General features: G+C 37.8%; 1 protein-coding gene and 1 long non-coding RNA gene across 3 annotated transcripts; one reads left to right on the top strand and one right to left on the bottom strand.

Annotated features, from left to right (window-relative positions):
* Positions 1-788: 788 nt before the first annotated feature.
* LOC150078170 (uncharacterized) lies at positions 789-5,270 on the top strand. Its single transcript, XR_016547646.1, has 3 exons — positions 789-871; positions 2,931-3,151; positions 5,121-5,270. It is a non-coding gene; the product is annotated as an uncharacterized LOC150078170 (long non-coding RNA).
* A 15,666-nt stretch (positions 5,271-20,936) lies between these two features.
* On the bottom strand, positions 20,937-67,519 carry LOC150078169 (protein SSUH2 homolog). Of its 2 annotated transcripts, none has more exons than XM_090385456.1 (12): positions 67,390-67,519; positions 53,709-53,812; positions 42,519-42,623; positions 41,259-41,325; positions 40,262-40,391; positions 34,785-34,845; positions 33,305-33,492; positions 28,009-28,103; positions 25,736-25,828; positions 23,805-23,907; positions 23,035-23,139; positions 20,937-21,141 (listed from the first exon to the last, which is right to left on the bottom strand). In XM_090385456.1, exons 2-12 carry the CDS (start codon positions 53,809-53,811, stop codon positions 20,995-20,997), a joined length of 1,197 nt encoding a protein of 398 aa, XP_090241582.1. In that variant the 5' UTR covers position 53,812; positions 67,390-67,519; the 3' UTR covers positions 20,937-20,994. The 2 variants fall into 2 exon arrangements, with proteins under 2 accessions (XP_090241582.1, XP_090241581.1); XM_090385455.1 differs by lacking the exon at positions 67,390-67,519 and adding an exon at positions 67,037-67,159.
* Between the last annotated feature and the right edge of the window lie 4,570 nt (positions 67,520-72,089).

Here is a 72,089-nt window from a genome sequence, read left to right as displayed (position 1 = left end):
ATTGTAAGCTCTTCTGACATAGAGGAGTATAAATCGAATCAATGCTACTGATCAGCCACGAAGATTTAAAGTATTTTTCGAGATTCCTGTGAACAATTGGTAATGCTGGTTTAAAGGAAAACGGGGTACATCGGAATTGTGTTTCAACACATGCTGAGAGAAGATCTGTATCATCAAGACATATTTGGCTGAAATATTTCGTTTTTCCCCATCAGGCATTAGTTGATACTCAACTCACGAAATTACCCTTCAGTATTTCATGCCTGGAGGTAATAGAAGCACGCACGTGTATTCAGCGAGCATGTGTTTATCTTACTCTAATGGTTTAAGTCACGACAAAGAGGGGCTGATGGTAACGTTGTCCCCTCTAAGTGTTTTCTATTCCTTGTTAACAAAGGAGCTTACTTTAACCAGAAATTGGTTTCTAAGCCAAATATAGAAAAGTGTAGCTATCTTTCCTCTTCTCCAGATAGCATGAATACAGAGCAGTTGGGGATTTCCCCTTCTGTCTCGCTGTTGCGCTATTTTATTTTCCTTCCTTCCTCCACCCACCTGCGCTGCAATCATCACAGGCCAACAAACCGGATTGCGAAGATATTTCTGCTTCTCTGGCAGAAAAGGGAAAGGGGAGAAGAAATAACCTTGACGGATCATGACGAACTGGAGTGTTTAAGAAGGCTTCTGCAGCTAAGAAAGGAATGGGAGGGAGGTGAATAAGGGACGGAAAAAGAAAAACACAGCCGTTAGAGTGACGCAAATACTACGAAGGTCAAGGGTAGTAAAAAGAAATAAAAAGCGGTCTTTGTGACGTGAAATCAGAGTTTGTGTCGAATTCTGATCTCGTTCAAGAATACGTGGTACGAAAGATAAGGTAAGGCTTTGAATTCCTTTTTGGCTTTTTACTTTTACTAGTTTTGTGGGTGCGAATAAGGGATGGGAGACCAGTTTCTCACACGGAGATTTTAGTTTACTTGGGATCTATTTACACCGATAACAAATCTTAATACGTCCGGTTAGTTGTTTATATCTGAATAGTATTTTGTGCTCTTCAGTTTAAACCACCAAGTAAACCCTGGAAGGTTCAACGTTTGAAGTCCTTTCGAACCACAGACCAGATTGGGAAAAGCCCTTCAGGTACCAGTCCCCTATCAGAGGCTACTCTTTATTGACCGAATAACACGATTTGGCCCAATCACTCTAATAACAATCGTATACAAAAATTAAATGTGATTTAGATATGTATTCAGCAACTTACTTGGCGAAGCTTTAAAGTCATTTTGAAACAAGAGACCTTCCATGAGGAAAATGTCCTGCATCTAATCAGTATCGTTAACAAAAATACTGTCTGTATCGTACCAGATACAAGACGGTACTTTGTTCAGTGTAATATCAGTTGCGTTTTCTTTGGGTGTGCAAATCATCAGTTAAAATCTAGACCTAAATGAGGAAAAGTGCATTATAGCCTAAGTTGCATGCACAAACAAATCTAACAACAACAAATCAGAAAAAAAACAATAGAATAACAACTGCAAATCTCGCCATGCTTGTGAGTTGAGCGTCATCTCTAGTAGCAGTGAACCGTGAAAGGTATAAGCAATGTTTATCAACGTGATGGCAACCTACCAAACAAGTTTGCGTGAAAGTCACCCATCCTTTCAACCGTAGATAAACTAGACGCGAGGCATTAAATTTATTTTTAAGTTTTTCTCTCTGATTTGTTATTGGCGTGAGTTTGAAGGTTAGTACTTTGAGTTTAGTTAGAAAAAGTTTATGGTGAAGAAATTATCGAATAATACGAAGTTGAAAATTGGACGATCTATTGGGTGATAGTTTAATGCTCTGAAACGGATCCACCTTTCCTCCACTTTACTGAAATTCAGGAAAGTATTCTTTCTTTCCTGAATTTCAGTAGTCAAGAATGATTAAAGATAATTTCCATGGAGAAAGATCAAGTGTTCAAGCTGTGCATTGGGAAATCAAATTTTTACGAAGCAATAGTCAAGCCATTTAAGCACAGTGGTTATAATCACGGTAGAAAAGGCCTGAGTTCGGATCCTGTCAATGACGTGAAGTTCTTTTATGGGTTTGGTTCACAATGTGGCTGAGTTAACCAGTCTCAGGAGAGGGTTGCATGTGTGTGTTTGGATCATGGAAAATCTGAGGTTTTGGGCAACAATCAGCAAACTGGCCCAGTTACAGAGTATACTGGGCGAACGAATTATCCAAATTCATTTCGCCCATTGGATGTACAGCAACTATTGTAGCAACAATCACTCCTGGACTACCAACCATCTGTCCTCTCTTTCTCGATGCTGTCCTGTTTTCTTTTATTTTCTATTATCTTTCTGGTCTTTCTATTTATTTATATAAATGTATTATATTTCTAGTTTTTATCGCCCTATCTGTAGTAGGGACCATCCTCCTTCTTCCAATATTTGCCTGCTTTTCACCATCGATCCATCTTCCTCGTGATCTGCGTCTAAATACTATTGCCCTTCATTTCTGTGTCAAATTAGCTAAGCATCCTTTCTACATGCCAATACCATCTTCAGTTTTCTTCGCTTACCCTTGTTTGAATATTTATTATCAGAATATTTTTTCTTATTTCATCATTTGTAATGTGGTCTCGCCATTACTTCAATAATTTTGGCATTTTATGAAGGTTCTAATTTCCATGAATTCCTTTATTTCTTTAAGCTCTCAGCTCCGTAGGTTAAAATAATCTTAGAAATACGTTATAAGCAGGTAACTGTCTTATGGATGATTTCCATAAGACAGTTTCCATTCTAAATTTTCCTAATTTCTCCCGACTTTCATATGGAGCGATGAAAGTATTAATAAGTATAAATAAATCTAAAAAATAAGTATTAATGGTATAAATAAACCTAAAGAATTTAAATAGTAAAATAATTTAAATTCCTTCCTTTCAGATATCGGACATGAAGAGGACCACAGTTGCCCTGATCTTGTGTCTGCTTGTGACTCTGGCCATCATAACAGTCACCGAAGCCCAATGGGGTCGATGGGGAGGCCATGGGTGGGGAGGTCGTGGATGGGGTGGCCATGGATGGGGTGGCGGCTATGGATGGGGCGGCGGCTTTGGGGGATATAGATACAGGGGCCATGGAGGCTACGGAGGTTATGGAAGATGGTGAGTCCAATTAATTACAATACGGATGCTAAATACAAAATTAAAATCAATGTTTGATTTCTATCTTTTCATATGATCACTAAATTGCAGATTTATAAGGCGTAATTTATATTTAAAAATTCGGTGAACTGTAATTTAAAATTGTAAATCCCATTTTGTAGTTCATTTGTATAATTACATTAGATATGAACAGAATCTCTAAGTTTCTTAACAAGACACTGAAGAATTTGATTCTCAGTTTTTCATATCCAAAGAATAAATATAATCGATAAAAAGTATTTATCCAGTATTATTTATTTTATTTTTATGTAATCCTTGTGCTTTATCAAATATTTCGCCAACTAACCAGATTTTTCTAGGTCGAATGATGGGACGCGATCCACAGGTTGAGAAAAGTTCTTCTACCCTATATAGATTTCCTGCATTATACAGGTGTGGTGCAGGGAAGCGCTCTTTAAGTAATGCTTGTGGTCAATAGAGCAGGGAATTCCAATACATCGGCATTGTGGATCTTAAGTTTGTGTTCAATATAACCGAGTACTAACTGTACGTGTGCATTACACATGAATGCGCAATTTCAACACAATGGCTTCTCTGCTGAAAATTTATAGCCACTTGTCAGGCTTAAGTTTAGAACGTATAGGCATTCAAAATTAAAATAGTTTTTGTATCCAACTGCTCATATTCCTTTTCCGTATATTTTCAGTCAAAACTGTACCAGAAATCGAGCTCAAAACCGTACCAGAAATCGAGCACTTCATTATACACTCTCAGAAGTTAGCAGACATTTCCTTCCAATGCATCAATCGTGGTCTTATTTTTTAATAGTCTGATTAGAAATAAGGTACCCTGAATCCTGCGATTTTATAATTTAATTCCCTGAATTCTACGAATAAGATTTCGTGTGTGGAACACGATATGTAGATGGTGCCCTAATAAAGATAGAAAATTAATTTTCCCGTTCGTTTTACACTGCGTATATTTTTAAGGGTATTTCTCTGCTTTTGTATTTTATCGCGTGGAAAACATTCAGGAAAAGAACCAGTTTCAATCAAGGCATTTACTGTCAAGATATAACCACGATGTGGTAGTTAAGAACTTTATATTCGAAGATGTTTGATTCTTGGAGCAACAGAAAACAAATTTTACTCAGTTATGAACATTTTGAATATCTAAAGCGTTAAAACGCATATGGAATATAAAGAAAACCTAATACATCTCCAAATAAATACAAGCAGGCTTTTTTCTTAGAAATTACTTCTGAAAATGATACGAAAATTTTCTTTCAAAATGGTAGGAATTTTTTATTAAATTCTTACACAATGTATTCTCCATTATTTCTGTACACATGAACATCAACGGCACCTTAGGATGACAGTTTGGTGAGGCTTTCTCCTTATTTATTTTATGAAAACTTGCTTTCGGAAGTGCATTAGAAGGTCGTGGACCAATAAACACAGCTGCTGCCGGCAATATGACAAAACAACACGCTTCTCTATCTGTGAGTGAAAGATTGGGTGAATTGGTAGCATTAACCTCTCCAGTAGGTTGTTGGCGTAACTGAAAGACATTCAAGTTTCTTCGTTGCGGGGAAAATGATGGCGGCTGTTAATTCACAAACTCTGCAGTTGAACTCTCTTATTTTAAGTAAAATTTCAACCTAATCCTAAGGGATAAATGTTGCCTTATTACAAACCGCGCAATTTAACAGCTGGACTTAACAGTTAAATCAACCATAAATAGCAGATTATCCAAACATTAACAATCCGTTAGCAATCAGAAAATCAATTAATCAAAAATCGAATAAACCAATTGGTCAATAAATCAATAAAATCTCTTATGAGCATATATTTTTATGTTCCACTGCACCAATATTAGATGGACAAGAATGGATTATACTGAACAAATAAATATCATTTGACTCTTTGAATTCGTGGTTTAAGTTGAGTTTTGTTTCTCTTTTATACAGGATAGGATAATGGATGATTCTCACAACTCGTGAAGCCACCACTCATCCACCAGTTATCAAGTGCTCAACGATGTTCATACCGTGTATTGTAAACAGCCCTTGACCTCTTTGTATCTAATTTTTGTTATTAAAGTATTTGTGTGATCTTAATGTTGTATATTTACATGTACTTACTATCATCAATGCAACAGGCTGTTACAGCAAGACGCAGAACTAGTTGCACGCACACACATATTCTTCGATTATTAACATTGCCATAAATGAAGTGTCCACGCACTTTTGGTTACGTATTAAGATTTGGTTTTTATCTGTGAAGCTTACGTTATTCGTTAGAAGAAGTTTACTTAACGTTGTTGATATTTGAGATGCTTAAAGGTAGAAACACTTTATCAGTTAAACATCAGGAAAGTTGAAAGAAGAAAGTTAGAAGACTATTCCATAGTCTTCTAACTTTCTCATCATGATAGATTCCAGTACTCGGGGTTTCCATGGCGATATTGGGGAATGTGGAGCTGAAGATATTCAGCAGAGTTCGAAGACGGAGAGTGGTCTCTTGATGTTATCCTTAGCTTTGATAGAAACAGAGTGAAAGGAATACCAGTTTAGGATACCACATTATCTTGACATTCGTCTGTTGCTGATTGATCGCAGCGAAGTACTTTACTTTAAACTTGATTATTGAGGAAATGTCTTAAATTTGGAATTTACTTTTGGCTTCCCAAGGTTATTGTGATCTTCTCCTTGAAATTAATTAAATATCGTGGTACTGGGATGTTAAACATTAATGGAACGAAATTATACAATACTTGAAGTATTCGATACTTCAAATATTGTATTTATGGCCAACATCAACGTAAACTGAAAGTATTTTTGTCAACTGAATAGTGCGAAGGTGACCCCCCCATTCATCAATTAGAAATGACTTTAAACATTATGGCCCTGACATTCATAAAGATTATTCAGTGTGCTGGCGTACCAAATTACGTTATTGGAAACTTTTGTTTCAAAAATAAACAAACAATATTAAACACTAAATATGAATTGATAAATCTGCAGATAATGAAGAAAGACTGCACAGTTCGATCGACTAAACTGAAGAATCCACAATATAGTTCCAGCAAAGCAAACAAGACACTTAATCAGTCGCGAATAAAATTTTCATCCATTCTTATAAAAGCAACTTTTCTATTTAATGTAGTCCAGACATTACTCACTACAATAAATTATTTTGAGAGGCATTCAATACTAAGTTTAATTAGCGAAAATTAAAAACTAAGTTCTCTACATAACGGAACATTTTCTGAACTTGAAAAACATGGATGTTTCTGTAGCATCAGCATCAGAGCAGCAATGATTTGCTGAAAATTAATTTGACATTGTCAATGAATGTGTCGTGTACGTGATATACCTTTTCTAGGAAGTCAATTTATCTTCTTTCCAGAAAAGTTAAGTTCATTCCTCTTAGGGAGTTTAGTTCTAAGCATGCAGGATATCCTCTTGAATATCCCGTAGCATCCATTGGAACTTCAAGGGGGGGATACATCAAGAACATCGTGTTTTCACCACCTCTTCCTCGCAGACTTAAGGAAATGATGGATTGTGACGGGTACTGGTATCAAGTGCGTGGAGTGGTTTTTATGCCTGGTTACTATCATTGTTCGGGGACCTTTCGTACTGTTATTCACGATTGTGACTTTCTGGTCTCGAGGAGCAGTGAGCAATGCGTTTGAAGCCACCTTTTCTACGTAGTGTTAGAGGTCATTGTAGTGTCTGCCTTCTTCTTCTTCGTACTTTCTTCGGCTTTTTACGGAGGCTCTTTCGCACCATGCCGGTAGTTGACACGGTGATTGGGATGGTCATCAGTTATTCCATATGCCACATATCTTTGATTTCCTGTCTTAGGTCTGAGTACTTCCTGATATTTTCCTTGTATGTTTTCTGGAGGTTCCTCGTGTTGGGCACCGCTACGTCGATCGAGTAAGCAGCTTTTTTCTTCTTGTCGACTAGTGTTATGTCTGGTCTGTTGCGCGCGATTTCCTTATTTGTTATTATGGCACGGTTGAGTACAGTTTTTGGGTTGGGGTCTCTGGTGTGGCTTGAGATTAATGCTTGTAATATGGTACACTTTTATTGATCAGCTGGTATTTTTGCGCTAGCTTCTGATGTATTATCCTGGCTACCAGGTGTGTCTGTGAGTGTACTACATCTGGGTAATCACCCTGCATTCCGCGGTGGTGTTCTGGGTTGTTTCTGGGGCCATTTGGCATCGTCGACATCTGTTATCTGTCATTCCGGAGTCCTTGGTGATGTATTTCCTGTAGTTTCTGATCTTCATTACCTGGTAAGTAGCTTGGATGACGAGCATGAATCCTTGGGTCTCGGGGGGAAACTTCCTGCTCGTGAGCAATGCGTTTGAAGCCACCTTATCTACGTACCCTTAGAGGACATTGTAGTGCCTGCCATGGAGTACCTTCTTCGCCTTCTTTGTTTCTTTTGTCACTGTGAGTCGAGTCTCCTTGCTAAGGTTTAGCAGTGTGTGTGTCTGTCTTCCTTATTGCATCGTAATAACTTTATTCAGTAGAGAGATAAAAGTTCTAATTCTAGGCTTTAAAGTTTTATTAAAGTGAATAAAATTTACAGATAGGTATACTTCTAAAACATGTACTATATCAGACAAGAGTTTAAATTCTTCATATATGAATAAATACCATGAACTAAGGAAAATATAGAACTAGCAAAAGAAAACATCGATTGAAACGAGTTAATTTATGAACTATTTTTAAATAGTTGTAAATGGAATGCTTCTTTCGGGCATTTTCAGGTCCTGAGCCTGGCCATCCAATTGCAATAGTAGCGTAACAAATATCATTTCAACTTTTAACGACGCCATCTTGTATTAGGGCGGATTAAACAGAGGATGCAAAGTGTAGTAGAGAATATTGTACTCTGAAACCATCATTGAATACCATCAGCGCCCCTTCCGGTATTATTATGGAACTAAATAAAATTTAATTATGTTATAAAAACAGCATTCTTCAGTGGATGCTGGATTTACAATGTTCGTAATTCAAAGATCCTGAAGTTCCAACAGCACTGAAGAGAAAAGACAGTTTTCAATAGGAAAACAACTCGATGCATACAAATCAGAATCAGGCCATGTTGGAGTAAGGAAAACTATCTTTCAGGGTTGGGGTTTCCCCTGCTGCTTACTCCTTAAGAAAGAGAACAAGGAAGTTGCGTTCATCACAATAAACATTTCCATGCTGTGCTGATGACATAAATCATCTCGCGGTAACTTCACTTCCCCCACTCCACCGCTGAGGTAAACTGAAGGTGGTCGCGCGTACGTTGCAGTTGTTAGGTAATTTTTGTTTCAAGTTCTTTCAACATCGGATACATTTAATGAACTTAGTCATAGTTTACATTTGATTTACTTAATCAGATTGCAATACGTAGTTAGTTACGCAAGTAAGAAAGCGTGAATCATAATATGGGTTCGGTTTCTGCATTAACAGTGAAGCACAAATTATAATCGAAATCAAACTGAAATGAATTGAAAATAATATCAAAGGAGCCAATTCATTCCAATACATTTTAATGACCTCGAAAATACATTTGAACGAATTTCAGCGGCAATGAATTATTGGGTTATCTGAAGCTGGGTACCTTTAACGAAACAATTCAATTTTTGTGCATGGTCCTCCATATGATCCACTGTCTTGCCTGATGAAACAACTTCCCGTGTGAATATTCCCTTCCCATGAAAGAAAGTGATAAACGTCATTTTGATTTTCATTTTTATGCCTCGGAGAGCATATTAAACACCACAAGGGACCAATGAATCATTTGACACAACTTGTCACCTGTTGCGACAAATCGAGCAGGAGGTAGTGGAATCATCATCAGCAACTTAGGATACCAAATAGCCTAGTAGACTTTGAAAGTCTACGTGCTTTGACATATGCAATGGATTCAGTCCTGGAAACTTTAATTACAGTTTCAGTCCTGGAAAGATTACGGTTTAATAAACAGTAAGTTTATTAAACCGTAATTACGTGGATTACGTACCTCCTATAAATTTACATGGAAAAATGCCCTGGCGGAAAAAATCTTAAAGCCAAAGTCATTTAATGGACTATAATCTGCAACGACCCGGCCTCCATAGCCGAGTGGATAGGAGCGAGAGTGCAGTAGCACACGCTCTTTGAGTAGACCGGAGTTTAAGCCCCTGACTGCTAAATACGGTCGATCTGCCAACTCGCACTGGACCAGCGTGGGAGAGTATGGTCCATTTCCCTCAGCATGAATTGTCGAGGAGGCTTCCATCCTGCAGTGGGTTGATAATGATTGCAGTTTTTAATCTGCAACGAACCTGCAACGCTGGTCCAATGCGGGTAGGCAGAAGTTTCTTCAGTTGTAATGTAGGAGAAAATGTAAGGTACAGAATATTTGTTATTTTCCATAAAATTCTAGAGAGGATTGGAGTACTGGTTGTTGTTTAGGTAAGATCAGATTTGCCGACCGGGCTAGCCAGGTGGGTAAAGTGCCTGCCTTGCAAGCCAAAGGTATATGTATAGGTATAGGTATATTTGGGTCTAACGGCTCCTGAGATTTCTCCCATCTCCGCATATGTACACTGTATCGGACAAGCCAGGGATTTAAAAGTATATGGGTCATGTGGTATTCAGTATGTTGTGCCCTTGTTCATCCGGCCTGTTAGCCGCCGGGCCCCTAATGGAACCCGACGTTACCATACCTCGCCACGGTAAGGCCGCCCGGGTGTCACCTATATAGTACTCTGGCAGGTCCTGCCACCTACTTTCCTGGGATTTCAGTGGCTAGAACCTTAAAAAAAAAAAAAAAGAAAACGGAAAAAAAGTGCTGTTCCAGGTTAGTTATTAGCATTTGTCAGAATAATTTAGATGCTTGCGAGGGGCTATACGCTGAAATAATATTTTCTATATGCCTAAATGGGTCGGGCAGGAAATTTTGATGTAGTTAAATTTGGACGCGTGGGGCTGAAAACGCTGTGAAAGTCAACAGTAAAGGGGGTGTGAAGACTGAAGACTGGAGGGAAGAAAAGGAAGTAAGGGGCCGATAGAGAGGATGGCCCCGCGATTGCAGTGGAGCAGGCCCGTGCTCCACCAGAGGGAAGAGATTTGGGGAAGGGAAGGAGCGGGTGCAAAACCCCCCTCTCCCCACGGGAAGGAAAAGAAAGCACCGTTCAAGAGAGAAACAATGTATGTTGAGTCATATGACAACCTTGGATGTCCTTTAGTCCAGGTGCCCAACAGGGCAAGTGAGGTTCTTCTAGTCTTCTGTGCTGTCTTTGAACAAGTTGAGTCAGAGTCTTAGTTGTGTTTCCATTACTCTGGGCCATTGAGGAATGGCTGTTTGATTGATATTGTCCTATTCATGGATTTGTGAACTTTTGGAATACCTCCACTCAAGGGGGGGGGGGGGTCCGTTGTCTTGTGAACAGATTTTGCACAAAAAGTGTGAATGCTTTGTAGATCTCTTCCTCTTGCAGAACGATGTCCTCCTGGTTTCCAAGAAGCGAGTGAATCTTGGTGTATAGTTGACATCTGAGGTCCTCGTATTGGTCACACTCGTATACCAGGTGCTCCCAGGACTCCTCCTGTCCACAGGAACACCGCAGAGTAGCTGAGATTCCAAAGTCATATAGCCTCTTTCTAAATGAGCCATGTCCGGTAAATAGGTAGGTATTTTTGAGTCCGGGCGAAAACCAGGCTGGGAAGAGTGGATAAACTTGTCCTACATCCGGTATAAACTTCTTAGTAATGGAGCCTTTGTTAGTGAGGTTCCAGCGATTTTGCCATAGTGATTTCACGTGTTGCAAAATCCGTCTGTTCTCCACGGTTTTGGAGTTTGTTGGGTCTGTGGTGAATCCTATATGAGAGACTATTTTTCCTTTGGAATGTTGGTACAGCAACCCCCAGCACGCAATCCAAGTCCAGGGGAAGGCATCCCGCCAGGACCTGGAGCGCGTGGGTGCTCACAGTGCAGCAAGCTCTTGTCATTATGAGTAATATTCGATCGGTGTGTCATCTCCAGTTTTTTCTTGTTGACAGCTATGCTAGTCTTTGTGTACCAGGCCCCAGCTGCATAGGCTAGTGCTGGGATAAAGAATGCCTTATAGAGGACGCCAAGGGCCCTCTTTTTCAGGCCCCAATCTTTCCTAGTGACTCTGGCCAGTAGGCTCGCATATCTTCTTATTTTTGTTCTCAGGTAGCAGAGATGTGGTGTGAAGCTAAGGTTTCTGTCAAGTATCACTCCGAGATATTTTATTTCTGTTAGCAACTTTATGGTTTTCCCGTTTATCTTAATCTGCGGTGGTCTTCTAGGGTCAAGGAATCCTTTGAGAAGTATTCCTCTTGTTTCTTCTGAGGAGATAGTAAAAAGATTTGTACTAGCCCAATTTTGAAAGTCGCTAGTGGCCCGGTTTGCTATGGTCTCCAGTCGTGGCCGGCTGTCAGCCTGCAGCATCAGAACCAGGTCATCCGCATATGCCTGGGTTTTAACATTTGGAATATCCAAATTAAGGAACTCGTCTAGGACCAGGTTCCACAAGAGCGGCCCTAGGACAGAACCCTGAGGGCAGCCCCTGTGGACCGGCCTAGAAACAGAGGCGTATGGAGTGGTAACAGTGATTTGCCTGTTTTCAAGATAGGATTTGAGGCATCGATATAAGTCTCCTGTGATATGAGCCTTCCGGAGCCTGGCCAGAACAGCAGGCCATCAGAGAGAATCAAAGGCTCCTGCGAAGTCAATCGATATTAGGAGGAAGTATTTTGCGTTGCAGTTTTTAGCTGTTTCAATAACATTTTCCAGAGCCTCTACAGCCGAGCGCCCCTTCCTAAAGCCATATTGATTAGGCGACATGAGGTTTAATTCTTGGAAGTGGTTCTCGATTCTTTGGTAGAGAAGGCGCTCGAAGAGCTTGCTGAAGATTGACAGCAAAGCGATTGGCCTATACGACCCTGGCATTCTTTGTGGTTTCGTCGGGTTTTTTAAAATGAGTTTTATTCGTGCCGTTTTCCACGAGGCCGGGAAGTGGCCCACTGAGAGACATCGGTTGAGGAGTCCCAATATTGTGTTCGGTATAGTTTCTACCACCACCTTGAGCATCTCGGGCTCAATTTGATCTATACCAGGGGTCTTTCTATTTTTCATTCTCGCTGCCGCTATGCTGAGTTCCATTGGTGAGAAGGCAGGTTCAACAGCTGTGGTTGTGCATGTGTATGTGTTATTGTTCTCACATAGTTTTCTTTGTTCCTGGGTTTGAGGCTCGGTTGCAGAAAGGAAAATATGGTCCAAGATATTGTCTATAGAGGATTTCTATGTTCTGGTATAGGTTCCCTGAGCTGTCTCGTTTGCCGTTACGACTTCCCCTCTGGGGAGTTTGTTTGTGGTGACCTGATACTCAACTAACCAGGGGTTAGCATTTCCTTCTGTATTATTTACTAGGTTTCCCCATGAGGCTTTCTTTTTTTTCTTTATTTTAGCTGTGTAGTCATTTCTGACCTCACGGTACTGTTGCCATAGTACATCGACCTCTGCCTGTGGCCAGGATCTACGCGCCCTCTGAAATGCCTGGCGGGCACTATTTACCCTTTTCCGGAGATCTGTGAGCTCTGGCGACCATCAAGGAACGGCTTTGAGGGAACGCATCTTCTTCTTAATGACTATATCTGCCGCTTCTGTGATTAGTTTTGTTACCGCTCGCTGATGCCGGTCTAGGTTGAATTCATTGGGGTGGAAGTTTTCTGCTTTCTCCGTCAGCAGCTGCTTAAAAAGTTTCCAATCCGCTTTTGATATGGCGTATCTTGGTAATAAAAGTCGTGTGACATGTTGCGTTTGGAGTGATCGGTGGAGGTTGTAAGTTAACACTCTGTGATCTGATGTGGTCCAGTGTTGTTGTACCTCCCAAGGAGAGAGGTGTCCTGCTATGGAATGACTTGCAAGGGTTCAACCCAAAGGTCACGGGTTCGAATCCCGCCTCGGGCTTGGATCAGAGTAAAATGCAAAAACTTTGGAAGGTGCATTATGGCCACAGAAGCCTATGCGCCAACAACTAACAAAAAAAAAAAAAAAAAAAAAAAAGATCAGATAGATTCGAGGGTTGATTTATAATCATATTTTCACCTTAAATATTTATGGTCACGTTAAGAATCTTTTCTTTCTAAAATTATGGTATCGTATATATTTCTTTAACTTGGGAGAATCCTGAGTTTATTTTTAAGAAGGTTCATCAGCTGTGCGGAGAAAAGTAATTTTATTTCTTCTATTTGAAAGTAGAACACAACTTGGTGAGAGAAAAAAGAATTACGTTCATCAAGAAGAACCATGATCAATACTAGTATAAGAAGCAGACCAATCCGGTTGATTGGTCTGCTTCTTATAAATATTTAAAACGAATATTTGATTCTTACAAATACTATGAATTTCCCAACTGTATTTTACAGCATATTGTTAAAAATATTTAGTATTTTGTATTAAACACAGATTACATAAATTCATAACAATTTAATCCAAAGAGAGCAAGGATGGTAGTCTTATATTCGTACGTTCCAATGTTGGTTTGTCTGTTTTTCGTACATTAAATGAGAAAAAGTCTTAATCTTCCTACCAAATCAGTCTCGCCTAAAAAAAAAGTTTCTGTAACTTCCGCTGACCTTTTAAGGAAATCAAACCCATCTTGGGCCGCCGTAGCCTAGTGGTCAGGCGCGCGGGTGCATAAGTACACGTGCCTTGAGTGACCGGGGTTCAAGCCCGTGACTACTGAATACGGTGCTGTTTCTTGTATTCTGTCTATCTTGTGAACTCCTCTGACCGTTTGGTCGTCCCGGAGTATAAACAGAAAATTTAATTTTAATTTTTTTATCCAGCAACAAATGACATCCACAGTCTTCCGCTGATTAAGATTAACAGTCAACCCTCCTTATTTATACACGCAGCAAATATTTTACTGAAGTGGCCCACTCTTCCATTCTTGAAACCCCAAGCCCTTTATTGCGGTGAGAGTGATCTATGGAGACTGAGCAGAATTATGATAAATCATTAAAATTTAACTAAGGAAAATAAAATCATTTTTAATCATTTTCAAGTATTGCTTTAAGCCCATTTTTTATCTTTCACACGGGAAAGGATAATGGATTACCTCGATCTCTCCTGAAGCAACAGTCCATATCATCGATTAAAAAAAAAAAAAAAAAACTGGAGCCATTATCAACCCACTGCAGGATGGAAGCCTCCACAACAATTCACGTTGAGGAAAATGGACCATAATTTGCCACGCTGGTGCAGTGCCACCGTATTTAGCAGTCAGGGATTTGAACCCCGGTCTACTCCAAAGAGCGTATACTACTACACTCCCGCTCCTGACCACTCGGCTACCGATGCCTCGACTCATTTATATCAAATGTACTGTCAACATCCTCTGTAGTCCCTTTGTTGTGACGTCTTTTCGTTAATAAACTGTTTGGTGAAAGACACAATTTTATTGAATGTTCAAATGGCTTTTTCTTTAAGAACACAAATATCTTAGTATAAGAGAACGTAAAACACTTGTAACAAAGCCCCTAACAGTTTCAATAGTTTATTTTTAAAAGAGGTTAAGTCAATAATTTTATTGAAATATCCTAAATATATTACTGTTATCAAAATGGATATTCGCTCCATTTTGGATGAAAATAATTCAACTTACAGACACTGTTCGTGTTTATATCTATGACAACTTTATTGTTTGGTATGAAAAGGGTGTAAGCCATTGACTAATACCATTTTAAAAATAAATACGGCGAGTTTCTGGTTGTTCTGGTCATTTCAAATGTTTTGAACATTTTGGTGAGGACACTCGTGTAGGAATCCTTCGAAAAAGCAAGCTCATCCGAGAAATTCGCATCGCATTGTATTTCTCCAATTTCTGATTACAGACGATGGTGACCAAAATTTTTCAAGAATTCGTTCTTAGTTGAATCACAGAAAAAGAGTACCTAAGAACCAAAAGGTTTCGTTTCAAATTACTGAATATTTTATTATGACAGCTCGTCACCAGGTGTTTTCAAAACAAGAGGTTTCAACGATGGAATGCTCACCAGCTTTCAGATTAACATCACCATCAATTGGAATATTCCAGTGGAGACTGGAATCGTCCAAAAATGTTCCTACTGAAAAAGCGTATTGTTAGGGAAAATAAGTTCACAGCATTTCTGAAGATCATATGGAATTTCACAACAAGATTATGAACTGGAAAAGTACTGAAAATGATGATGATCTTGATATTTTATGTTGTGGTTTTCTTCCGTTAATGGCTTTTTAGTTATAGTTATTTTAGTTATTAATGATTTTATAGGTTTTTTTTCAGGCTTTTCTATTTTTCTATGGCTACTGTCCACAACATACTTTTCAAATCTATCTGTGGGGACTGGACGAAACATTGTTTAAGAAAAAAGATTGGAGCTGTACTTTCTACTTGTGAAAAATTAATTCATATATACCACAATACAAGTACTAGTGTTCTTTAGGCTGCTTTTCACTTAATACTTTAAAGCCCTCAGCGTTTGAACATCACGTGATGTACATCGAAAAGCATCTACGATTGTCAAAGGGGAGTGCTCAATGATGTGCCAGAACACAAATAGGGATATTTTCGCCGTGGCCTAGTTAGTCATCTTCAGGTGAAGATGACTAACTAGGCATCGTTTTATCTCCCAGAAAATCGGATTTTTCATCCCCTAAATTATAGGATACATAAAATTTATACACACAAAGCTGTCTGGGCACTTATTTTCAATATCTCCCTCCCCTGTTTTTTCTTCCTCTTCTTATGGTGTGCTGAATTATTTTAAGTTAAAATAAAATGAACTAAATAGTCGACCATTTTAAGTTAAAATAAAATGAACTAAATAGTCGACCATTTTAAGTTAAAATAAAATGAACTAAATAGTCGTGGGTGCACTTGCGCAATGCCCCTGAAAAGTAAAAGCGTTCTTCAGAAAACGGGATTCAATGTAAGCGAGCTTCTTTTATTTTTGGTGGCGCTGTCTGCGGTAAAATGGCGCCGTCCTCTGTGTCCTTCTAGCATTGCACCAAGCTTGCTGTTAAAAAGAAATCACGGCAGCCCGTGTGGAATAACGTGAGAAAAATTCCTGGCTGCAGTTAAGGTGGCAGCTTTACGCGGACGAACTACGTTAATTTGTAGCCACGTGACCTTGGGCGATCAACTGTCGGACACTGGCCCTTGCACTCAGCGTGTCCGTGACTTACCAAACCCATTAGGGCGAGGTAAGAAAGTTTGTTTTATTGTTTTGGAAGCAGATGCTGCTGAGACGTTGTGTAACGGTAGGAGTCGTCAAACAACAGGGGTGCACCAGCAGAGCGTGCCTGCTTTTCTGCTTTTTGTTTTATTATTTTTTTTATGGAGTTCCTCCAAACGTGTAATTTTCTCCCGCTGCGTGCACGCTATGAATAATACAAACCGCACGTGTGAGGTGGACGCACGCCAACATCTCTCTGAGTTTAAAAACAGGACCAAGAAACTGAAGAAAAGACTTATTTTTATGCCAGAGTAGTGGGGAGGGGGGAAGGAATTTTGTGGTTTCAGAACTACGATGAAGACAACTGGTAGCTTCATCTCCATGCAGTTCTGTAATTTTGCCTTTCTCTCTTATCTTGCTAGAGGAAAGCTTTCAATGGGGATATGTGTTCAGAGGGGAAGAATCAACTCGAAATGTTGAATATTACGTTCTCAATTAATTCTTGCATAGGTCTAGAACAATGCAGAAGTTTCTTACTATGTTCTATTGATATTATCAGTTCCTCTGATCGCCTTCCGTTATGTTTACTGACTATTACCTATCAGCTCTCCTGTCATCGTTGAGCTTGCCCAATCCATTCAAAGCCTTAAATACGTCAATCAGATCACCTCGTAGATGCTTAGTCTCCAGACGCTGCAATTTAAAGAATTTAGGCCTTTCTTGGTAAGAGCACCCCTTTGTTCCCCTCACCAGTCTCGTTGTCCTTCTCTGTACTCGTTCCAGCAGCTCTACATTCTTCTTAAAATGAGGTCTCCCATTACCTTATACAATGAGATAATCACCTCCTTATCCCTAATAGCAAAATTCCTGTATATCATTGACAAAAAACCCATAAGCTGTCTTGGCAATCTGCTAAGAGAACATCACATCCGACTGCACAATTACCCCCTCTCCCAAGTATTTTTCATTTTCAACTACCCTGAGTGTAGTGCCACACGGTTGGTACGTTTCTATGGGGTTATATGCTACTCATATGCAGTACTTTGCATTTGTCAATGTTGAACTTCAATTGCCATTTCTCAGCCCATCTGCCTAACTTTTCTAGATCCTGTTGCAGTAATATACCGTCAGATTACGAGAAATCTTTGGTGAAAGATGCAAAGAAAAACAGAAAATACTTCTTTACTTTTGTAAACACTAAAAGGAAGGAGATGAATCAAATTGGCCCACTTGTTATCGATGGTTCGACTGTTGATGATCTGCTCAGGTTGCTGACAAACTGAATGAGTATTTTGCATCTACATTCTGACATGAGGAGGTCTTTACGGAATTAGAGGCCAAAAGTTTATTAAACTCTAACAGGGAGCTAAATGATTTTGTGATAACTGAGGTGAAAGTGGAAGAGAAGTCGTGTCACTCTTTGATCGCTCCCCCCCTTGTGAATTGGGGATACATTTGCACCTAGGGTGGATGGGATCTATCCATTTATATTAAAGGAGGCGACAGAGGAAGTAAGCAAACCCTTAGCCAAAATTATGAGAGCATCCTTGGACTCGGGGGTGGTCCCCAGGGACTGGAGATGTGCAAATGTGACCCCAATTCACAAAGGCGACGATCAAAGAGTGACAGAGTAATTTCAGACATGTTAGTTTGACTTGTGCTCCGGGGAAAATAATGGACTCACTCGTTAAAGAAGCATTTCAGGATCATCTAGACAAGATTGCACTAATAGTTAAGACATAGCATGGGTTTGTTAAGGGAGGTCTTGTCTGACCAATTTGATTGAATATCATGATGTGGTCACAAAGGAACTGGACGCAAAAAATAATTTTTATATCATATATTTGGATCTTAGAAAGGCTTTTGATACTGATCAAATCGGAGCAGTATGGCATTAAAGGCAAGTTGTTAGAATGCATAAAGGGATGGTTGAGTGAGAGAAGACAGACAGTGGTAATCAAAGGACGCTGCTCTTCGTGGACTAATGTTATTAGTGGAGTTTCCCAGGGTTCGGTGTTGGGTCACCGTTGTTTTCTATATTTATTAATAATATTGATCAGACATATCAGGCTTAATGTTCAAGTTTGCAGATGATCCGAAGATTGGCATGGTGGGGTAAAAGGTTGATTGACATCTCAATCTGAAAGCACACTCTTTCACCAAACTTTACTTACGACTTTGAAATACAAACAGTATTTTATGAATTGTATTTAAAATGTTGTCACTTACTGAAATTTTGGTTACTTCGGAGGAAGCAATCCGAAGTTTTCTTCTTCTTGTTCCTCAGCATTCATGTTTTTGTCCAAAACTGCAGTTTTTGCGCTCAAAGGGCGTAGATTTCAAGACTTTACTAAAGTCCCAGGAATTTTTTTTAGAATGTACAGAAGGAGATCAGAGAGAAATTCTATAAATGCTTGTAACTGCTCTAAATATGGTATGTCTTAATCACCAAAGCAGCTATGGCTATGAGTGAGCCCACATGGATTTTTTTCAATCAGCTGCCTTTGAACTTATTGGAAACAACTGGTGTTATACACTGCCCTACCATTCATATCCGCATCTACAAATAACCTTTATTTAGAAGAAACACATCCCCACATCTACATCTCCAGACGTAGAGGAAAACTAATAAAATATGCTAACGCCTTTAGCCATTATGATAGCCTCGCGATTCCGAGGGAAACTATGCATTAGTTTTTTTTTTTTTTTATGTCTTTTGATACTTTCCGTAATTTGGCCTTCAAAGCGTCGAGATTTCAGAGCTGCTTTTTGTGCAATCTCTTCTCACACACACACACACTCAACGATATAGAACATTCCAGAGGTTCTCTATAGGATTTAGATCAAGGCTCTGATCTGGTCAGTCCAACTTTTCGACACTCATGTCTTCAAACCAGTCCGTCACGACACGAGAAATGCTACACGGAGCGTTTTTCTGCTGATACGGACCTTCTCAGACGTGGAAGGCCCACACCACAACGTAGGTAACGCATTATTGTCCAGGACGTCTAGGCCTCAGCATTTGGACAAAAACAACCAGTGGTCCTGGGCTAAACCATTAAAAACAGCCACAGACTATCCTCCGCCAAACGTCATTGTCGGACGCTATAGTCCGTCAATTAGCATTCTTGGGGAATCTGCCTCACCCAAGCACGACCATTAGATAGACCATATACCACAACTCATCACCCAAAGCACAGCTTTCGATTGGTCTATGGCTCAAGAACAGCAGACTTTCCACCAAGTTAGACCGCATCTGGCATTAATAGAATTGATTAGTGTCTTGTGGATGGATGCACAACCGTGGTAAAAGACATCATGCAGCATCTTGCGCACTAAACTGTTCCGATGCTGACAATGTGTCCCAATCCATCAGATGCCTGAGTGTGACAACGGCCTTGAAAGGATCATCCAATCGGATGATCCTTTCAGGGCTCTCCTGTTGCGTTCTCTCAGCTTCTGAGCTTTTCCAGGTCATTTCCATTTGCAGATAACATCCCCAGTCGCCAACCTAGTGATCTTCAGTGTTGTTGAAATATCATGTAGAGACTGACTGTTTTTGTGGTACCCGATTTTCCTTCCGCGCTGGAAGTCTGTTAACTCCGTTGATCGCGGCATCTTGCATTCACTATCATATTACTGTCTCCTCTAAGCCCAATGAACTCAAAGAATTTTAATGGGTCTGTTTCAATCCAATAGAATATACCTGCAATGGTCACCAGTCATAGGTCTCTTCCAGACCCTCAATGAACTTGCGTCAGCCCTTAAGATAAAATGGGAACTTTTTTTTAAAAAAATAAAGACTTGTGGTTATCGGATACGCTCTTATACAGGGGTGGTCATAAAGTTCTGTACCACTTTTAAATTTTAATAACTAAAGTTATACAAACGATAGAACCATTTAGCAAAAATTGATTTTAATTATCAAATAAATTTTTTATCTAAGACAGAAAGGGTATGAATCAAAATCCACCATAACATGCACTATTATGAAACACTTAAAATTATTTTATTATCCACCACATCCATATAATAAGCGCAGCAATTATACATGTATTTATTTACACCTCCTTGGCATAAACATCAACATTGGTTTACTCGTTCACCACAAGATGGCAGCACAAGCGATGTTCCTTTTTTGAACGTTTGAACAAGGACCACAAAATTTAAAGAAATTATCACATAAATTTAAAACATTTTATTAAGAAAATTAAAATAATATTTATTTAGCGCAGAATATACATTTGCTTATTTTAATTTTTATTAGAAGAATTTACCAAAAAAAAAAAAAAAAAGAACTGGCATGACTCTAGCTTTAAGAAGAGCTTTGGTTCTGTGTAAGGCATCTGAGCTACCAGTTTTTTTTTTTTTTTTTCAAGCACGTTGTAAAGAAACAGTGAGTTTTCTTACGTCGAAGTATCTGCAACACCTCAACATAAGGTCTAAATTTTTATTTATTTATTTCTCTATTTATTGTATTTCTCCGGATAACCCTAAGCATCACCAACAAAACGCAATTTCATTTTTTTTTCTTTTTAATATTCTAATCCCTGAATCAAAATTGTATCCTTGTAATCTCTTCTATTGATTTCATTTCAAAGAATAGTGCAACCGCAGCAACATTTTTCCGGATAATCAGGAAAATAAACGGCATTTTCAAATCCATACACTACAAAGTTTCCTTCTTTACCCTTCCAATGGTACCTACTTTCACAGACTGGGATTATTCGGACTCGATGGCGCTAATATAAAGAGAAAAGAAAGAAAAGCTAAAATTATTAATAGTTCGAAAGTTATGCATCAATTGAAAAAAAAGATAAAAACCGCGAACATTCAGTATACACGAATAATGACAGATGCACCAGGAGCTCGTGGTCATCACCAACAACAACTCTCCACTCCAACCGCAAGTCATCATTCAGCTAGTACTGCAGAATTTCGTTTCCACAGCAACCGACTAGATGCTCCAGAATTGCTAATGCAAGTGGAACGATTAAAAACGTGTCCGGTATTATGAATGAGCATTTTGCTGAAATATTATTCATTACACTTCCAGCAGTTTCGAATAATGGACAGTACTTTAATTAGCTCTTTCAAGAGTAGCTAATAATAACTATTTCCTTCCGTCATTATTAACTGCTCCAACTATAAGCAGGGTGATTATCCCTGCGACGTTTCTGAAACTTCTGTCACGTCCACGATTTGGAGCATATCCTACTTATGGTTCTTAAGACACGCAGAGAAAACTGGATGTAAAACCATGAGAGTAATGGAGAATTACTAAACAATTGATAGTTCTAAAGAATCATCAACCATAAAGTTACCACCACCCCTTCCAGGCATCATCAATAGTCAAACTAAGGGAAACTATCCATGAAAAAGATTTAAACCTCCTGAAAACTTTAATAATTCAGTTCAGAAATATGTGGTCTCAATTCCAATCTTAAAGTCCATTTCCACCTACAATCTGCCAAGTCCCACTCACTTTTTCGAATAGAATCTCAGTTATTAGTTGCCTCAATCACCATTCAATTGTCGAAATTATTTGCTCTATGATATTTAATTTTAAAGCTGGTACCTGTGCATTTGTCTGCTCTGAGATTATTAACAGAAACTTCCTCAACTGATATCTTTTCGACAAAGATATCAGTTTCCACAAAAATTCGTGGAAATATTCGATTCCATGTCATACGACATGGAATCGAATATTTCCACGAATTAAATGTGATACTTTCCGTTTAGCGACTAACGCTTAAATTTTGGAAACTAGTGTACATACAGGACGGTTATAAAAACCTTTTCCACTTTTAAAGATTATTAATTCGAAAACTATCTTGTCAAAAAACGATTTCTTTGGTTGTAATCGGGATATGTAGGAATTTTTCTAATATAAAGTGATGGTAAAACTTCGAACTAGTTTTTATTGTTTTTAAAATAGTTTTTATAACCGTCCTGCATAAAGAATAAAGTAGTCTTTAAAGGGGGCAAGGGCTTGATAAATATCCTGGTAAAATTCTAATGGATAATAAAATAAGTAAAGAGAGAAAGAGATCCAAAAGAAATAAAATGTAGAGCAACCTAAAAAACGAAATGTGAACCCAAAAATAATTAAACATAAAAATGGCTGTTTGAACGGTCATAAACATTAGTTCCTGTATGTATAAATACGCCACAAAATAAAAATATAATGCTTAATGTACGATAAAATTGTAATGTTGAAGGACTATTAAAAGCCCTTCAAAAAGATAGACCGCTAGAACAGAACAGAAATTGGAGACGAGACCCAAACATCATAAGCGAAAAGCCAAGTGAGTATCGTAACTGAGAGAAGGAACCCGAAGTTGCTCGGGAAGGCCGAAGACACCAGATGAATGGTAAAATAGAAAAAATGTAGAAAAGAACTTACCATAATCTTCATTCATAGCGAGAGTTGTACAAGTTGGAGTATAAAGGGGTCCCTTAATATTGAGATTATTGTGACTATGGAAAATGAATTCTTAGCTTGATGAATTTCCTAAATCATTTATTTTAAAAATCCTGTAAGCACCTTAGAACTGCAAAGCGCTTATAGCATGGAAATTAAGGAAGAACGAAAACATCTCTTTGATCTGTTTATTGCATTTATTAGTACTCACCTGTAGAAGTATTCTCTCTGTGGGAAAGGCCTGAGCGTGTTTGCCGACAAGGTTAGTAGATGCCTCATTTATATGATAATCAGGGGAATGAGTGATCGGCCATACCTGGAAGAAATTATGCAAAATTAGTGCACTGCTATTGATGCATCCTGTCTTAGAATCCTCAACTGTTTGGTAACTATGATTGCAGTAAAGAAATGCTATTCAAAGTGTGTAAGTGCCAGAATTTCCAAAAATGCAAATGTAAGGGCCAGTGTTTCCAAAAAAGCCCTATACGTTGTATTGACAATCCAAAGTAGAACCAGAGAGAACATTTAATCTTCTTTCAAGAGGGATCGAAATAAATGTACCTCCCGTCAGAACAAGTAAACCCCAAGTAATCCTTGGATCTTCCCTAGCATCTACCGTAAATCTAATCTGGTTCGGACCAAGAGTTTTAGATTGGTGTTGCGCGCAATCTGAGTGGAAGCCATCTTGAAACAAGATGGCGGGTTTAAATATAACCATCCTCTTCAAAGCACACTTGGACTGATCTACTCGCTATACTGATTTCACTATAAACGCACCAGTTCTAAAAGGATGATGCTGGTAATTGAAACGGGGGAGTCCTGGTGGTTGAGGGCCCAGCTTCAATACACCACTTTGGCCCATGCTTCAACAAGGCAGGTGGTCCTGGATGGCAGGATCAATCGGCTAATGGGTTTGCCTGCGACAATAAGATAGTTAATTCAGATTAATTCTAAAGCACACATATTTAAGACCATGCTTACCCTTGGATGTTGTTCCTCGAACACAACGTTACCGGTAACGTTCCTAATTAATTCTCCAGGAAGGAACTTCTGTTCGGAAATGTAATCTTCCAAGTGGTTTTCCCTGAAAAATAAATTCGGGACAGCTATTTTAATGCTTAAATGGAGCACGTGCAATATGCAACCTTTTATATTTATTTTTATTTGTTATTCATATTTATATTTATTATAGTTGAGTGCCATCATCTATTGTGGCGCCATCTTTTGACTGCAAGAGCAATTATTGAAATAATTGTGTCTCCCAGTGTGGTCGGTTTGGAAAAAGATGAATTCCATTCCCGGAGCGTTCTGGAGGATCTCTCTGTAACTTTTTTCATTCGGAATTCTAGTTAGCCACTCTAACCGCTTCCGCCCAAGTGCATATGGCAGAAACGCAGTTAAAAGAATAAACAGAAAACAGTTAACAAAAATAAGAAAATTAAAAATCATAAATGATTAATAAATTTAGCCCATTTATGCGATTTTTGGTAGCGATTTAGTCTTAAATGGTTACTTTTTTCTAGTCTGAACTGGGCTTGTCACGCTAATTCTATTTCAGTAACGGTGGGAGTATTAAAGCGGCTAGACTTCCACAGGCCCAGCCTAAAACCTACATGCGAAACCACAATTAGTTGTTTCCAGAACAAAAGTGAAGGCGCCCCCCCCCTCCTCTGCAGTAAGGTAGTGCTTAAAAGTAAGTGCTGCTGCTGCTCTGCTTCTGTTTCTTAGCATCACCATAATGACTTGGACAGAAAAGACAGATGTAGAATAGATGTTTGGAAATTTGCCTTTAGCCAGCGGGTGGTTAATTGCTGGAACAAACTTCCATCTGTCGTTGTGGAAGTTGATAGGTTGAATAAATTTGAGGAGGAACTGGACAAGCATTTGGAGGGAATGGTCTAATTTTTTTTTTGGCTGATGCTGCATAAGCTCATACACTTGCTTTCTTGCATCACATGCCACTACTACTACTACGTCCAGTGTTAATAAAGTTGCTAGTGAGGTGGCGCCATCTCTTATCATGTGTAGTACAATTTTATGTTGGATTTGAAAATAATACTCAAATGATAACTCCTACAGCTCCCAATAGTGGTCTGCTATCGACTTAATCGATGACCAAGACAAGGTGCATGAATTATTAATTTTTTTATTAATAATTTACTGCTATTTTAACACTGAGATAAAAAGAAAATCTTTTCACACAGTAGTTTTAATTCTTCATAAATTCCTACTTAAAGGCTTTTATAAACACATTGGCATATTATGCTAAAGTGTCAACTCCGTCCGTCCATCCGCATGTAATAACGCAATTCCAAAAAACAGATTTTCGTAAAATATTTCATTTTTGTGGCTCTTTTATAAAGATTTTCCAAGCTACTCAAAATTTCATTAAAATAGAACCAATAAATATTCGATAATTATTATTTATAATACCGTATATTGTATCTGAATCACTGTATCATTTGTTTGTTGGTTTAATGGGCATTATGAGGAATGCGCATAAACGAAAGTTTCTCATTCGCGCATAAAAGTCGTTTCCTCTTTCTTTGTTATAAATCATCAATTATTGCTACGTATAAGTAACTAATAAAACTAACACAAGAGCTGATCATTTTAAGAAAATAAATTTAAATTCTGTCATTCAAATTATTTTATATAATGGTTTATAAATAACAATTCTGATAAGAATTTTTTTCCCGTTTCATTTACTCGCTAATAAGAGAAAAAGAGAGTTCCTACAACTGAGATTTATGAGCAAACGAATACATAATTTAAAACAGTTTATCGTGTTTCGCCAATAAATAATTTCTCTTTTTGGAACAGCAAAGAACAGGAAAAAAAAGTAAAGTCGTTGTAACATGTTATGAGGGCCTTATAGCTTGTGCCCTTATAAAAGAAACCAGAACACTTACCAGGTGACCTTAAGCTGCACAAAACACTTCAAGTTGCACTTTCCATCGCAGGTACCGCATCGTTTTCGCCCAGTTCCACTGCACCACGTACAGCTACAAAAAAAAAAAAACAAAAAAAAACCATGAAACTAGTTAAGTTTCGTTAAATTTAAAATTTAAACTAAATTTAAATTAGCTAAAATTAAACTAAATTTAAATTAACTAAAATTAAACTAAATTTAAACAATTTAAAAATTGTTTAAATTTAGTTTATATTTAAATAATTTAAATTTAAACTAATGACAAACCGCAAGGATTATCAATAGTTAAAGTATTTGCAATGCAGTTAGATAAAGTTAGATAAATAGATAAAGATCTGAACTTTCAGTTAAGAGACTCTTGAGTGTGGCGCCATCTTCTGACAGTTTCTCGCATCAAGAAAACGAATAAAAATTCAACTTCACGATAATCACGACACTAAACTTACCCCCAGGGATTTGTGCTAAAAATAGAATTAACTGAAATAATTCTTGGCACATTCCCCTTTGATCCCTTCCCATCAGAGCAGCGCAAAAGGGACCACAAAATGTTGGCGCTTAAAGTTAAAAGTGACCTTCGTAACCCAAACCCAGACACTTCTCTATAACGTGGCCGCGTTATAACGAGGTATCCGATTTTGAAACTTAAAAATTGGAGAACCATGTGAAAAACTTTTTAATAGTTAAAAAAGACTAACTTTGTTTACTGATGTTTAAATGTTTGCCTGTACGTAACAATAATATAATTTTTAATTCTAAAACTAGCAGAATAGAAAGGGAATATACAAACTTTTAAAAAAAAATTAGAGAATCTGTTCATTATGGCAGCCATTTTGGTCTTCACGAAATTGTAGTTTTTGGACCAAAGCGACACGCAGCAAGTTACAATTCCTCAGAAATGTTCTCAAATTTTCTTAACTTGATTGCTGAAGCTCCAGGAGGGATCCAAGCTTATTACTAAACACTTTATCCTCTAAGAGTCCTCCACAAAAAAGTAATCACAGCATGTTAAATCCGTGGAGCGCAGTGGCCATGCAATGGAATTCCATCCATCGACCGGAAACTTTTTGGTGTCTAAGAATTCGTGGACAGTTTTGGTATAATGCTGGTGCACCATCCTGCATAAAAAAGCAAGGCTTCAAACTAATTTTGGACTGCATTAATGGAATGATTTTGTCTTTTAGCCGTTTCACGCAGCTTTCTCCTGTCACGGTTCTCTCAAATAACAGTTCGATTTAGTTTAAATGTGGGTTCATCAGTCCACGAAACATTGTCAACGATATCTGGGTTTGTAACATAAATCAAAAACGGTTAGACAACTTCCAGTTTCCATCTGGGTCTTGCACATTCACACTTTGTGGAACATGGGATAATAAACCTTGTATTTAAATTCCTTTATTATTCTGATTAAGCTCGTTTTAGGTATTTTACGTTTCAAACTTCGCTTTCTTTAAGATATTGATATCCTCTCTAACAAGTTCCGAATCGGCAAGACGTCTTTGAGATACAATGTCTCTAATGTTTTGATAGATTGTACACTATTCCCACTACATAAAACTCCTTCATAATTTGCTCTATGGTCTTTATTGTGGGGGCTTTATGTCCATAAAACTTTTGCAGCATTTTCACATTTGGATGCCACTTTACCATTTGAAACCTCTCCTTCATTTTAAATCTTATGGTACTTTTTCTCTATTCAAATTATTCTGAAACAATAAAAAACAGATTAAAGTATTTTTAAAATAATTTATACAAATTTCCGTCAACAGTCATTCAAAATAGTTTCATTACTTATAGACCATCCTGTGTATTAATGCATTTTTATATCACGTAGATGGGAAGAAAACAAATTTAATGATCCTTCATATCACTTACAAGCACAAATCGACATAAATTGCCATATTTCGCGATTCTTTCCGAATCCTATCACCAGACCTAAGTGGGAGTGAGTACAAAACATAAGCCTGTGAGATATAAATAGTCGTTTACAAACCAACGAGGATGGAGAACTGATTGGACATCGAACTATTTCACAAACATTAGACAATTTCAGAGAACTATCGTGGAAGCGGATTTGTGACCCAACTGCCAATCATGGAAATCCTGTTGTGTAGGGGTCGTATAAACAAATACACATCAATCAGAGAAATCAGCATTTATAAATAGTGGTAATTTCATTATGTAAGGTCATTCCTCAATAATTCTCCTATCACTAACTGACTTCAATACAATAATTCTGTGACGCAAGTTTCTTACCTTTTAGATCCACTTCCAGCACATGAGGTACAGTTTTCGTTGGAGCCATCCGCTTGTGAACGTCGGCCATTTCCATTACACCACGTACAGTTTTGCTGTTAAAAATACAAAACATCTTTTAGATAAGATGATAAATTACAGCCACACCCACAGCAATGTTACTAATAGAAGCATTGCAAAGTACAAAGGAACTGTTGTAATTAATAATTACAAGTAGGCCATCCTAATTTCTACCTCTCTTTAGATATTCCACAAGCGCACAACAGTATTCTTAATTTCGACGCATAAGCCAAAAAAAGACTGATTAATTAGTGGCAAGTAGTTGATTAATAGTGCAGCTAAAAGCCAATTTAATTGCAAAGAGCTTTCCAGACTCATTTAAGCAGTTGCTTGATATGATTACGATTACAAAGACAAGGAAACAAGACCTTTTTGTGCTGATTCTTTTGCGTTTTTGTCAGATGGTGAAACTAGACACGTGTTAGTGTTTGAATTTTGCCAGGCAACTTAGGATTATTTATATGCGGCGATATTCCAGGAGGTTTCAGTTTGTGACGTCACTGACTCAGAACCATTGCATCGCTGTTAGGGGGAACATGTACAGTTCAGCAAGAAACCATGGAGCTATGGATGTTTGACAGTGGTTTGCTTGCAAATTCAAACGTAATCTTTTCGCAAGAGAAAGAAAACAAAAGATTTTCGTGTATGGGATTGCTTCTTTTGGAGCGAAGGAAGACGGATCAAATTGCACTCAAGTTTTACCATATTTCTACTTAGTACAGTAAATAGCCACCTTATTATGTACTTCTACTCTTTTCATAAAATGGTGCACTCTGTCGGTAAAAGCATCGCGTGTTCATATATCATGCAATATGAAGCAGGTGGGCAGATACGCAGTGGTGCTGATTGTCTGCAAGAATGGCAAGACAAAAGATTTAATGTGACTTTGAACGTGGCACGGTCAAATGAACTAATGACACTCGTGGCAGAGAAAAAAAATGCATGGGATGCATTAAATTATCAGGCTACACAGAAGCATATGATAGTTATAAGCTAGTCTGTAATCAAGTCACAAAGAAGATCAAGCAAGCGAAGGTAGATTATGAGAAATCATTGGCAAAGGATGCTAAAAAAAAAAAAAAAAAAAACCAGCAAGAACTTCTTCAGTTATATAAACTCAAGAAGGAAGGGGATGAATCAGATTGGTCCACTTGATGCTGATGTTTCGATTGTTGACGATCCTGCTCAAATAGCTGACAAATTGAATGACTATTTTACGTCTACATTCACACATGAGCAGTTATTAAAGGAGGGAAATGCCAGACGTTTATAAAAGTGTAACAGGGTGCTTAATGATTTTGTAATAACTGAGAGCAAAGTGGAGGAGAAATTGTTGAAGTTAAACATAAGAAAGGCAGATGGGGTGGAGGGGTTCTATTCAGTTTTATTAAAGGAGGTGGCAAAGCAACTAAGCAAACCCTTAGCTATAATTATGAGAGCATCCTTGGACTCAGGGTAAGCCCCCAAGGACTGGAGATGTGCAAATATATCCCCAATTCACAAAGGGGATCGAAGGGTCACACGAGGAATTACAGACCCGTTAGTTTAACTTCTGTTCCGAATAAGATAATGGAGTCACTGGTTAAAGATCTGGCAGGATCATCTAGGCAAGACTGCAATTATATTTCAGACACAGCATGGGTTTGTTAAGGGAAAGTCTTGTGTGACAAATTTGATTGGCTACTATGATGTGGTTACAATCTGGATGCAAAAAATAATTTTAATATCATATACTTGGATTTGGAAAGCTTTTGACACTGTTGCGCATGGAAGATTACTGTACAAATTGGAGACGTATGGTATTAAAGGCAAGTTGCTACAATGGATAAAAGGATGGTTGAGTGGAAGAAGTCAGAGAGTGGTAATCAATAGACGCTGCTCTTCGTGGACTAATGTTATTAGTGGAGTCCCACAGGGTTCGGTGTTAGGTCCTCTGTTGTTTTATATATTTATCAATGATATTGATGAAGGTATATTAGGCTTAATGTCGAAGTTTTCAGATGATGCAAAGGTTGGGAGGATTGTAATATACAGTAATGACAGTATGCTGCTGCAACAGGATCTAGGACATTTGGGCAGATGGGCTGAGAAGTGGCAATTGAAGTTTAATGTTGACAAATGCAAAGCACTGCATTTCGGTTGACGTAACCCCAGAGAAACGTGCCAACTGTGTGGTACTCAGGGTAGTAGAAAATTAAAAATATCCGAGAGTAATTGTGCAGTCAGATATAAAATTTTCTGAGCAGTGCAGACAGGTTGACAGAGCAGGTTATGGGGAATTGAAAATAATATACAGGAATTTTGCTAGCAGGGAAAAGGAGGTGATTATTCCATTATATAATGGCAATGGTCAGGCCACGCCTTGAGTACTGCGTACAGGTCTGGAAGCCTTATTTTTGGAAGGATGTAGATTTGATTGAGCGTGTACAGAGAAGGGCAACAAGATCGGTGAGGAGAATGAAGGGGTGGTCTTACCAAGAAAGGCTTAAGTTCTTCAAATTGCAGGGCCTGGAGACTAGGCACCTGCGAGTTGATCTGAGTGAGGTGTATAAGGTCTTGAATGGGTTGAGCAGGTTCAATTCTGATGGGATTCTTCCTCTTGCTCAGATAAAGAACCTGAGGGGGGATAAATTCAAATTGAGGAAAGACAGTTGTAGAATAAATGTGCAAAAATATGCTTTTAGCCAGTGGGTGGTTAATTGCTGGAACAAACTTCCATCTGTCGTTGTAGAAGTTGATAGCTTAAATAAATTCAAGGCAGAATTGAACAAATGTTGAGAGGGAATGGATGTGTGAAATTTGTTTTTTTTTGGGCTGATGCCACATGAGCATGCTTTCTTGCATCACATGTTCGATTACTACTACACTACTAGATTTTGTTTCCCATGATCCTTTGGGGTACATATTTTATCTCCCATGATCCTCTGCGCGAAACCAACACGTGATTAGACTCCTTTTCTCTTCTGCACACTTATTTGTTTCTTTTTCTGCTACTGGATGGCGCCACATGATTTAATTTTATAATAATAATTTACTGGGTGGGACTAGAAATGAGGTCTCTATACTCTATAGGTAAGAGCCTAACCAAGTGTTTCCCAAACTTTTTTGTTCGAGGAATTTTGTCTTCGAAAAATAACTACGGATCCTCACAACCTAGCTCACCTAAATGTGGGGTTTCCGGACGATAGGTATCCAAAATTAAAAATTTATTAGCATTAGTAGAGGCATATGATGTAAGAAAGCAAGCTTGCACAGCATCAGCCAAAAAAATAAAATTAAAATAAATAAATAAAATAAAATCCCTTCCCATTTCCATCCGTTCATTCCAAATTTTTGTCTAGTTCTGCCTTGAACTTATTTAAGTCGCTGACCTTCATTCCAACAGATGGAAGTTTGTTCCAATTATCAACCCTCTGGCTAAAGGCGAATTTCCGCACATCTATTCTACTACTGTCTTTCCTCAATTTGAATTTATGCCCCTTCAGGTGAGTAATATGAGCAAGAGGAAGAATTCCATTAGCATTGGGCTTGCTCAATCCATTCAAGGCTTTATACACCTCAATTAGATCACCTTGTGGGTGCCTAGTCTCCAGAAGCTGCAATTTGCAGAGTTTAAGCCTTTATTGGTAACACCAACCATTGTTCCACTCACCAATCTCGTTGCCCTTCTTTTTACTCGTTCCAGCAGCTCTACATCCTTCTTGAAATGAGACATCCAGACCTGTATACAGTACTCAAGGTGTGGCCCGACCATTGCCTTATACAAGGGAATAATCACCTCCTTTTCCCTGCTAGAAAAATTCCTGTATATCATTGACAAGACACCGTGAGCTACTCTTGCAGACTGTCTGCACTCTCAGAAAACTTCATATCTGCCCCCACAATTACCCCCAGGTCCTTTTCATTCTCTACCACCTTGAGTGTAGTACCAAACAGTTGATGTCATTCTGGGTTACTGCTACCCATATGGAGTAGCAGTAACCCAGAATAACAGTGGAGGGTTGGAAACACGTTACTTGGTCTGAATCCAGGTTGCTGTCTTTTCACGCGATGAGAGCACCGGAACATAAAGAAAACAGCACGAATCCATGGGCCTACCTCGTCAGGTGTCGACAATGTAGTGGTGACGGTGTAATAATACGAGGAGTGCTTTCGTGATGTACATTTCGTGGCCTCTTGATATAAAAAAACATTTGGATGCCACAGGTAATCTGGAAATTGTTTTCGACCATTTGGATCACTTTATAGGTACAGTGTGTCCATTTGTGAATGGATTCTTCCAATAAGGAAGTGAGTCCTGTCACAAGGCCAGAATTATACAAAATTGGTTTCAGGATCAAAAGAGTGAATTCAGACTGCTGAGGTGGCTTCCCCAGTCAGCTGATCTCGATTCAGTTGAGCGACAATGCAATGAGATGGAAGGAGATGTCCCGAGAAAAGATACATAATCATTCAATTTGCAACAATGGTAGGTAGCAAGGCTAACATGGACTAGTCATCCTATGGCACGCTTTCCGCACCTCTTTGAGTCAATGCCACGACGAATCTAAGCTGTTCTGAGGGCTAAAGGGGATGATTACTTTAGGTTCCTACTAATTGAGCAGGGCAACGTCCAAAGGACAGCATACAAAGAATGCTTTTTGAAGGAATTATATCTTCTGGAGCCTGTCAATAGTTTCAGCAACACATTATCATCGATAAATCAAGTACTGTGATAACAACAGTCGATCAGGAAGATTTAACTCACATTTTGGACTTGGCACACATTTACCAACAAAGAACTTCCACAATCAAATCCATTGGCGGACCACCTCGGATGGAACAGACCTAAGTTCGAATCCCGTCAATGGCGTGAGGAAATTTTACAGGCATTTTTCACAACGTGGTTGAATTAGCGGTCTCAGGTGAGGACAGCATGGTTTTTTCTCCCGGAAACTTGGGTTTTTCGTCAAAAAAAAAACCAGCAAATCGACCACAGCACACACACACAACACACACACACACATACAAACACACACACAATTTACAGACATACAAGACGCAATATAGCCTAAATTTTTGCTGATGCGCCTAAAACCCTACCACAACAAAAGCATTGGCGGATAGAACCATAACTCGTTGTATTCATATTATTAGCAGGAAATCAAGACAGTATTAAAAGGGAGTGTAGAAGTGAATTCATATTAGTCTACATCTTGAGTAGTCTTATCAGAACACGATATGAAATCATACTTACCCGCCCTCTTCCCCAGCAGTGGTTGCACTGGACGGATCCGGACCCAACACATTTATGGCACGGTCGTACGGATGCAGTGTGCGGAACCTCCACCAATGATTTAGAGTTGGTGAAATTTGTCTGAGGATGCACAATAACTTCCCACGGGTTTGGGGCCATACCATTCATAGGAGTGTCCAAGGGTTGTCCTGGGGAAACACAAAGAACAGGATTATGCGTGGAAGCTGAGCAACTATTACATTGGTAATAATTAGCCCTTAATATGCAATGCTGCACTCGCTTAGACAAGTAAATAAACACAAATGTTTGTAAGGGAAACATTAACCATTACTTCGTAACGATTTAAAAGTTCAACAATACTCAATTTGATCAAAGTTTTGCTCTGTTTTTTATCTAGTTTAGAAATAATTTCACAATAACATGTATCCACAGACCAAAGATTCTTTTAAAGAATTCCCACCAGAGAGAGGGTAGTGTCTGAATAAAAAATATAAATACAAGAGTTGCATACACTTGTGAGGGATGCGTATTTCATGGAACCACATTTGATTCAATCCGACTTTCAGTAAAATAATTCACCCAAACTCTTCAAAATTGCTATATCATTTTCTTCTGATAAGTCTCCGTTATTTTCAGATTCTTATTACAGATCCTATGCGCAATTTAAATCTATTACATATCTCTTTTTCTTTCCTTTCGATGCTTTTTTTTTTAATGATTTTAGTTTTTTTGAGTGGGTAGCAACTTTCCTTCGTTTAAATGTTTTCTGTCCATGTCAAGATTTATTCTTTATCTCGTAAACTCTGCTGACCCAACGTTGCCATCCTGGAGTTTAAGCAGAACCTTTATGTCCACTAACTGTCTCTTTGTGATGATACATTGGTAGAGTGTTCGCAGGATGATTCTACAATTGGAAAAAAGTGGTTAGGAATGGTTAGGATGAAATGGATGGGTGCCTATCTCCTTAAATCCTAAATAATAAAGTTTTAAAGGTTTTATCTGCTGCTTTTAGCATTTCGAATTCCTTGCAAAGATTGCTATGACCATCTAAAATGAGCAAAGTTTTCCAAGTTAGTTTATTTCTCAATTTAGTAGTAATCATGCCATCGAAGAAACAAATACATGTGCCATTTCTCCTAAAACTGTGAGAAATACGACGTAGATCACCAGTGGTCTAAAACGTCTGGTATAAATTCAAATCTTCTTTATTCACTTAATATAAACTTCTAATAAGAGATAAAACATAAAACCTGACTGGTCCTTAAATTTTGTACACCAGTGTATAAATGAAACAACTGCTATACTGGCTTAACTCAGAGATATAATTCTTGCAGCCTCCAGGATTTACCATATTATATGTATTAGATATTATCTAGTTCTTTGCAAACACCATGGCTTCGTGTGTTGAATTAACTGCTACTTAAAGTCGCATTTTAATGTCTGCCCTATAAAAGTTTTCAAAATCCAATTGTCTACTCACCTTTGTAGGGTTCGTGAGTCCAGGCGGTTTCTCTTTTTTCTCCAAATGTTTCCAAAGTATACTAAAAGAATGGAGAGAAGCTTATTTAGACGAATTTATAATATATATATATATATATATATATATATATATATATATATATATATATTAATAGTTATATTAGTGATAAAAGGAAAGCAAGAAATAAAGCAAAGCAAGAAAGTTAAAAGACAATAACTAATATTTATGGGTTAATGCAGTTGCAAGCAATCATGCAATACACCCACAATGTCTACAGAATATCATTAGAAAAAGTAAATCAATCCAATAATAAGAATACCATCAAGGACTTAAGAAAACGCAAAAAAAAAAAAAAAATAAAAAAATAAATATTATTATTATTATTATCGCTTTTTACCGACAATCTAGATGACTTCAACTGGGGCCAACCACCCAGAATGAAGGCAAAAAACGATAAGAAGTTCTCTGTTTCTGTGATGATCAATATATGCTAAGTAATTTAAATCTAAACCAAATATAAACCAGTATAGGCCGAACATAAATCGAATATAAATAAATCGAATGAAGATTTAATGAAGAATTAATTAAGAAAAATTTTGAAATATTAGAATCAAAGGTAAGAAATATAAGTAAAATATAAAAATGTAAGCATATATTAATCATCGTTGACCCGACAGAGAACGTAATTTAAGGATTAAAACAAGATTAAATATATAATACATACTACATTTGACCGTATCTAGGACATAATGTAATAGTCGTCAAAATAATATGTGGTGCCCCCTACATAAAACTATTAATTTACGTAATGACTTGCTGCCTATTAATAACTTACATATTAATATCAGATTTAGATATTCTAAACCATTTGGTCTTAAAGCGTGTAACTATAAAACAATAGCTACAAACCTTCACAATATTAACATCGGACAGGATACATGTGTTTGTCACAAACCTTCATTTCATAGATACGTGGATCCTAACCATAATCACATCATAACCGGCAATTTAGATATAATCCCATATCCCGAACTTAGAGATATTTTATCACTGGGTTTTAAATTTCGACCTAATCCACCTATTAATAAATCTAATTTTAAAAAATTGTTATATCTAGATTTACTAAAATACTGCATAAGATCAGCATACAAACATAATATACCGGTTGAAGCTTATCACATGTGGTTATTTACAATGCTTAATATCATATCTAATAAATATAATCAATTGAAATTCGTACAGGATAATCTATATAATACCAAATTAATAAATAGGCAGCTCAAAGATATACATGAACATTTTATAATAACTCCCGTTGACAAAGCTGCTTGCAATTATGCAATCATATGTAAATCATATTATATAGATATTATAAAAAATGAACTACAGTCTAGCCCTACATATAAACAGATAACATCTTCTTCTAATATAATAATCAAAAAATTAATTGCATTGCATAAAAAATTAAAGTTAAAGTATAATAACCTAAAATATCCATTTATATATTGCATACCCAAATTTCACAAAACACCAATTGCTTTTAGATTCATAACATCATGTAGAGATAGTTATGCGAAATTTCCCGGAAAAACGTTAGAAAAGTTACTTAAAAGTATATTAAATAACTTAAATAAAACTATTATAATAAATAATAACTTACCTATTATAAATGCTCTAAAAAATAATAATATTCATCAAATACAAACTTTTGACTTTAACAGTCTATTTACGAGCATTAACCTTAATAACTTAGAAGTCGTCCTCCAGAAACTATATTTAGAAAATAAAAATGCTATAAAGGTTGATTTAACCTATTGGAATTCTCTAATAAAATTATGCATCTTTAATAACTATGTATATGACGGAACATCGTTATATTTGCAAGTCACTGGCACCCCTATGGGAAGTCCAGCATCAAGCATAATCGCAAACCTTTATCTGTATTATACAGAAAGAGAATTTCAAGATAACCTACTTATATACAGATACGTAGATGATATATGTGTTTTTAATTGTCCACATTTTGTCCAGGATTACAGTGGATTATATCCAGGGGAGCTTGTGTTGGAAAAAACTAATAGTTCCGATACTATAGCAAATTACTTGGATCTTCATATAGAAATATTACATAATAATAAAATAGACGTAAACGTATATAATAAAAGAGATGCATTTAATTTTAACGTAGTCAGCCTTACAAACTGGAAATCAAATGTATCAAAATCAGTGCATGCTAATATAATTTTATCGCAATGTTTAAGGATTGCTTATATCTGCAATAGTAATAAAAATTGTTCAGCGGGCTTAACAGCGTTGTACGGCAGGTTGATCAATAATAATTTCCCTATCGCTTACCTGAAATATCACTTCAGGAAAGCAATTAGCATAATTAATTTCAAAAATTTGTTTTCTGAACCTATCGTTTCAATATAATTTTCAATAAAATCGTTATATTTAGTGCCATGTATATATGTAAATAGGATACACTTTGCATTCTTGGTGTCTTACGGCGTAGAAAACTTGTACCCACCGGCTTGCAAATTACAGTGTATCATTTTTTTTTTTTTTTTTTTTTTTTTTTAATACATATAGTTAAATTCATTTAATTTACTTAAATTCACGCTGAGATAACATGCAAATTCAGCTCAGGGTCCTACTATAGGAACGGGTTTGCGATCCCGGGCATACCCGAGCCACAACTTATATCTTGTAATGTCTTTAAACTGTCCTATACTCTTTACTTTTATTTCTCCGAAATTATTAGGGCAATCCGAGGAGGAGAAACTATTTCTTATCTATACCACTATTTTTCGCCTTTGTGGAGTTCAGGTTCTATTTTTCCTACTCCTTTAGTTTTTCTTCTTACTATCTGCATGTTTCTCTTTGCGTTAATTTAATTTAATTATTTATTTTTACCGTATCCATCACATAGGGGGCACCACATATTATTTTGACGACTATTACATTATGTCCTAGATACGGTCAAATGTAGTATGTATTATATATTTAATCTTGTTTTAATCCTTAAATTACGTTCTCTGTCGGGTCAACGATGATTAATATATGCTTACATTTTTATATTTTACTTATATTTCTTACCTTTGATTCTAATATTTCAAAATTTTTCTTAATTAATTATCTTCATTCGATTTATTTATATTCGATTTATGTTCGGCCTATACTGGTTTATATTTGGTTTAGATTTAAATTACTTAGCATATATTGATCATCACAGAAACAGAGAACTTCTTATCGTTTTTTGCCTTCATTCTGGGTGGTTGGCCCCAGTTGAAGTCATCTAGATTGTCGGTAAAAAGCGATAATAATAATAATAATATTTTTTTTTTTTTTTTTTTTTTTTTTTTTGCGTTTTCTTAAGTCCTTGATGGTATTCTTATTATTGGATTGATTTACTTTTTCTAATGATATTCTATATATATATATATATATATATATATATATATATATATATATATATATATATATATATATATATATATATATATATACACACACATATAACCAAGATATCATCACAAAGACAAATTGCACCATCTGAAATAAGCTTTCTCTTTAAAAGAGAAAATAAATATTGTAATATTGAAATATTTCAAACAAATGTTGAAATACAATCTATTTCAACAATATTTATTCTTAATTTGTAAATATATTAAGAATAAAACGCATCGTGCTAGATGAATGAAACTAGAAACTTTAAAGCTTCACAGATTTTAATTTTCGAAAGAAAATGCTTGACTTCTGAAGATATCAATTTCATGCGAAATCGTTATTTGAATCACCCATTAGGTCTACCAAGCCTAACTGCCATAACACGTGCTTAATCTTATCTTGAACACCTCTGGCCTTGGCCTAAGAGGGTGCATATGTTAGGAGCGTGTTGCATTGAAATATGTTTCCTCTTACCAATAAACTGATATTTATACTCGTACAAATTTAATTTCAAATAACTTTATCGTATAAAATGACTACAAGACACTCACTAAACAATGAAAGGTTTTATGGTTTTGTGATATTGTAAGTGATTTATTTTGGTTTGAACCCCGTTTCTAGAGAGCCGAATATCAAGCTGGTATTCCATCTCCACCCACATCCTTTCAAAAGGTTGAGCAAATTGCCTGCAGTTATATCTGGTGTCCGATTTCTCAGTCCCTGTAAGTGTTAAGTTTTTTCATCCATAGACCTTGTCCTTGACATAGTTCCACTTGCTGTTTTGTGTAGGAATCAAAGAGGCCATGCAACTGGACATAGGAACTTGCCAACCTTCAGGGCACATATTGAGTTGGTATAGTAGCATGTATTATACTGAAACTGAATAAATACGTGAATCTTTGAAAAAAAAAAAAATAATAATAAAAATAAAATACAGGTCTAGACCCAGGGCGCGTTTTCTGTATGCACAAGGGAACATTTAAACTCGTTCTTGAACTTATACAATTCGGAAGTGAATTTTAAATCTTAAAAATTTATAAAAGTTATCAAAAAAAACTATATACAATTCAATAAACATTTTAATATTTTTCTTCACTGAATATTAGAAGTGATATTCAGTGAAATTGGCCAAGGATACTGTTTATTTTATTTTTTTGAATAATAGATAATCACTTTTTTTAACCTCTTTGATTCCAACACAAAACGGTTCCCTTACTTTCTTCCCCAGAAACAGCAAGTGGAATTATGTCAAGGACAAGGTCTATGGATGAAAAATACGTTCTCTACAGGTTAAAAATTTTATTAATAAAGGTCTGTACTAATTCATTACTTCATTACTGAGTATTATACAAATAACGTTTCAAAGACATGTTTTAAAACGATTCTCTTTGTAAAAAAACAATTACAAGGAAAACATTTATTTAAACAAATTTTTAGACCATATTTCTTTCAAGGAAAAGGGAAAATCGAAGAGTAAAAGGATGTTTCAAACTGTTTTGTTGTTCTTCTTAGAAAGTGTTGTTCTTCTTAGACTTATCATAGGCATCCAAAGGCATCACGATCGTTCATCAGGCTAAGGCATTCTGGTAGCTCTAAAGAGTTTGAAGATTTTCTTGAATGTTAGTCTAGTACAAATGATTATTTCTCGAGGGCATACGGTGCAGAGACATTACTTACATCTGAGAACATTTGGTGAGAGGCAGATTACTGAGTTGCCCTCAGCTGAGTGGCCAATACGTCAAACCTTACTTAACAGTCAGAATATGTTTACATCAACAGATAATAGAAATTACTACTCCCATCGCTCATTTCATACTCGTGTGGAAACCTGTTCTTACGCAAAATCTGAGAACATCAGTGAAGTGACGTATTAAACTGTGTACAGGCAAACCCTTCTGAATGTGATATTATAACATGGGATAAGTTGGATTTAAAATATTTTTAAGGTCAACCTTGGAAACTCCTTTCTGTGTGCTCAGTAATTATGACAAAGCAAATATTAGGCAGGAATAATGAATTGCGCTTACGTGGAAAGCACTTCCCATTTTGATATCCATGATATCCATATTTCGAGCCGGTTTGTTTCCATAGCAACAATGATTAGATGCAAATTCCACAAGTGCTTCTTTAACTTGCTCCTCTGTCAGGGCAGGAATTCTGGAAGATAAAATTAGCAAAAGCTGAAAAATTCTACACTGAAGCAATGATATAAAGAGAACTTTAATAAACATTTAAATTTCAAGAGATCTGATCCACATGATTGTATATGCAGCATTTTATACGAAAATACATTTCACCAGAACTGTGAACATTTACTATGCATCCGATAATGGCTTTAAAACTGATCTCAAAACATCAAAGCTTTAGAATTAAATTCACTGCGCTGTCACGTAATTTTTTTCAAACTTATGCTCATAAAGATGATCTTCGTTACTCATACAACTGATGTGGTTATTTCCAGTGACATCTTGCTCAACTTGAAGTGGCAGCTTCATTTTGAGAAAGTTGTGTTTTTGATATTTATTATTTAAATAAATAATAGTAAAATTATTTAAATCTTTTTTCAAACTCATACCGAATATAAAGTCAATGCATAAGTAGCTGAAGAATTCGCGGTCACAGTAACTAATTGACAGGAAATAGTTTTGAAAAAACTTTGTTCAAGGATGTTTCATGTATATGTATGCAATCACTTCCGTTTTATTCTTAGTCCAAAGAAAGAATGTATACAGGAGTTTCACAACAACCGGAAAGAAGGAGCAAATGAAAGTATTATTCAGCACAGCAGTGTGATTTTAACGGCATCATATTACTTCTAAATTTATTTTCTAAATTACGTACAAAACAAGCAAAGAAAGATGTTTGGAGAGCAATAATTACAATAACTACGTATTGTAATTGTTGATTTTTCTAAGGCAACACCAGCGCCCTCTTAACTGATTTATATATTTGGGGAAATTAATTAATACTCAAATGCAAACTTAAATATTTTGGAATTAAAATAGATCAAAGAAATATTCTTACCCTGAGAGATTTTCGCGTTCAGTTGGAGGCTTTTGTGTATAGTCATAGGCAGGGGGAGCAATTGCGACTATGAAGCAAGAAAATAAAATTTAAAAAATAATAATTTCAATTATTATAAGTTCATTAATTTTAATAATTTTTTAAACTTCAGTATAATATTAGATCGGCGTCATTAGTACAATTTTATGATTGTTATTTACTTTTAATGATCATAATTTATGATATACAGCAGCTGAAATTAGCTTTTATCTATTTATTTATAATTTGGAGTTTATTTTTTAATATTAAAATTCAATTTTAATTTTAAAAAATAATATTACTTATTATTTAGAACTTATGTTTTTAATATTTAATTATTTTAACAAGTTATTCAGCTTTGTAAAACTGTTTAAACACTACTGACATAATTAGTCGGTAGCATGAGTTGCTAGACTTTACAATTACCTTGTAGAAATGAATACCCTTGGTGACCAGCACATGCATAGGGGACTACCAATTACTTGCATGTAAAGAAAAACAAAATTATTCATTGCAATTTAGCGACGATAAAGATAGAACGAGTAATTTGTGTGTGCAGCGTGAAGACTGAAGGCTAATTATTAACACAGCTGGCAAATTTTAGATTAATCGTCCGAGGGACTTCATCACGAAGTAAAACGTGTTGGTTCTATCTAAGGATCAGTACACCCTCGCTTTCGTCAGAGAAGAAAGAGATGCTCGCTGATCTCGTGAAATGGTCAGAACTGGGTCATCATGTACGGGTACTTCCTGCACGCGAACTATTCAGAAATCATCATCTTCTGACACACCCGCACTGTGGAGACAACAGCTACCTTACAACCTCGGACAGATAACCTCCACTTACCCCACCCTTATATTGTTCGCTGCTTCCAGAAATATCTGAAAGATCGACAAGCACACAAACCTCTCTCTCTCTCTCCTCCCACGTTCCTGATTAGCTTTCATTGTATTATAAAGATCCTAATTAAGGTCATTTCATGTCACTCCAATTAGGTCAGACATATCTTGTGCCCCATTAGCCCCATTCTAAAAGGAGGACGGTATATTGGATGTTGATTAATGTGTACAAATTTGTATTTGCTTATTTAACTACTAGCCGACAGAAGGAATGGTATAAATTTGTCTAGAGTCACGCAATTCACCGAAAGATCTCAAATGTGGCAGTTATGAAAAAACAAAATTGGCTGTATCTTTGGTTCGACGATAAATGGATAGATAATAATGTTCTTGTAATATTACCTGTTTCGAAGGTCACGTGTTCATATCCCGGAACTTTTTCCATTTGATCAAGTGGGGGTGCTGTTGCTTCTGCATGATTTTCCTGCATTATTGGAACTTGAAAACCTAAAACAAAAAAACAGATTAGAAATTCGCAGATAAAATAATGAATAATAATTTTACCGAAAAGATTTCACCTGACATACAGTTGCTATGGAGATAAGAACTCGAACCCATTTTTCAACATGGTGGAAAAAACCTTGGTCGAGTCTCATGTAGACCAGAGGAATGTTTTATGGGCTTTTACATGCCACTGACAAGTAAGTCAGCCTTAGGCGAAGATTATATAGTTTTCTTCCCTGAAACAGGTTTTCCGTCTAGTAAACAGGTAAACCGACCAGATAACACGCTCAATTTACAGACATAATAAACCACGGTTCTATGTCTGCTGGGGTAACCTGATATTGAAATTATCAATTATTTTGTGGTACAATCTGTCATAGCTGATGGTATTGGTAGACCCCTAATCACAACATCACCTGACGTACACCAATCACTCTGACTTGACATTGTTTGCCAAGACGTTTTCTTTTGGAACAACTGTGTGAGCTTTTCCTGGATAAGGGTTACCTTCCAGTCGTTATTCCTTTACTTTAATGATTTTCACATTTATACAGTCGTGAGAGTAATGTGCAATTGTCGACGTATTCGGTGTGGGGAGGATGGTTCTGATATGCACCGTGCTGCCGCGCTTTCCTGTAACAAAAAACTGAATCCTTTCCAACTGAAAGATTGCAGAGCGGAGGTGCAGACTTATCTGCTTCTCCTCCGCTCTAAAACTTCTTCCTAGCTTAACCTCTCAAATCTTATACTTGAACTCTTATCAGATTCATTATGGCAAGAAAGTAAGGCAAGAAATGAGTCCCCACAATTTCCAATCTATTTTCTACTACATTTCTTGTTACTCAAGAAATTAACAGTAATGCTCAACTAGATTTAGTCTGTTTTGATGTCTCTGATGCTTTCGATGCAGTCAATTCCGATGCACTTCGTCGATGCGAGAGGAAGTTTTATGGATCTTTTTCGCAACGTGGCTGAGTTAATCGGTGTCAGGAGAGGGTAAATTGGTCTTTTTCTCCCGCAAATCGACCACAGAACACACGAAATTTATAAACATATTATACACTGAGTGATCACTGAATTATGACCACCCCTATGAAAACCGAATGCGACCCGTTGACCACGTGAGGTACGAGAGTGCGGAGTTAGTCGATCTACGTAGCAGAGATAAGGTGTCAGTGGTTTAGCAGGTAGTAAAATTTCGAGCGTAATGGGTAAAAGGAAGGATTTATCGGACTTTGATAAAGGACAGATTGTGGGTGCCTCGATTTCCCAAACAGCTGAACTGGTGGGGTGTTCGAGATCAGCAGTACTTAAAGTGTACCAGAACTGGCGGCAAAATGGTCAAACAACGACCCGACAGCAAAACTGCAAAGGTCAGCGAAAGGTTGATTTTAGAGGTGAGCGCCGGGTCTGACGACTCTTACAGGCGAACAGGCGCAGCACTGTTCAAGAGTTGACTACCCAATACAACATGGGCCAGCCCTGAACAATATCTGGCATGACCATGCGTCGCACGCTCGCACATATGGGCTATACCAGCAGACGACCCCTACGCCATCCTCTCCTAACCAAAGTTCATCAATGTAAATGACTCGCCTAGTGCACAGAGCATGCAAGTTGGACGTTAGAAGACCGGAAGAAGGTGTGCTGGTTGGATGAGTCATAGGCCGCCGTGGCTTAGTGGTAAGGTGCGCGGGTGCATAAGTACACGTGCCTTGAGTGACCGGGGTTCAACCCCGTGACTGCTGAATACGGTGCTGTTTCTTGTATTCTGTCTATCTTGTTAACTCCTCTGACTGTTTGGTCGTCCCGGAGTATAAACAGAAAATTTATTTATTTATTTATTTACTCCACACCGTGGATAGTCGTGTACGGATTTGGCGTTAACAACACGAGGCTCTTGATCTATCATGCATGGTATCAAAAGTGCAGGCCGGTGGAGGCGTTTGTATAGGGCATGTTTCACTGGCAGGAATTGGACCTCTGGTGCATGTGGAACAACGTATCAGTGGTCTCCGCAATCGTCAACTGCTTCTGGACTGTGTACACCCCGTGTTACACTTTTTCCAGAATGGCGATGACAATGCGCCGAGCTATCGGGCACTTGTTGTGCAGGAATGGTTTCAGGAACACAGTTCTGACTTCCAGCATATCGATTGGACTCCGAACTCTGCCGATATTAATCCCATAGAGCACTTGTGGGACACTATGGGAAGGCATATCAGGCGTCTGGATACACCAATCACCTCAATACCAGCATTGCTGACCGCATGGTCAGCAATGAGAGCTTGAGAGGTCTATATGAGAGCTTGAAGGACAGGGTGGATGCCCTCGAAGGATTAAAAGTGAGAGCCCATCAAGCTCTCAGCTGTCCACACCAATGCCAGAGCTTGCACTTAGTCATCACGCAACACAGCGGCAACCCCCAAGGCAGAATGCGCTGGTCCCAAAGGAACTAGTAGTTGTTGGTGACTCTTGTCAAGGAGAAGGGAAATATATTGTGTAAAAAGGATAGATGGAAAAGGACCAGGGTATGTCTGCCAGGGGCAAAGGTTGATGACGTTGTAGAGCGGATGTAATCTTTTAAGGGCACAAAAGGTGATATAGTTGTACACGTTGGAACTAATGATATTAAGAGTAGGAGACCGGCGGAATTACTTAACAAGTACAGGTCACTGATGAAAAAAAGCCGTGAGTTAGGGTTAAATTTGAAAGTGTCTGCAATTCTGCCCAGACACGATAGGAGACAATTACTTACGCCTCAGCAATTTGGTTCCCAAAAACTGCACTGGCAGTGAATAGAAGAATTCTGGACATGATCCAAAGGACCATACTCTTAACTACGACGCGTGCGTGTAGTACAGTGAGTACTCCAGCACTACAGGTACTCGCTGGAGCGCTTCCTTTGGACCTGGAGGTCGTTCGCACAGGTCTGCTATACTTGCTATCCAGGGGAGTGGCGGCCACACATCTGGACTACACAACTGACCCAGCGAACAACCTAAAAACGGAAAAAACTAGATTACAGAACCACCTGCTAAAATTATGGCAGAGAAGATGGACGGAGACCACCAAGGGTGAGATAACCAGAAGATATCTACCTGACCTCCAGAAAATCTACCCAAAACAGCCGACCTGGTACTTCCCAGGGTACCATTTGACATCTCTAATAACAGGACACGGACCCTACAATGAGAAGCTGCACGGATTCGGACTCACTGAGGACCCAAACTGTACGTGCGGGGAGACAGAAAGCTGGAATCACATAGTGTACGAGTGCCCACAATATGAAGACCTCAGAGGAGTACTTATAACAAAAATAAGATACCTACCAAAAGGATTGGAATCCCATTTCATAGATACTGAGGATGAATATAGAGCATTATCCCAGTTCGCACAAGACCTCTTCATCAGGAGAAGGACATTAATCACCATCTACAATGACTGACATCAAGTACCACTATTGAGACACCAGCCAGCACAATGTAAAGGCTGCAACTAAAGATGAGGGACACAAGCACAAGGACGGAGCTTGCCCCATGAATAAAGAAACTTGAAACAATAGCTGCCAATAGCCATATGGCGATCTGAAGAGGGCACTCTAGCCTCCTTCACCTTTAAACCTACTTCCCTGGGGGGGGGGGGACATTTTCGTCCTCCTCTCCTCTTCACCCTATATCTTCTACTCTGGTGGGACATGGGCATGTCCCACTGAAAACTGGGGCTACCTACTCTATTGGCCCCATATTTCTGTCTTTCTCCCCCCAGCCTTCTGCCTCCCCCCCTCTCTATCTATAAGCTAGCAAAAGCCCTACCCAAAAACCTAACATATCTAAATTACCTTACGCCCATAACTTGGCCTAGCAAAACTAAGCGATTCTACCCCTACGTCGACGCGTTTCTGTCTCTTTTTTTTCTTTTTTTTTTTTTTTTTTTTTTTTAAGGTCCTAGCCGCCGAAATCTCAGGAAATTAAGTGGCAGGAGCTGCCAGAGTGAAACAGACTACTGGGTTCCTGGTCTGCCTCCACGGGGCGTAAGTGGGGCAACGTTGGGCCTCAGTAGGGGCCCAGCGGCTAAATGACCAGATGAACAACGGTACAAGGCATCACACATATACAAAGTCCATACACTTTTAAATCTCTGGCTTTTCCAGTCAACTGGTTCACCCACAATGTAAACTACGCGGAGATGGGGGGAACCCCTTGTGCCGTTTGACCCTAAATACACTTACACTTACACACTTACTTACACGATAGGAGAGAGTATATGATGAGAGCCCTGTCGATCAATTCGGCCCTGGAAAGATTGTGCAGGGCTCAAGGGGTAGAATTTTTTTCAGCCTGGTCTGTACTTGTTAACAGGAGAGACTGCTCCTACAGGGATGGGATACAGTTAAATAGAAAGGGTGCAATAATGTTCGCTGATGCTATCGAGGCAGTGTTAGGTGGGTCGGAAAACTGCTAGATTGGGGGGATACAAGGACTAATAGATTAACAGTAGCCACTGGCAGAGGTGAAAGAGATTCTTGCACTGCTTCTATTGGAATGAGCCGCAGCCTGGAAAATAAGATGCAGGATATTTCAGAGACTGCTGGGAATCATTGGGGTACAAATAAACACATAGGTTGTGTTAGGGTAGCTAAGAAAAAGAACAGGTGCATGTATACTTGCGTGTACACCAATGCTAGGAGTTGAGTAAATAAATTTGATGAATTTGAGGTATTTCTCAAAACATCAAAGGCAGATATTGTGGGGATTTCAGAGCCGTGGGGTCACACAGATATAAGGAATGCAGAACTGGAATTTGGGGAGTACAATGTCTACAGAAAGGATAGACAGGGTAGGAAGGGAAGAGGGGTTATGCTATTAGTTAAGAAAAACATAAAATCCAAGGAAGTGAAGCCAGTCGACATGGCTGGACAGTGCAGTGTCGAGTCAGTTTGGTGTGACATAAGCATTGGGAGATCAAAATTGAGAGTAGGAGTGTGCTATAGGCCTAATGACTCTGATGAGTATAATAAGAAACTGTACGGGGAAATAGAGTGGGCCAGTAAATCAGAGAGTCTTATAATAGGGGATTTTAATTTCCGAAATATTGACTGGAATTTGGGGGCTGGTCACTCACACACTAGCAAGGCTTTTGTGGATTTATTGGATGATTGTTTTCTACATCAGCATGTTCGGGAGGCAACTAGAGGGAGTAATACTCTTGATTTGATTATCAGTAGTGATTCTTCATGCATTAAGAATCTGCAGGTAAATGAACCACTAGGTGGCAGTGATCACATTTTGCTGAAGTGGGATTTACTCAAAGAGGTAACTACCATTAGGGGTAAAGGGAAGGGTTATTGCTTTCTTAAAGGCGACTACGATGGACTGAGACAGTATTTAAATTCTATACAGTGGGACCAACTGATGATGTTACCAACAGCAAATTCAAAATGGGAAGCATTCAAAGAACTTATCTTGGAAGCTACTAGGCTTTACATACCAACTAAGAAATATTGTTCAAGGTGTAGGCTTAAGTGGATGTCAGATGAACTAATGAGGCATATGGCAGAGAAGAAAAATGCATGGGATACATACAAATTAACATGTGACACAGAAGCCTATGATAGATACAAGTTGATCTTTAACCAAGTTACAAAGGAGGTTAGGCAGGCGAAGGCAGATAACGAGAAATCCTTGGCAAGAGATGCAAAGAAAAACAGCAAAGAGTTCTTTACTTATGTAAACTCTAGAAGGAAGGGGGATGATCAGATTGGTCCACTTGATATCGATGGGTCAACTGTTGATGATCCTGCTCAGGTACCTAACAAACCGAATGAATATTTTGCATCAACATTCACACATGAGGAGTTATTCAGCGAGGGGAATGCCAGAGGCGCATTCAACTCTAGCAGTAAGCTACAGAATCTTGAAATAACTGAGAGTAATGTGGAGGAGAAATTGTTGAAGATAAACACAAGAAAGGCACCTGGGGTGAATGGGATCTATCCAGTTATATTAAAGGAGGCAGCAAAGGAAGTAAGCAAACCCTTAGCCATAATTATGAGAGCTTCCTTGGACTCAGGGGAGGTACCCACAGACTGGAGATGTGTAAATGTGACCCCAATTCACAAAGAGGATCAAAGGGCGACACAAGTAATTATAGACCTGTTAGTTTAACTTCTGTTCCTGGAAAATTAATGGAGGCACTGGTTAAAGAAGCACTGCAGGATCATCTAGACAAGACTTCAGTTATAGCTCAGACACAGCATGCTTTTGTTAAGGGGAAGTCTTGCCTGACCAATTTGATTGGATACTATGATGCAGTCACAAAAGAACTGGATGCAGGGAATAACTTTGATATTATATACTTGGATCTTAGAAAGGCTTTTGATACTGTTGCACATGGAAGACTGCTGCACAAATTGGAGCAGTGTGGCATTGGAGGCAAATTGCTGCTATGGATAAAGGGGTGGTTGAGGGGGAGAAGACCGAGAGTGGTAATCAATGGACACTGCTCATCGTGGACTAATGTTATTAGTGGAGTCCCTTAGGGTTCAGTATTGGGTCCATTATTGTTTTCTGTATTTATAAATGATATTGATGATGGTATATCAAGCTTAATGTCCAAGTTTGCAGACGATACAAAGGTTGGCAGGGTTGTCAAGGACACTACTGACACTATGCTACTGCAACAGGATCAGGAAAGGTTGAGCAGATGGGCTGAGAGGTGGCAAATGAAGTTTAACATTGACAAATGTAAAGTACTGTATTATGGTGAAATGTGTTTCCCCTTCACTAATATAAAAACATAAACGAGGACTGACTGTATACGGCTCGACCGACGCGATCCATTTCTCTCGTGAAATCGATGTAATTTCCGACAAACGTTGAGCACGAATTCGAACGCACACATATAAATATGACAGTTGGAATACAAATTCTTGTATATGTGTGCAGTTCATGCGGCAGCAAAGTTGAATTTTGTTCATCTTTCGCTCTCACTCTCCGCCGTCTCACCATATATTGATAACATATGAGAAACGACCTTGAAGATAGTGGGCGGCAGTGTTGCCAAACGAAAAAATCAAGAACCGCGTAACTCCGAGTCCGCGTAAGTCAGGGTATTACTGTACTACATATGGGAAACAGCAACCCCAGAGTAACTTATCAACTCTGTGGTACTACACTGACAGTGGTAGAGAATGAAAGGGACCTTGGGGTGGTTGTGCAGGCAGATATGAAGTTTTCTGAGCAGTGCAGACGGGCTGCAAGAGTAGCTCATGGAGTATTGTCAATGATATACAGGAATTTTTCTAGCAGGGATAAGGAGGTGATTATTCCCTTGTATAAGGCAATGGTCAGGCCACACCTAGAGTACTGTATACAGGTCTGGAGGCCTCATTTCAAGAAGGATGTAGAGCTGCTGGAACGAGTACAGAGAAGGGCAACAAGATTAGTGAATGGAACAAAGGGTTTCTCTTACGAAGAAAGGTTTTGCAAATTACAGTGTCTTGGGACTAGGCACCGGCGAGGTGATCTGATAGAGGTGTATAAAGCCTTGAATGGTTTAGCATGCTCAATGCTGATGGGATTCTTCCTCTTGCTCAGAATAATCACCTGAGAGGGCATAAATTCAAATTGAGAAAAGACAGATTTAGGATAGACGTGAGGAAATTTACCTTTAGCCAGCGGTTGGTTGGTTGGTGGAATAGACTTCCATCCCTTGTCGTGGAAGTTGATAGCCTAAATAAGTTTAAGGCTCAGCTGGACAGGTATTTCGAACGAACAGAGGGGTGAAGTGGAAGTGGTTATTTTTTATTTATTTATTTTATTTTATTTTATTTATTTTTTTTTTTTTTGGCTGATGCTGCATAAGCTTGCTTTCTTGCATCAAATGCCTCTACTAATGCTAATGCTAATGCATTACACACAGTTTGATTGGCTATACCTCCCGAACGCTTCCGACATGTTGTTGAATCAATGCCATGCCGGATAGCTGCTGTACTGAGGGCAAAAGGAGGACCTACGAAGTATTAGGTAGGTGGTCATAATTCAGTGATCACTCAGTGTATTGTCCACCCTGCTTTTCCCTTCTTTAATCTCCCTCCACGTATACAGAAAAACCTCCCAAAAATTTCCTACACTGATGATTTGAAGATGTTGTTTTTCTCGTATTCTGTGGAAGTAATAACATATTTATAAACCAGCGTTTAGCTGCCTTCCTTCTGTAGCTTCCTTCTTTCTCTCAGTCATACTCTTAATCCTCAAGTGTCTGTTCATCTTACAATAACTACGAAATCCATTCCTCTTCAGTTTATTCCTGTAATTGTGAACTGTCTAATTCAAAAGGTTCCGTTACACAGTATATATTTTGCTTCCAAACTCACTTTTAAAACTCACCTTCAGAAGTCATTAAATACTTTGGCTTGGAGTCTAAAGCAAAATTTAATTTGCACTTCTAATCCAAACATAATACTGAAGTACATAAAAATTCACTTGCATCCTGTCAAGCTGTATGGTTCAGTCATTTGGGCTGCTACTAAATAATCATTCTTTCTCCTAGCCTGTCTTCAGAAATATCTTAAATGGGGAAATATTAAAGCTAATAAGATGTTAGACTGGTCCAGATCTGAAATGTATAAATATTCACTTTACGGCAATTTCCAAGTAATAGTTCACGATTCTCTGAAGACTTCCTCACAAATGAATACTTCACTTCTTTAGTTTCCATTTATCTGGGACAAAAATATTTAATTTTTTTTTGCCACACCAACACCTATTTTTTTTCAATTTCAGATAAAAGGATCTTTGGATTTCGTAATGAAAATTTAGTGCCGAAGACATTTTACGTAACTTTCGCTTTACAATCCTAAAGTAAAACTAGCTTATGAAGATTTTATCCAGAGCTTTGAGATCTCAACCTAACCACATCCTTTGCTCATGAACGGAAGTGGTTAGATTCAGAAAACTCGATAAGGGGGAGGAGACAAGCGACTGGAGGAAAGTCCCAAAGAGGAATAATTCTGGCTTGCAGGGAATCGATTAAGTTACAGGACAGCATTCGGTGACGACTCTAGGCTAAGTGGCGCCAAATATTACTGAACAGTTTCTCCTTCTCGGCGCCCTTCCAGCTTGATACCCAAAGCAATCGCTCTACTCGGTCGGACTTGAGACGATCATGTAAATGACCTTCTCCAAAACGATTGTAACAAATTAATAAGAAACTAAAAACAGTTCAGCACTAAAATTATTTATTTCTAATTCAGTCGTGAAATTTATGTCAATATTTCACTCTAATTTTTAAAGTTACTAGTATTAGTATTATAATTGGTAAATAATACAAGGAAGCGCACTTTTTCTGCTTCTGCCAAAAACAAGGAAAAAATTCTACAAGTTATGCTTTCCCGTTGACAAAAAAGTGCCTATCCAATTCCGCTTTAAACTTTACCAAACTCTCTGTCACGACCAATGTGGCAGGCAATTTATTCCAATGATCTACAACACGAGGCCCGAGAGTAAACTTTATGAAATCCAGCCCTCTGTTCCAACAAATACTCCCGAATTTGTTGTTTTCAAAATTCTTATTGTCCTCTCTTCTGCCAGTGAAAATATACCTTCCTCTTTCATTCTACCGATTCTCTTCAGGATCTTCAAATAATATTTGAGACTAAATATACCTCTATCTTAGAACCCTTTCTAGAAATACTATCACTCCTGAACTTGGTTACCAGAACTGAACACAACATTCTAAATGCAGTCTCCCCGTTTTCTTATATAAAGGGACAATGGCGTCCTTTTCTTTACTTACGATCGTCTCATATGTCATTGACAGGACACCAAGTGCTTTCCTACCCACTTGTTTTCACTGAGTCGAAAATCCAGATTGTTCAAAAATCTGTTTCCCCATGTCGTATTGCCCTCCCAGGATTTCCATTCTATGAGAAGCAGGTTGAAGTTGCCCATAATGAGGCAATCACACTGGCTGCCCAATTAAGTTGCCTACAGAGATTTGTGGCATACTTCCTCAGTCATTTGGCCTGTAATATTCCTCAACAATCATTTTCCATTTACTGCATGTCATTCTGCGCGGTTAGCACAGTGGTTACAATAACCGTCCTCCCCACACCATTCGGAAAAGTCCTGGGTTCGAATCCCGTCAATGACGCAAGGAACTTTTATGGGCTTTTTTCACTCCGTGGCTGAGTTAGTCAGTCTTAGGTGTGGGCGGCAAGGTTCCCCTCCCCTACAAACTCAAGTTTTGTTTTTCGTCTAGCAAAACCAATAAAGCGACCGGAGGACATACGAAATTTATGGACATAACACACATGGGCAAATGAGTTCGTTCTTGGGTGGCCAAATGTGACAGTTTTTTTTTTTTTTTTTTTTTTACCGCTTGTCATCTTGCACTACACATATTCAACCTCCATCTGAATTTGACTTGAGTCTGGATTCAGTCTGATCGCTTGCAGAGATATTTTGATAATAAGCATGAATTTCCCTTTCCTTCTATCCACCCAGTCCCTTCTGAACACGGTATCATAATAAAATTCTTCATCCGTGGATGGTGTCATGTCTCTGTTAGTTCTTTTATATCAGCATCATTGGTTGACTTAATGAAAAGCGCAAATTAGTTTAAATAAATAATCTTCATTACTGGTAATGTGCTTACAACTGGTTACAACATATGACCAGTTTTACTCATCACATTATACGATTCTTGCATACCGATATTTGGAATGGCTCCCTGCCCAAACAGCTCCATATAAAGTCATCCTGGAATAAGGCCAAATAAAAACTGAATGGATAGACGAACAAATTCCATTCAAGGAAACGTTAGACTTGGAAAAGCTTAGATATGAGTTTGCTGGACTACTTAGAAAGGAAAACATCATGGCGATAAGGCCAGGATTATTAAATTTTGTATCTTTTGGCTCTTTGTGCATCCCATATATTTATTTAAAGACGTTTATTCCGGTGGGGTGTGTGTGGGTGTAACCTGTTCATGACCCGACTCCATTTGCACATTTTGTCTTATCCCAGAAAAAACAGGAAAGTTAAGTTTATCTTTTTTAATTAAAACTTAATTAAAATGACTTACCAAAAGTTGGAGGTTGTTCGTTATTCGCTATTGGTTGATATCCACCAGGGGGTGCACCTGGAACTACTGGACTCTGGGGATAAGTCTGAGGATAAGTTGTCATCCTGAAAAGTTAAAAGAAAGGACAGCATTAAGCTACATTTACATCTGGATACTTGTGTGAAATACATGTCAAATTGACAAATTGCGATACTATGAGATTCTTCCTCGTTGGCTTTTCTGGATACATTTTGTAGATGATGATTTTACCATATACGAGAAAGTGGCAGAACTGACGCATGCGCTGTTTCTACATTTAAACAGATTTTTCGAAAAATAAAAGACGGAATTTCTCACTGTTTTTTCTCACTTTCCCCTAAAAGCAATCTTGGTACAAAATTGGACATATATTTACGATAGAACCTCAATAACTCGGATTCTCTATAATTCGAATTGCCTCCTTTTTGAATATTATTTATGCAGAATCTTTCCCAGACCATAATTTAATATCACAATTCCAAACTTCTTTCAGGATGATTTTACAATCACTTTATAAAAGAAATAAAATTATTCAAAAGGAAAAATAAAATGCAACTGAAAATTAAGCCATGTAAAATTATTCAAAAGGAAAAATAAAATGCAACTGAAAATTAAGCCATGAAAAACGAAACGGTAATACAATACAAGAGTCCTGAAAGAACCCACAGAGGTCAAAGGCACAATACCCGTGGCTTGTGCATCTAATCACCGAAAAGACTGCAGTTATATCAATTGCAGGCTACTCGGTGATCAGATAGAGGTAACGGGCAACAATACAGAACCTTTACTCAACAGAAATTTGATTTCTTCAGCAAAAAAATTGAACAAGTTGTGGTTAGGTGTAAAAGTAACTCTTGTATTGAACTCCACCTCGCTTTTAAGTGGTTCCTTCCATATTTCTGGCACAGGCAGTAACATATCCCAATGAATAATCCATCAAGATAAAGGAATGCAATTTTCGAGCTAGCTCTTTTTTTCTTACAAAAGTTTTGTGAAATCAATAACACGCTAACCTAATTCTTGTAAACAGTTAATATATGGATATTGGATTAAGTAGGAGGTTGTACCAGTATGTTTCTTAGGAAATGAGAAATTTTATTTGTGTATTTTTTTTACAGCACGTGTTTTCTGTCTGGTTGAAAGATCAATTTTAATAAACGTTTCAGCATGTCCATGGATATCGTGACAACACGCATAGTTTGCCCAAGTAGCAAGATCCGTATCACACGCCTTAATAAAACGTTGCTGTCAGACTCCTTAAAACCAGTATAATTCACTGCGAACAGAGGTGAGCTCTGCTGTTTACTATATTATGAATTGAACTGTAGCAGCAGCCACAAAAAATGTCACTCTGCTCTTAGGACAAACAAAGGAGTTCCCGACGAACAAGATAATTGTCTAGGAAATCTGGCAACGATTGCAACCACTCTACTAAGTATCTAATATACTCGGTTATTAATTTTCCAAAGAGGTCTATGACATGTACAGGGACTTCCTTTTCCATATCTCCAATGATTTCATATTCTGTCTGAAAGCTGCATGTATTCAATGATCTGTTTGTGGGTTGAAAAATTGGTTTCCAGAGATAAACGCTATTCTTAACCTCAAGACTGGCTAATTTGTCCATCTCTTGAAATTCACTTAAAAGCTTCTTATATGACAGGAATTTAGTGTTCCTCCCTAAACAGGAAAAAGAAATCTGGATTTAGTTTTATAAATTAAATGTTTCCTTATTTTTATATGAATATTTTCTGTTGTATATTCCGCTCTCCAAATTCCAAGTTGGGCCATAGTTTTACCCAACTCAATAATCATTTATAGTTAGTAAATAAATAAATAAATCCGTTATGTGATTGACGTTGTACATTGAAGATGATTTTTATAAGAAACTTACCCTAATATTAATAAAATATTTTATATTTCATTGTCTGATAGAGACTGCTGGCGGCCATCATGGGTAGAAAAAGAATTGAACTGGATGAAGGAAAAAGGAAAAGACCTAGTTGCCTGAATTTCTTGCCAAATTGGAGGCATTACTGAGTCGGTTATGATGATGATAAGTAAAAGAATGGCTCAATTAGCTTCCGCAAGTAGTGAATTACTTCATTTATGAAGGACTAATGCCTTGTAGACATTTATTCATAAGTTGGCACAGGACCAACTGAACTACTAGCAATTGTCCGGGAAAAAATGCATAAATCATAATTACAAGTATCATTAAATTGCAATGTCAAGGAGTCAAATAAACTGCTGGCAATCGCTCAGAAAGAAAAAAAAAACATGAAAATTGTCAATTAAGTTATTAAAACCAGCCATAGTCCCCGTGCATCGCACAGAGTCAACGAACGAATAATCTCGTCCCTCCCTACTCTGTATACCGTTGCTCCTTTAATACATGTTCTTTTTTCGGTAATACTTTTCTCTCTTGGTGTTATATGCAGTTCACATGAGGGGTAAATAGGCTAGAAGACGTAGATGTCTTCTTGATTAAATCCAACGTGGTAAAGAAGGTCGTGACGTTAAACGGATATACAGTTCTCAATGGATCAGCGACGTTATAACAAAACATTGCTAATCGAAACAAACAAAGCGAAACTGGGCTGTAGACAACATCTGGGTGTGTGTTGTACACGATACGAGTTATGCAATTAATGTTTAATAGAGTATACAGTAATAGAAACACGTGAAACTCTTTTATCACCTGCCTGGATAGTGGGCACAATGCACGATTGGTCCATGGACTCGTGTTGTTCGCGCCGCACATGGAGTCCGTCCGCGTGTTACTCCAGGTATTTAGACTCATCCGACTAGCACACTCGTTTTCAGTCTTCCAATGTCCAACCAGCGTGTTGCTGAAACCGCAGCATCGATGATGATCAGCGGTGAAGAGAGGGTGTCTCTTGGATCGTCTGCTGTGGAACCCATATGTCTGAGTGTGTGGCGCATCATAATTTGAGATATTGTTCTTCTATTCCCCATATTGTATTGCGATGTCAACTATAGCACAGTGACCTGCCGTTGAGCCAACACAACGCGCTGCACCTTTCGCTGACTACAAACATCCACCTTGCATAATCCTTTACAGTTCCGTCGGCGGGTGGTGGTTTGATCCGTTCGACACCATTCTTTGTACACCTTAAACCACAGTGGGCCGTGAGCAACCGATAAGACGTGTCGTTTCTGATCTGTACTCGCCCGACGCACAAGTTCCCACAATCATGCCCTTTTGGAACTCTGCAATATCTTTGCTACGCCCCATAACTTCTACTTTGGCTTGCACGACCAGATGCAAATTACAACTGCTTTCGAGTACGAAATTCTTCGGCGTTTTCTACTGCGAGGGATGCGGAATAGTCCATTACGGATGGGTGGTCACAATTCAGTGATCACCGAGTGTATATTCAAGAACTGTTCTGATAATGTATAATAGATTATTATATTATAATTTATATACATAGCGCACCACTTTTATTTACTGAGCGAGTATACCCAAGCAAATCATTGACCACGTATATCCACATGTATCACGCATGCTCAGACATGAAGATAAGCATAGGCACTGCTTCCTTCAGCCATTTTGAAAATCGCTGAAGGAAGAAAAGTTACAAATTAGAAAATTTTAGATTCTGCTTGTACAGAATATTCTATAGTTGTGAAACTAGTTTTTAATTTTAACAGTACATAATTGTCTGTTCACATATTGGTGCGCAAGTGCTTTGGATTTACTTTTAACGCGGTAGCGCACTAATCACCTAACGCCAGTGCATAAAAGAAAAACAAGCAAAATGGATCCACGTGCACTCCCTAGACTGATTTAATACAGTATTAAAAGTGTTCACTGCATCACAATAAAGCGAACTGTTCTCTCCCTGTTTCATTTTTGATTTATATAATAAAACATTACATATTCTTCTGGAAATAATCCGTTCACTTGTACAATAAATAATAAGACACGTACCAAAACCTGTATGTACATTAATTTAAAACAAGTTTTTCTTATTACTTCACCTCCTGAGAGTTTCCTCTGAAAACAATGAGTGTGTTGAGGTCGGGACTTCTTTTGTATGCGACTCTTTTGCTTTTCTGCTTAACCAACAGGTCACGTTTTTCGGCTTTAACAAAAAAGGCACCACGGGACAGCCACAGACTTCTGATTTTTTATTTATTTTATTATTTTTCTTTAAAGGGGTCGCCCAAGGTCTGTTCAACAACGCGGAAGGATATTTGTTACATCATACTGCCTTCACAGAAACTTTATTACCCCAACAGGCCTGAAAATTGAAATTTATGGAATAGGATTTTTCAAATCTCAAAGATTACAAAACCTCCTTCTGCCATATTGCACTTCAAACACGGTTTTATTGGGATTTGCTACACGAATATGAACTCCATCTTATTCTGTGCATTCTCAACACCTGTTCGCGTTCAAAGAAAAATCGATATTCATTGGTCACTAACTTTGTAATAACTAAAGATGCAATATCGTGTTTACATATTTTATTTAAAAACAAGAATAAGACTTTCGCGAAGAATCTGTACACGATGGAGAAAAATAGGTCATTGAATTCAACGTACACGAATTACTGGAGGACAATAATAGACAAATTCCAATTCAGGCCAGTGTGATTAAAATCCTTTGCCCCACGCAAAGCTGTCTCTATTTCGCTTTAACTCAATAAGATTGCGTGGGGGTTAATGCTTACAACAGGGTGGTGTGTGCATAAGCTTTTATGAATCGCAATGAACTCAATAAACTAGTACTGTGCACAGTTCTAGACTGCATTAAGCCTAGAAGAGAATAAATAGAACTGTTCGATAAAGGAGTCGATCGATAGGCCTCGTTCCATATTCGACAGGGTGATTGCGAAGGGAGTACTCTCCAAGAAGCACTTCCACTGGACAGAAATGTAGTTAATTGTATAGCAGTCAAAAGCAGAACATGCAGGATAAAAAATGTATATTTTTCAACCAAATGACTCTTTAAGGTTGGACAATCCACGATCCTCTATTAAATTCACACATAAATCTGAAAAACTCATTACAATTTAGTAAATGAAATTAGTATTAATTGATGACTGGCTTTTGTATTCTCGATGAGAGAGAAAACCTCGAGGAAAATATATTTTGAATAGTGGATTCGGATTGGACGTTACAGCTGGAGAGTACAACACTCACGTGCATACAACAAAATAGTGTAATTCATTTACATGTCTGGCACGTGCTTGTAAGCAAGTTTTATTTTGAACATCGAAGCAGAAAGCATTAGCCGGAACAAGAATTTGGAAGGTATCCAGGTTCAAAGTTAGGACTCTAACGTAGGAGCAGAGTTTGACCCAGACTAATTCTCCCTCTTTGCGTGACAGCCGTCAATTTAAATAAAGAGCAAATAAATCGCAATTAGAATAAACTGTGCTATATCCAGCTGACTTATTATTCGCATTTGAAGTCAACCCCAAGACCGTTTACTTCAGAAGTAGAACACCGATTGAGGGCAGGGAGTACTAATGCACCACACCATTCTAATATATACCTACCCTAAGTTGCAAAAGGTGTACCCACTGTTATAATATCCTCAATTTATAAGGATGACTTTGTAGAAAAGGTTACACTTAAAGCTTCCCATATTAAAAGTTTATTTTGTTCGCTTTGTAATAAGTTACACAAGATGCTAGGAAGAATTTTGACAATTGCGCATGCTCATTAATAGCCTAGATGAGATATGACATAATACGGTATACTGGAACAATACTGAGCTGGGTAATATGATAATACTAATATGAAGACAATAAAAGATGTTAATATACACTACCCTGCAAAAAGTCTTCGAACCCCCCATATTTTCAGAGTTCATCGGACCTTCCCGGATAAAGGACTGACTCAGAGCAGGATGAAATATCGTACGGGCTGAAAAAGTTAGTTTTTGTCGTGCAACACACGTAGAAACCAAGCTGATTGATTTAGAGAGGGCAGTTATTGTCGGATGACACATTACTGGCTTGTCGATTCGTGCAATTGTTGACAGGCTACACCAGTTACTCACAGGAAGACTATGAAAGCCACTTCATGTTACCAGAGGGTGGTACGACAATCTCGTCATACGCCCCCACAAAACAACAACCAGGAGTTCAAGGCATGAACCGTAACAGTTTGAGGTCTGTACTAACAAACTGCAAAGGTAGCTCTACAGCATCTGTTTTCGTAAGAGAGAGAGGCGGCTCATAAGCCAAGCATCACCAACTGCAATCAGTAGTTTCGCCTTGCATGATGCATAGAACAATAGAAATCGACTTTAGAGTGACGAATCTTGCTATACCCTATTCCTATCGAATGAGCAGGTTGATGTTGACGTTAGCTGGAAAACTTCTGCTGTTGGAGTGTATTATGCCAACGATATAGTTTGGGGGGGGGGGGTGGCAGTTGTGGTGTGCAGCTGTTTCTCATGGTGTGGTCTAGAACATTCAGCAGTTGTGTGAGTAACCATGAACTACGACGCCTACCCTAATATTTTGGACATTTCAATGCTTCCTACTATGTGGCGGTCCTTTGGTGCAGATCCATGTTTAATCCAACAAGATAATGCCCCATGCCATACTATCGGTGCTGTTTGAGAAATGTTCATGGATAGTAATGTACAAAATCTGGGAGTGTTGGCCCATATATCCGATTTGAGCGTTTTCGATTGCCTGTGGGATGAACTGGAGCATCGAGTGAGAGTCAGCTATAGTTTGATCAACACAACTCACATCGGTTGGACGTACTGCTGGTTGGTCAGCTCCGGAATTAGATTACGATGCAGTAGAGCCATCACGTTATAAAAGAGGTGAAAGTATGGGTGCAGAGACGTTGTGGCCAACAGCATAAGCAAGAGAAATATATATTTCGCTACTAAGAAGGTTATGTCGAAGAAAACACGTCCAATTCCTTCTAGACAAGAGAAAAGTTTTCTGTACAGCAAAGCTACTGTACTATCTAATAAAAATAATAAATTACACCTTAGGCTATGTGCCATAACCTTCAACAAACAGGACCTTTCAAAAATCCACCATGTACTGGGTCCCCATGATGCCAGATTTATGAGGTTCTATTGTACAGTAATGCAAAGGATAATAACTCATAATATTTCGAGTTGATAAGAAAACTTGATATAAACTTTACTTCTCAACCAAATACTTAAATTATGACTGCCTTCTCGTTAACTTTTATATGAATGCAATTTCCTGATATTAGAAAACTTTAAAAATAAAACAGTGTTATCTGAAAGTGCTTGTAAAAAAACTTTATACATGTACACATTTCACACTATTGTAAGATCAACGAGACAAGAATAAGAATGGTTACGAAAGCCAGCTGGAGTTATGAACATAAAAGTCTCAATAATGACAATTTCGCTATTAGAAAAGAAAGTCGAGTTTAAAATATGGAAAATTTGAGATTAGTGTGTGATTTGACTAGTTCTGAGAGTGATTAAGATAGCAACGAGTTTGACAGAATGTGGAAAGAGATTTTGAACCAAAGGAGTTCAAAGCGAGGACATTCCTCATTACGAAGTCTCCGATTAGGAGTATCATAGTGCAAGTAATTGAATAGTGGTGCCTCTCGCCAAGTTATAGGTTTTCCCAAATACCTCTCGGTACTCCTAAATATGCCTTAAAGCAATATTATTTATTACTACAATACAAATAAAACATGCTGACAAGGCAACGCTTCAAGACGTTCAGTATGTGTAATTTTACAAGATTGCAACTCAGCATGAATTGTTGAGGAGGCTTACTTTTCTAGGCGAAATAATAATAATAATAATAATTATTATTATTATTATTAGAAACAAGTAACTGTTTAAAATACAATGCATTACAGCTACATTCTCTGGACGGAAACATCAGGGAGAATTACATGAGTGAAAAATAGACCTAAACGTTGAACGAAAATTTAAAAAAATACAAATTTCATACAGATGTCAGCTTCCAGTTTTGAACAGTCTGAGCTAAGTGCTTGTATATGACAACAACGCCAACAAAACTAGAAATTAAACAAGTTAATAAGCACTGGGATTGAAATGCCCAGAAAAGTAGACATTTTACTAAGAACCAAGAACATTCATTACACTAAAAGGTTTCAGAGCTCAATACGATAGCACAAAAAACTCGAGTTTCCAGACGGAATTTAACGATCACAACGAATAATTCTGAGAAACCATTACGTTACTGAGTCTAAAAAATTGGCAAAAATGCTTCCAAGAGAACAATGGCACATTTTTTTGAAACAAACACAAGAGATAAATAATAATATTCCATACATAAAGAACCCTGATAATGAGACCATCAAAGATTTTCTTACTAAACGATACCTTAAAGTGGTTCGACATTTATTAGAATTAAATCGATTATGAGAATACAGAGTATTTCAAAAGTATATGCAAAAATAAAACTCTCGGACGTACTCTACGATCTAAAATAAGCAAAGGTCACATAAACACGTCAACATTTCTGAGCGTTAGAGTTGCGACTATTGGAATTTGCAAAAATATTGTTTTGGAGTTTTCAATGGTACAAAATAATGAATAAGAATAAGCAGACACGTCCATAATATGAAAGAAATTTTTACGAAGTATGTGCATGCTTGATATTCTTATTTATTAATTTTTTTATTATTATTATTTGATTACTTTTTGCTATTCAAAACTCCACAGCCATTGACTCCAGCCAATTTGGCATGCGTAAAAATACACTGTTTAATTTTCTGACTATAATAACGTTCTCAACAGTTATAATTCACTTATTCATCAATCCCCACTCAATTCTGCAAAGTCCAAGAGTAGAAAACTTGCCAATGTCCAAGTAGTATTAGTATTAGGCAGATAGTACAAGGAAGCCACAGGCTTTTGCTACACCAGCCAAAAAAAAAAAAAAGAAAGAAAAAGAAAATAGATATAAAAACAAATTATGTGCCTTTTAATTTCTTCAAACTGTCAGCCTCGACCTGCGGAAGCAGCTTGTTCCAGTAACCAACATTGGTAATACCTTAATACTTCTCCAATGCAAAAGAACTCTCTCGAGTTGATGCCCTCATAATTAATCTCAATGATTCAATGAACTTTCTTGAGGCTCCCTCAAAATTACTTGTACGTACCATCAACTCTATGGAGCCTTACTTACCTTTAGGCTTGAAAGTTTTTCTAATGAATAATCTTCTGAATATCCATTCAATATCGCTAATTTCACAGTCTGTCGTAATCACGAATGGTCTTTTGTCAGTAGAGATCGATGCAAAATAATTATTATTCATCAGCAACATCAGCTGGTTATCTAAGACTTTCCCACATTCTGTACACAAGGATCCGATCTGATTCTTTTTCTTCTAATTTATAGTCACATACATGAAAAACTCATTGTCCCCCTTCTTTGCTCTCTTAGCCAGAGCTTTATCGTACTCATCCTTTCCTCTCTAATCTTATCTATGATACTAATACAAATCGAACTTGTAGCTGTTGTAGGCTTCAGTCTTTTCCTCGCCCTGTAACTTTCCCATGGTTCCTTTTTCTGCTCTGTTAGACTGGCCAGTTCTGTATTCATCCATCTCGGCTTTCTCCTCGTGTTATATTTTCTTAATGGCATGTGTGTGTTCATGGCTTCTGTGATTATTGCTTTAAAGGTATTCCATAATTCGAATGTATTCGCCCTCTCTCTGCAATCCGCCCAATTCACTGCTCACATGTAGCGCCTTAAACTGCGATAGTCCCCTTTCTCTAAAATTAAAACCTGTGCCTTTATATATTACAAAGAATCGTCAGTTGAGCTAGGTGCGTCCACTAGACCAACCTTAGAATACATGCCACAGGCTATACAAATGAACTAATGACTTACACCGGAAATGCTTGCAGGCATTTTCGCAAAGGTCATGATATCCTCAGACGATATATTGAAAGTGAATCTTGCAACAACCATTATTTAGGTAAAATTTGAAGGTAAGAAAGAATTTTAATTTATAATATATAGTATAACAGAAATTAAACTGTCACCAAAACTTTATCCACTAATGAAGTTATAATTAAGCTACCGAAGTTACCGGAAAAGATGTAACTTAGCAGAAATACTTTAGAAAATTTAGATGGATTGTAGAAATTTATTTCACAAAATTATTAAAATAAAATTTACAAAATTACTGAAACAAAATTTAAAAATTACATATAAAGTAACTTTAAACAAATTTTAAGCAAAAAATTGGTCTACTAGACCAATCTTAATCCCATTCAGTTAATCTGCTGGAGCCAACTTAAAACACTTCTGCTCTTTTCGACTGCCCACAGTGATTTTCATGATAATCTAGCCTTCTGGTCTCTTGTCAAAGCTATTGGCCACAACTTCCTTACTTCCACTCTCTTTACATTCTCATAGTTCGGTTACATTTTCAAATAAAGATAAAACTAACTTATTAGCATCTTATTTTTCTTCTAACTCTTGACTCGATGATCTTGATAAATCTCCTCCTACTGAATACATTCAGTTCAGTGTCGCTCCTTGGTTTTCCAACAGAAAAGCATTGAAACAGTCCTGGAAAAAGCTCAATCCAAGATGTCTCCATATCCTTTGGCATATATCCACTTGTCTTTAAAACCTATGCTCCACAATTACCTGCAAGTTTTCTGTTGCCCTTTATTTTCATTCTCTTATTGCACTGGTGTTTTCCTCGTTCGTAAAAATTTGCACATATTCAGTCGACTCCTATAAATGCTAACAAATCCATCCCTTCTATTTATTGTCCTTTTGGGTTTATCCACTCTTCCCAAAATAATGGAAAAATCTATCAATTGGCATACTGCCTTGAAACCTCCATTTTGGATTTCTTCGATACTGGTCGATGACATCATGGCTCATCTACATAAAAATGGAATCAAAAAGTGTGAGGGCAAGAAATTTCTGTAGATATAGCTAAAGCTTTTGATCAAAATTAGCTTAAACGCTTCCAAGCGATCCTTCTATTTTATAGGATATTTCTGATTTTTCTCAACTTGATGAGCTTCAAAATTCACAATCCAGTTTCCTTTGTTTTAAAATGTACAGTGCAATGCCCAGTTTCCTTTCTGTTGGTTGGCTGCGTGTGACAGTGAATCGTCCCAGCTTCTAAATTCGTAATTAATGCTTAAATTCCTAAAAGTTCTGTCTTTTCATCACTTTCCCTTAATGATCCGTAATTTTTCTGACGATGGGACTTTACTTTTCACTTTCCAGTTCAACTTGTACAAAATTAGTTTTGTACAAATAACCAGAAATTCTAGAATAGCTACCATCAGTTCCATAAATGCTATTCTCGGGTAATTCACTAGAAAGGAGGGAGAAAACTTAGGTAATTTAAAATGCTTCTATAAGACAACCAAAAAGCAGCCATCTTTTCTCAACTTTCCGTTATTTTACGAACTGTACTTCATGCTTGCTGGGCATCAACTAACTCAGTGTTCCTTCTATTTCCCAAGTGTATTGGCGGATAACTGTCACCTACAATGGCTACCACATAATTTTTGTCAAAATATTAACCTTGAAAAAACAGCATAGCCTTTTTTGGTTACCCGATAAAACGCAATAATATACTTATTTATATTGGGGATAATCCGGTTGTTCCTAGTAAACATACTCTTCCCCCCCCCCAAAAAAAAACCATGCATTGGGACATTAAAGGAAATAAAATTTGGTTATAAAAATAATTAATATCAACTCCATGATCTTTAATGACATCAATGAGAGGACATCTTCAAGTTTGTTGTATATAGAGATTGGAATCTTGCCATAAAGGCTCAGAGTGGTTTACTGCTTGAACTAGAACGACTTGCTCTGGCTCTCGATTGTTATACCAAAATATCTCAAAGGCAGGCTCAGATCTGGACTGAAAATGGCAAGTTTGCCGCATTATTTCCCCTGAAACCAGTGTTGTACTGTAACAGTGCTTTGTGACATTGAGCATTGTCAGACTGATAAAAACTAAGAGCCTTCTACAAAGAATTTCCACAATGTAAGTAAGGCAAGATTGTTCAGAATATCACAATAAACAGCTGCATTTAATGCTATCATCGATGATAACCAGCAGATCAAGTCCAAACCACGTAAAATAGGTCCATATCATCACACATAATACCTGAACTGTGTGGCGTGACTCATTACTCCACATCAGCTCTACCACTGCTGAACTGATGTTGAATATTCTTTGATGGTTTTCGATTCAGCACTTAGTATATTTCCACGTTATTCTGAATTAGCATCTGTAATTTCCTCTCTTCCAAACCGAACTGAACACGTGCGTCAACTAATCACTGCCCACGGTCACGTGGATGGAAATAAAAACAATAATTAAGCGATGACTTTTAACCAGGCTGTATTATCCAACAGTCACAGTAGGTCGTGCACATGAGCGTACAAAAGCTTAACAGGCTTACGAAAAAAAAAATATATTCATAAAAATGCACCCACCAAAGTTCCTACGAAACAGATGTACCCAGGGTCTCTAAGAGACTTACTCCGACCCTGAATTTAAGTGATCATTTCCAGTAATGAGTTTCGAACACGATTAATGAAACAAAATAGCATTTATTTATTCCTACATTAACCATTCATGACTTCCACATGCAGTTTTTATTTCTTTGTAAACCAAAATATTTTATGCATTGGACAGACAGACTTTTAAATTAATTTTCAGAAATATTAAAACCAGACTTACAACGTCCTATTAATTTGGAAAGTTCGCCATTAAAAGTTGAAAGTCAACAAAGAGTGCGTTCTTTTTAATTACGCCCACTCACGTGTCTTGAAAATATTTAAATCATCTCTGGCAACGCTTCTTTGATACAAAGTAAACCTTCCCCGATCGAAAATGTTCCTTGATAAAATATGTCCCCCTCCACACTGTTGGTTTAACCTTGAGCTGCTTGAATTTGTACGTCACGTGTTGCTATTCATTGCGCAATGAATAGCAAAAGTGACCATCATCTCTGCCTCGCCAAGACTCTAAATAACTTGAGCAGCTACGTACAGTACTAACGATTTTAGCTACCAACCCGTAATTCCATTTACAATCAGGCATCCTCCATTGACTGTACTTTACTATAGCTGTTTGCTGGTTTCTGTTACAAGCAAACACGTGTTTCTGTTCAGCATGACAGCATTAGAGCATGGCAGAAATGAAACAGGCTCCATATCAGATCTCGAGATCCGCCAACAAGTTGATTGTTGGCAGTTGTGAATCTGTGTTTACAACATCAACGTTTATATTGTTACGTCACTAGCCAACAGAAAGAAGCATGAAGCATTGGAATTTCTACTTACATTCTAGGATCCATGTTAAATGTTCATTTATCCTAAGCTTCAATTCTAATGGAATAATTCACGAGCTAAACGGACTTAATGCACACACATACACGTACAAAAATATGCACCTATTAATGATTTTCAACACGTACACAACATGCAGCAACCGTTCTATTCGGTGATAGGTGGCGTTGTTGAGGGCAACATTTTCCCAAGGTTAGTTCTAAACACGTGACAAGCTAAAGATTCTTCTTGAGAACGAGATGGAAGCTATTTCTCGAGGAGTTTTCCACAGCTACGAATAATATAAAATTCCCCAACTGCGATAATCCAAGATTAGACGCCACAAGAAAGGCTTCGTGCCTACTTACTTGAACGCAACCTCTTTTCCGGAGACTTTTTCCTACACTGTCTGTCTACATAACACCAGATATGAAAATGGTCCACCCAACAGTCACGCGAACGACTTTGGCGGCTGCAATATAGCTGAATGCTGGTAGTCATGTGGTTTGAGTCGCGTCAGTGTCGGGGTAAAAGCGTGCGGGACACATGCGTCGTTGCCGTAGTGATGGCGTGCATTTTTAATCCGTTACGAGGCTGTTTTCTTCGAAAATAAATGGTGAATTGGCTGCGAATAACGTTTAAATGTAACAGGATACGCATTAAGTGGATCACACGTGCATTTCGGTTGTTGCACACGATTACTCGTCACGTGAGTTTGATTTTGATGGCGTAATCTCAACATCAAAGAAGGCGCCTTCAAAAACTAAATTTTAACCGAACTAAAAAAGAAGGCGATTATTATGATGGACAGAGCAAAAAAAGTGCTTGATGTGTAAGGACCTGTGCAGTAACAAGTGGTGATGACGGATTACTTATGTATTACCATTTATCTGCACCAGTTATCAGCACTAAGAACAGTTTAATTCATTATCTTAATTGGCATGGCTGGAGATAATATCAGAACGTTCAGGGAAGACTGAAATCTTTTTATTTACCTTTGTATTTTTTTAATTTTTTTTGTTTTATTTTTTGTATGTTTGTTTTTTGTACTTTTTATTTATTTTTTTTTTGTTTTTTTAAAAAATATTTTTTTGTATTTTAATTTTAATTTAAAAAAAATAATTTTTTTATTTTTTTTATTTTTATTTTTTATATTTTTGTTGTTATTTGTATATTTTGTATTTTTTGTGTTTTTTGTTTTTTGTATTTTTTTAATTTTTTGTGTTTTATATTTTGTATTTTTTTTTTGTACTTTTTATTTATTTATTTTTATTTTTTTTAGTTTTATTTTTGTATGTTTGTTTTTTGTAATTTTTATTTTTTTGTTTTTTTTATTTTATTTTTATTTATTTTATTTTTATTTATTTTATTTTTTTTGTATTTTTATTATTTTTTTGTTTTAGTTTTGCATTTTTATTTTTTGTATTTTTGTTTGTTATTTGTATTTTTTGTATTTTTTGTATTATTTTATCAAGCGACACTTATTGCATTTTTAAGTGATAATGACGCCCTCTTGTTTATAACATTGGCACTAATTAATATCGCAAACTTTTCCAGCAAAGTAGTAGTAGCAGTAGTAGTAGTAGTGGCCGTGTGATGCAAGAAAGCAAATGTATGAGCTTATGCAGCATCAGCCAAAAAATAAAAAAAAAAAATCACACCATTCCCTCCAAATGCCTGTCCAGAGTTCCTCCTTAAATTTATTCAACCTATCAACTTCCACAACGACAGATGGAAGTTTGTTCCAGCAATTAACCACCCGCTGGCTAAAGGCAAATTTCCGCACATCTATTCTACATCTGTCCTTCCTTAATTTGAATTTATGCCCCCTTAGGTTCGTAATCTGAACAAGTGGAAGATCCCATCAGAATTCAGTGTGCTCAACCCATTCAAGGCCTTATATACCTCAATCAGATCACCGCGCAGGTGCCTAGTTTCCAGCCACTGCAATTTGCAGAACTTAAGCCTCTCTTGGCTAGAGGATCCCTTCATTCCCCTCACCAATCTTGTTGCCCTTCTCTGTACACGCTCAAGCAAATCTAAATCCTTCCTAAAATGAGGCCTCCAGACCTGTACGCAGTACTCAAGGCGTGGTCTGACCATTGCCTTATACAGAGGGACAATCACCTCCTTCTCCCTGCTAGCAAAATTCCTATATATCATTGACAAAACCCCATGACCTGCCCTGGCAGCCTGTCTGCATTGCTCAGAAAACTTCATATCTGCCTGCACAATTACTCCCAGGTCTTTTTCATTTTCTACCACCTTAAGTAACTCAAGACTTTCTTCTCATTTAAAGCCATAATCACAAATTAGAAATATCGATAACAATTACTATTTATTATTATATTTTATTATTTTTATGATCATATATGACACTAAATTTTTAAAATATAAAATCTATTTCCCTCATGACATCTACCAATCAATAATGGCGTCTTGTTATGGTATTTACTATTAATTTCTAATTATACTGTAAATATATTACGCCATTATTCCAGCTATAAGATGCAAGTGCACCATTGAGGAAACTCGTGGTCACTTGTCCCTCAATATGAGATTGGTGCATCTTTTAATAAACTTAGTTTGGTCCTACATAACTGTGGCATTTTCTAGCTCATCTACAATAATATGTAACTCCTATTCTTAATTTAAGTCTGTTAAAACCCACCCGCGTAGGTGTTTCAATTGATCCACCCAGATGCCAATTGTAGTTTGTGTTTCTGTGAAACTACTGTAAGATAAACTTCACAGTCGTTTAAAATATAGTTAGAGTGGCATCACGAAAGAACAACCTTTCTTGTGCTTAAATTTTGTCATCGTTGCATTATATATACGTGTATATAAATATAATATCTTCATTATACTGTTGAAGTAAATGCAAAAATAGTTATAATTTACGCTTCTCTTCTAGTGCGCTTACCACTGCTGTCACAATAAAACTACCTTCCTGCCACACATCTAAATATATCTCAGTCCATATCCGATAAAATCATATTCTTTCCATAATTTGGTCCTTGAGGTTGTCATAGACATTCTCTCAGATATGCCAAACAAGCTGTACTTGCTACCTGGGAGTCTAAAACGCTGATGGAACTGATATTCGGGTGACACTCAAGTCAAGTGGACCCAATTTCGCCGAAGTCCGGACGGTCTGTGACAGCCAAATCCTCTGCTTGCACCTTCACGATGATGGGACTGTTACTAATCCTGGGTATAACTTCCATGCACAAGCACATGGTGGGTGACTACTCAGGTGCGAACCAACGTAAGCAGGGGTGGAGGTGTGGCGCCCACACCACAGGGAGGAATGCAGCCCCTCTATGCAGCCCCCAGGCAGTACTAGGTGGTAGATGACACTCATCAACCAGTGCAATACCACTACTTTGCTTATTGGAGGCTTGAAGTGGTGGAACCCATGTTTAGTCTCTAAAACTAAGTTCCGGTCAACCCTTCCCCATCTCTTCCATCATGCAGTGTGATTGATGACTTTTGAGGTTTGATGAACATCGTGGCGAGATCCAAAATTCTTTACATTTCGAGGGTACAGCTCTAAAACAGTGTTCGCAGGCCGGCCGTAGTTAGTACACCGGACCGAACATATTGGTAACCCTCTAGGAGGCTTCCAGATCATCTAGTGTATAATCTTGCTGCCAGATAGTGACTGGAGGGAGTCTTAGTAGTGTGTATGGGGGGGGGGCATTGTCGAGGCCACGTTATGTCAGGGATCTGGGTATATTCTTACCACATGAACGCCATATCCAAAAATTTCATTACTTCATACAGCATGTCCCACCAACTTTTTCTTACTATCGAATACACCATGAATTGTCAAACTAATAGAGTTAGCTTATCTGCGAAAAGATCTAAACCTCCCAAACACTTCCTAATTCATTTCACAAATATACGTGGTCTCAATTCTAATCTCAACGATGTCCATTTCCACTTGCAGTCTGCCAAACCCCATGTACTTTTTCTGACAGAATCTCAGTTATCGGTTGATTCAACTACTGCTCATCTCAGATGCCCAAATTATTCGTTGTATGATTTCTTTCGCCTCAAAGGTGGTACTTGTGCATATGTCCGTTTTGATATTCCCTGTCAGAGACTTGCCAATTTGGAATCTCCTCTCTTCGATCTTCTCTGGCTTAAAATCTTTCTACCTCATTGTGTCAAATACATCTGTTGTCTCTGCCGTTCTCCCAACTCCACTAATCACTTGGAGCTCTTTGACTTCCTCTCTTTGCAACTTGACTTTCTCCAGTCCAACTTTCTTAATAGTGAGGTAATTTTCCTTGGTGATTTTAATGATCACAACTCCAGCTGGCTTCCGTTTTCTAGCCACACCGACCCAGCTGGTGGAGATTGTAATTGCTGCTTTTGCAATTACTAATAACTTTGCACAGATTGTTCATTTACCTAAAAAAATTGATATTCGGGTGACACTCAAGTCAAGTGGACCCAATTTCGGCGACGTCCGGACGGTCTATGACAGCCAAATCCTCTGCTTGCACCTTCACGATGCTGGGACTGTTAGTAATCCTGGGTATAACCTCCATGCACAAGTACATGGTGGGTGACCACCCAGGTGTGAACCAACGTAAGCAGGGGTCGAGGTGTGGCGCCCACACCACATGGAGGAACGCCGCCCCTCTATGTTACCAGGCAGTACTAGGTGGTAGATGACTCTCATCAACCGGTGAAATACCACCACTTTGCTTATTGGAGGCTTGAAGTGGTGGAACCCATGTTTGGTCTCTAAAACTAAGTTCCGGTCAACCCTTCCCCATCTCTTCCATCATGCAGTGCGATTGATGACTTTTGAGGTTATGATGAACATCGTGGCGAGATCCAAAATTCTTTACATTTCGAGGGTACAGCTCTAAAACAGTGTTCGCAGGCCGGCCGTAGTTAGTACACCGGACCGAACATATTGGTAACCCTCTAGGAGGCTTCCAGATCCTCTAGTGTATAATCTTGCTGCCAGATAGTGACTGGAGGGAGTCTTAGTAGTGTGTATGGGGGGGGGGCATTGTCGAGGCCACGTTATGTCAGGGATCTGGGTATA

This window comes from Mastigoproctus giganteus, chromosome 11, assembly GCF_048544385.1.
Source record: "Mastigoproctus giganteus isolate SK-2022 chromosome 11, ASM4854438v1, whole genome shotgun sequence".
NCBI lineage: Eukaryota > Metazoa > Arthropoda > Arachnida > Uropygi > Thelyphonidae > Mastigoproctus > Mastigoproctus giganteus.
Note: the sequence above shows the minus strand (reverse complement) of the source record. Positions and strands in the feature narration are given on the sequence as shown.

What these genes read in the sequence shown, in the direction of transcription:
- LOC150078169 (XM_090385455.1), bottom strand. An exon ending in ACACGTGACCTTCGAAACAG is followed by an intron (nt 41,326 to 42,518) that starts GTAATATTACAA and finishes CTTGCTTCATAG; the next exon opens with TCGCAATTGCTCCCCCTGCC. An exon ending in TCGAGGAACAACATCCAAGG is followed by an intron (nt 23,140 to 23,804) that starts GTAAGCATGGTC and finishes AATTTCTTCCAG; the next exon opens with GTATGGCCGATCACTCATTC.